This window comes from Delphinus delphis, chromosome 16 (genome assembly GCF_949987515.2).
Source record: "Delphinus delphis chromosome 16, mDelDel1.2, whole genome shotgun sequence".
NCBI classification, from domain to species: Eukaryota; Metazoa; Chordata; class Mammalia; order Artiodactyla; family Delphinidae; genus Delphinus; species Delphinus delphis.
Window position 1 is genome coordinate 74,007,486 of NC_082698.1, and position 70,528 is coordinate 74,078,013.

The 70,528-nt window shown below is 54.0% G+C and overlaps 1 protein-coding gene across 2 annotated transcripts; it reads right to left on the bottom strand.

Annotated features, from left to right (window-relative positions):
- Positions 1-7,117: 7,117 nt before the first annotated feature.
- On the bottom strand, positions 7,118-34,130 carry RET (ret proto-oncogene). Of its 2 annotated transcripts, XM_069541488.1 has the most exons (17): positions 34,011-34,130; positions 32,488-32,683; positions 30,912-31,111; positions 28,586-28,844; positions 27,732-27,857; positions 25,969-26,079; positions 25,270-25,392; positions 23,373-23,629; positions 20,581-20,728; positions 19,016-19,123; positions 17,720-17,934; positions 17,514-17,636; positions 15,215-15,285; positions 13,547-13,684; positions 12,390-12,489; positions 10,533-10,680; positions 7,118-9,206 (listed from the first exon to the last, which is right to left on the bottom strand). In XM_069541488.1, the coding sequence occupies exons 1-17, from the start codon at positions 34,113-34,115 to the stop codon at positions 9,049-9,051; spliced, it is 2,586 nt and encodes an 861-aa protein (XP_069397589.1). In that variant the 5' UTR covers positions 34,116-34,130; the 3' UTR covers positions 7,118-9,048. The 2 variants fall into 2 exon arrangements, with proteins under 2 accessions (XP_069397589.1, XP_069397590.1); XM_069541489.1 differs by lacking the exon at positions 7,118-9,206 and having other exon boundaries at positions 9,864-10,680; positions 23,373-23,494.
- Positions 34,131-70,528: the final 36,398 nt, after the last annotated feature.

Consider the following 70,528-nt stretch of genomic DNA (forward strand, 5'->3'; position numbering starts at 1 on the left):
CAAACAGAAAAGATGAATCTACAGGAGACCTTCGGGATAGGCTAGAAAATACATTGTAGCAACATTTGGGAGTTTAAAAAGTTGCCCTTTCATCATTCATTCTGTTAACGTAGTTAAACCTGAAATTGGAGACCCAGTTCAAAAACAGAAATTAAAATGGGAAATAGCCTCTTGACCTGAACAACAATACCCAGCAAATATTTCAAAAGGACTTTAGAACAAAAACAAGACAGGACCCCAGATAAACTTGTGGCCCTGCAGATCAGTCAGGTAGCTTACTCCTCAACCAACCACCTATTGACAAGGACTCTTGCAGATATCATAAACAGAAAAGACACTGGGAAGAAGATTGTCTCATCTTATGAGAGAAACACCAAGACCAAGAAAAATCCCTCAATTCAGGTTAACAACCGTGCTCCAAGGAAGGAAAAGCACACAATACCTGCCGTACCCTTAAACACTCAGGTGAATTAACTATAAATATAGAAAGTGTGTTGGCTTCCCAGGGCTGTTGTAACAAATTACCACAAACTGGGTGGAATAAAACTACAGAAATGTATTCTCTCACAATTCTGGAAGCTAGAAGTCCAAAATCAAGGTGTCGGCAGGGCCATGCTCCCTCCAGAGTCTCCAGGGGAGGATCCTTCCTTGCCTCTTCTAGCTTCTCGTGGTTGCCAGCAACCCTTGGCTTGTAGCTGCATCACTCCAATATCTGCCTCCATCTTCACATGGTATTCTCCCCGTGTCTTCTCTGTGTCCCGATTATCCTCCAATCATTGAATTAGGGCCCACTCTAATCCAGTATGCCCGCATCTCAATTTGCATCTACAAAGGCCCTATTTTCAAATAAGGTCAAATTTACAGTTTCTGGAGGTGAGGACATATCTTGTGGGGAGCACAGTGCCACTATAGATGGTAACCTCATCAGTTTCAGGTAGCTACTGGTGCTAATATTTCTACATTAAACCTTGCCACCTTTGCTCAAACTTTGCCTGGCAGTAAACAAACATACGTCATAGGTGGTAAGCGTTTCAGATAATCCACAGCTGTTCTCTATCTCCCGGCCCTTAACTGTAAGCCTTGGGCCCTTGATTGCAAACATTCCTTGCTGCTCTGTGGTACCACCTCTGCAAATTTAACAGGGAGAGACTTACTTTGCAATATTAAATATACACCAGAGTATCTGGGACTATTTGTGAGATTCCAGAGGACCCCTCTACTCATAAGCAAGTTGATTCTGTTCTGGACATACCTTTGCCTTCTCTCTTATATTTAATGCATACCCCAGACAAGTATTGAAACCGAACCTGACACTCTATGGGCTCAAATTTCCACTGATACGGAAAAATAATTGGAGCAGGACCTACTAAAGTTCATATAGATCTTACCAAACCATTACTTAAGCTTCCCCAATATCCCTTGAAGCCATAAGCATAGTAAGGGATCAAACAGATAGTTGAAAGCCTTAGCTCCAAAGGTCTTCTCAAACCCCACCCTTTTAATATGCCCATCCTGGCAGTAAAGAAACCCGTGGTCAGGTTTAAGACCGCAGGGCCGTCAACGAAATTGTTATTCCTCATTTCCTAATTCAAATACCATCCTGCAGGCCACTTGCTGTAGTGAATCTTAGCTCAGCTTTTTCAGTGTGCTTCTAGAACAAGACAATCAATAGTTTTCTTTGTGTGTGTATAGTAAAATACACATAAGATTTACAATTTTATCCATTTTTAAGTATACAGTTCAGTGGCATTAAGTACATTCCCATCGTTATGCAACCATCACCACTATCTCTAGAACTTTCTCATCACCCCAAACTGAAACTCTGTACCAATTAAACATTAAATTCCCACTTTCCCTTCCCCCAGCGCCTGGCAACGACCATTTGACTTTCTGTCTCTATGAATTTGACTTTTCTAAGTACTTCATATAAGTGGAATAATCTAGGGCTTGTCTCTTTGTGTCTGTCTTATTTCACTTATCATGATGTTTTCAAGCTTCATCCATGTCGTAGCACATGTCAGAATTTCATTCCTTTTTAAGGCTGAATAATGACAGTCAATACCCTTTTGCCTTCACCTGGGGAGGGAATATGTTACAGCAGTGAAACTTTAGGGCGTCAATCGTTGGGTTCACCTTTCACAACTAGGAAGCAATCTGGAATTCCACACAATTGGAGGGCTATTCCCATAGGGGACCTCAAACTGAGGATTCTGAGACCCTCTAAAAGCAGCTGATCTTCAGAAGCAGACAGCTGACTCAAGACCTTTAGAACAACAGATGATCGAGGACAGTGGACAACTTCTGCCCAAGATGTTGGATCAAGACCCTAATTCTTGTTTTGTTTTTTTTATTTGCTTGCTTATTCTTCTTGTCATTTTCTATAGATCCCTGGTTGTCATTCATCAATAATGGACCTTTTCCTCTCTTGTTTTTTCTCTTTATTACAATGGTTAGGTCAGAGCATACTAATTCTAAATGCCATTGTTAGATTATCCCAAGCAGTAGCCAGTGCCCTAGATCTTAAACTGACTGCTGAATCTACTCTCCATCCCCAGAACCCCATGATGAAAACCACAAGGAAGTTATCATCTCATCAAGGGAGGCAATAAGGAATTACAGCTGTTGGCAGCTCCATTTGCAGCAACATGGAAAACAACCTTAAACAAGTTAACCTGTGAATTTTCTGCTTTCCCAGAAAAAGAACCAATTATTACAATCTATTGACCAGACCTTAGGTAATTCTAAATTCGGATTCAATAACTTCCATAGGGTGATGAGTCAAATGTTTGCCACCTGTAAGAGACCAACAGAGATCTAAACATGTAACACAACTCATGTAAGACCTGGTTCCAGCCTTCTGTCACGAACAACTTCTTTCCTAGATCTCCACGTATCCCTACCAGATATTACATCTTTTGTGGTCAGGATGCCTGGTCCTGTTTGCTTCAGACTAACATCTTATGCACGTTAGGAATAATATTCCAAGACTTGTCTGTACAAGTCTTGTCTGTATAAGTCTGTAAATTACCAAGGCTGAAAAATCCGAGCTCCAAAACAGTCACCTTGATTATTTAGCACTCTACCTGGGGGAATTACTTACTATTTATGTGAACAATTAGAGCAGTGTTCCCATTCCCTACATGCATATAGGATTGTAAGAAACTTATCACTAACTCTGGCAGAAGTCATTAGCAGTACCACCTCTTCCGTAGATGGAACACAGATCAGTCCCATCTTGTTGGCACAAGTAGGGATGGACAGGTGCGTTGCTCTAGATTTCTTGTTCGTTAGTCATGATCTGTACCATTCCTAATACCACACTTGGATCAATGAAACAGGGAAGCTGGGACAGACCATCCAATGCCTTAAGGCAAAGCTACTGGGCTCTCTAAATTTGATCCTCATGGTCTATATGGGATTTATTCTTGGCTTGGACTGGGGTTCTTGGTTCAAAGCATCTTACAGGGGTTATTAACTGTTCTTGTTTTTGTCCTAGTGGTCATGATGCTGATCCACTGCATTCTATCCAGGTCTCAAATGCTTCTGCACAGCCACTTTCTTGTCAGATGATCACCATGATGATACAACAACAGAAAGGTCAAGAATACCTCACAGTACAGTTAACCACGGAGATGACTGAACAATCAGTTTCTAAGTGGTGAAGATCTGGACTTCTAAACTTACCTGAATTCATCAACCTACAAGCAAGAAAATCACCGAAAGGGGGGAACTGAGAGACTGAACATGCGAACAGACAGTGGCCAGACCACATATAACCGAAGATCTCTGACCCACGAACTCTGACCCACACCCTCTGCAGTAACTAGCCCAGAACGGTCAGAGTTTAGTCAATGACTGCCAGAGTCCCCATTTTTTTGGCCCCAATTTCCAACTTGAAACCAACGAGAGAAAACCAAATATATTCTCCAAGTGATCACAAGACGCTCTGTTCCTAGTTCGCTGCCTCCAGTCTCCCCATGTAAACAGCCTGCAATCACAGTACACCGGAAGCCTCCCCACTATTTTTTTTTCCTGTAAAGCTTTCCCACTCCTCTGCCTGCCTTTGAGTCTCTGCCAAAAGCAAGTGATGGTGGCTTCTCCCCTTGCTGTAGTTAAGTTCAAAATAAATAGCTCCTGCTCCTTCTCCTTCAGGTGGTCTTACTTATTTCTGCAAAGCTAAAGATTATTAGGTAATTTACCTCTCTTAAAAAATACAACTTTTGGGGACTTCCCCGGCAGTCCAGTGTTTACGACTCCGAGCTTCCACTGCAGGGGGCACGGGTTCGATCCCTGGTTGGTTCAGCTGCGGCGGTGCAGCCAAACAGAAGAATTTTCTGCCGCAACACTTCTTTTAACTTCTTTCAGTGACTATCCCGTGAGGCACCGGAATCCTTCCCGCGTCTGTGTCCTTCTGGTCCTTAAAAATTGTTTCCTATTATCTTACCTTTCTTTCTGTATATTCATGAAGTCCCTCAACCCCTTTACCCTGGAGTTTTGAGCAATCCAAGAGCTATGGCCTCTCAAGCCCTGTGGCCACAAAGCCTCAAGGAAGATTTTCAAGCTCTTTAAAACTCCCAGAAAAAAGGTAGAAAATATGGAGCAAGGCACATGCTCTGGTTGAGAGGAAACTCCGAGGACAGAGGCTGTGACACAGGCATGCGTGGGCTACCTGCAGTCCTCCAAACAAAGTCCCATGCCTCAGGTAGCAAAAGGCAGCCTTAAGGTTCCTCCTTCTTCCCAACCCACAGCAATGACTTTCCTCTGTGGGGAAATTACAAGTGCAGAAAAGGACTGGACTACAGGTGAGAAACAAGTGCAGCCAAAGAGTACCGTTGACAAAACTGACATCAATAAATAGGGACACGAAAAATGAACTTTGAACTTTTATTCAAGAAACGGACAGTCTGCGTGGTAAATACAGTCTGTGTATGAAATATCAAAATGGTTTCTTTCTCGAAAAATGATTTTTTTCCCCTTAGTTTTAGAATGTACTTTCCTTACCTTGCCTGCCCACGCCAATTTTGAACTTGGATTGCTCAGTGTCGTCTGAGAGGATGCAGGATTATGGTCTCTCCTGATGTGGAACCCAAGTCCTGAAGTCACAGTGATTGGCATGGTCTCTGGTCACGGCTCCCTCCACACTGCCTAGCCCAGTTCCCCGTGACACTGATGTCCCTGAAGCTGCCACAGCAAGACGGCCTCCCTGTCACAGCTCCCCTGAGAGATCTCCGTTGGCCAGGCCCTGTGGTTTAGCACATACCAGAAACATCTGCAAAAATATCTTGCCATTTGACACAGCAATAAAAGCCTGAGTTGCACAGATTAACCGGGATTTCTTTCAAGTGTTCACACACGTGCCTCTTTAACTCTGGGTGTGAAGCTTATTCTCCCAGCTGTCACCCAGTCACCCATCCAGCCTCAGCTGCAGGGACAGCAATGCGCCCCACATTGAAAAACTCTCTACATACAGGTTCTGGTTTCTCATGATCTCAGCCAAGAATCATTCACGTGAATCTCAGTTCCCTAAAGAGGTGGGAGACTCTACAAAGTTCTTTTTTCTTTTTTTGGCCGCATGGCATGGCGTGTTGGATCTTAATTCCCCAACCAGGGATCAAATCCGCGCTCCTTGCAGTGGAAGCTCAACGTTCTAACCACTGGACAGCCAGGGAAGTCCCTACAATGTTCGGAATGAGGCTACCAAGGTTGCTGCCGTGGAGAAGGGGCGGGGCGGGGCAGGCAGCGTCAGTGGAGGGTGTTTTCTGGATGTACAGGCCCACCCAGAGGGTAAGCACCACGTGCAAGTTCACGCTAAAGGGAAGGTGTGCCCTAACCGCTGCATGTGCCCTTGGGGCCCACTCTTACTACATCTTTTCCAGGGCCACGGAGATAAGGATTTCTTAGGCACTTTCTAGAACCACCCTAAATACCACCATCCAAATATCCTACATGTTAACATTTTCGAAGGAGGAGAGGAAACCATTTGCTCCTCTGCCTGGGAAAATGCTCTATTTATAGTGGGGGAAAGTATGCTTTCCCTTTGAATTTTCTCTTATGCGTTAAGTATTTGTCCAAGACCTGTTCTCAGACATTATATTCAAACTACATTTCCACCCAAATAAGCTGGCCTCATGCCATCCTTTGTGGAGGTTGGTGGAGAACATGCTTTTTCAGAAAAATAAACCACACACACACACACACACACACACACACACACACACTCCCCTAATGGAAGTTCTCTGCTCTTGAAAAAGGGGTTTTTAGTTATATTAGTATAAGCTTTTTTCAACATGGTTTCTAAACATTCAGAAGCAAAGGCTGTAGCAAATAACTGACCCTAGAAATTACGTTTATTTCCTGTCCCTGTGGTCCAGGTTGAAGGAGGAAACTGAGAACAGATGCAGGTGCTGAGGGCAGGAGCTGTGGCACCGCGGGCCTGGGGCAGCCCCTGGGTGATGTGGGCACGTGACTGTGTGTGCACATGTGCACCCAGGACGGGACACAGGCCCTCAGCACCCAATGCACAAGGCAACCACAAATCAGATTTATGCTGGTAACGACTCACGTTTCCCTATTGACCCACCTGCTCCTTGCCAGGTTTTTGAGGAGGAGCTCATACCATTCCTACACAGCCCGACAGGAAGACATAAACAGAAGCATTTAGTATTTTAAGTTTCACAGTGGTTCGGGTCAAAATTTTTCCTCTCATGGACCTTCGGTCACGTCTATGCATTTTACATTCTCTCCCACAACTGTCCAACTCCAGCTTCAAGAAATAAGCAGTCAGCAAACTGCTAGAGAATACCTGAACTCGACACTGGCTGCTGCTCTATTTTAGGAAGGAAACCTAAAGGAAGGAATTCCTTGAATAGCAGGATGAGCTGAGTTTTAACAATGACTATAAATGTGGCTGTTCGTGTACATATTATGCAAGACAAGTCAACAGTATCACCAAGAACCTCCTAGTCCTTCAATCAGTATCACTTCCCCGGTGGTCACCACAACAGATTCCCTTGTGACGCCTTACTCCTTACACTGAAACTTCAAAATCAGAAACCTGATGTTTCCAACCAGGAAGTTAAAAAGAGAAAAGAAGTTTACACATTTTAAGATACACGATTTTATTTACATAACTGAGATTATTTTCTTAGTCACCTTGATTACAAAAGCAAATTAACATGGTATGGTTTAATAACCTTTCATAAATAGATTTAACAAATTTTAATAATGGACAGATTGCTACTTAATACTCAGTAATGCTTAATAGTTAGTCATCTCTGTGTATATGCATATGAAAACTCTGTCTGATAGGGCTAATGAGTACTATAACTTAGGAATAGACAATTAGATTATGAGTCAAGGGTTAATTCCCCATCACTGGGTCAGCCAGTTAGACCTGGAGTTCTCACCCTGCCGAGGACAACCTGCTGCACCCACTCACACTGAGTAGGCATTCTTAATAACTTGAGAAAGTTTATCCCCACTTCTGCATTTAACAAGATTATCATTAAGCACAGCTGAAACCCCAAAGTTTACCACAACTAGATATTTGTAAAAGAACGTATCACACAGCGTGTCTGAACAACGGCCCAAACTAAAGCCGCAATGCATCTGCCGTAAGTGTTTCTCCAGCGCTCTTCCTGGGTGTGTGCACACACACGGGCATGCGCGCGCGCGCGCACACACACACACACACACACACACACGGCTCCTCCACATACTCATCCAAGCCTTCCTGGCCACAAAAATGCCATAATTTTACTGCTTTCGTGAAATGGTTATAAAATCCAGTATTTTAATGAGACGACATTAAGTCCTTTCACAGTGGTTTAAGTATGAAGCCCAGGCAGTGTTTTGGTAACTGACCCTCTCCTGCAAAGTGACAGCACTGGGACAGAAAGAAGAGCTGCCGGGACTTCCTGAAAGCCACCCGGCAGGATGGGAGGAGTGCTGAGTGTCTGTGACCACAAACAGGCAGTGAAGAATGACAAGAAGCTTACGAGTCACGGTCAGAACCTAAAAAACAAAAATGTCTTCCCATAGCAGCATTATGTTACAAACACAGGAAGAGTGGACACATGTACCTTTTCACACAAGCTCTATAAGAGCCAAAACACTGTCTTTTCCATCAGAATCGTAATCAGAGGTGTCACTGTCGATGCTACTTCTAACCTAACTAGCTGAACTGTCCCTTTGAAACTGGGCACAAGTTCCACCCCACTAATGTGTGAGATGAGCCTCCGCCACTTTTCAGCGCTGGACGGGGGGACGCTGAAGGCTGTGGGGTGCAGGGATTCACCGCAAGTCTCTGCGGTCAGCAGTCCTTGGACATGAGGCCACTCCACTCAACGGCCCCACTCCTCCACACACTTCTCGTCAGGGGGTTAGTGATTACTCAGCGATGGGAACAACTGTGTCCTGGGAGCCCTCTCCCCTCACACCACCTACCTACACAGCAAATGCGGCATCATGTCTCTCCACTGTGCTAAATCTAAGAATCATTTTAATCATGATAAAAATCAAACGTCTCCCTAAGAAAAGGTTCCATGATTTAAAAAAAAAAACATTCTCAGGATCTCGAAGGCTGAGCCGAGGCCTGTCCCGAGGTCCCCTCTCCCGCTCCAGCCCTGGCTGGGCTTTGACAACCCTACGAGGCCTGGCCGGGCTCTCATCCTGAACAAGGACAGGTCGTCTGGGCCAGTTTTTTTTTCCTGCTGCCTTTTTGGTGTGTGTGCTTCATGTTTAAATCGTGTGGCCTCGTTTGGCGGCAACCGGAAAAATCAAACAGTTCGGAGAGTGCGTGAGGGACCCACATGTGTGAGCACGGAGTATGCGGCGCTCACTGCTGAACCCAGACCAGCGCTGGGTGCTGCCGTGGACTGAAGAGGAAGGGACACCTACATGCTGGACTCAGAACACTGGTCCAGAGCGCTACGTCTGCTGGGAGGGAAAATCACCAGCCAGTGTGAAATGTGCAAGGAGGGGCCAGCAGACTTTCTGTTCTCGGTATGTTTCTTCCCCTGTGAGTCCATTACCTTTCACAAAGAACTGTTAACTATCAAACGTGTCCATTAATTGTGCCGCGGAGGGTGAAACCATCCAGTTAGCATATACACTATCATTTGCATATCTTGGACACCCAGTGTTGGTGCCATCGGCTCTCGTGAGTGGTACAGGACTCTCTTCAGGCCAGTTCGGGTCTGACATGCCTAAAAATGAAAACAGATCATTTGTTCTGCACTGAAGAACCCAAACTCCACGTGCAGACAGTAAGGCCTTGGCAAAACTCCCTTTGAGGTTCAAACCAAACTTCTGGTTTCTGGGCCAACTGCCTGCAGAGTTTCGTGCTCCAGGTTTCCAAAACATGGGTAACATCTGGGCGGAAACATCACGTGCTCTCTGGTAACTGCAGCTTACCAGAAACTACCAATTTGGACTTTTATAAGCTTCAGACTCTCAAATCTGATAAATACTTGTTGACCTGTTTAACTCTTTTTCTAAGGCAGCATAAGGCATCAGCACCTTGCTGTACTACATGGCTTACTGCAGCAGGAAACTTTCTATAAAAAGTTTTCTAACGTAAAGGAGCCTATTTGTCTTCCATCCCAGCCTACCACGGAGGAGAATCTTCCAAACCAAGGGTGCACGCAGGCGAGCCCCACAGCGTCGACAGGACAAATGGCAAGTAGCACTAGCCAGTAAGGAATCAGTGACCCAGGAGGCATGCAAAAGGAACAATCTCGGCAGAAAAATGCCTGAAACTCCCAAGATTTCAAAACAATCCATGATGAAGTTAGGAAACAGGAAAAAATTTCAAGTACTGAATCGAAGACAAAAGAAGGAGTTTTGGCAAGAACCATATTTACTGTCCATTGCAAGACCACAGCACCACAGACTACGTTCTTTCAAAAAGCATTTTGCTCCAGCTTTTTGCACTGACTTCATAAGTGACAACTGTCATGACAGTTTGTAACGCAAAGGATGTGAAAACAGCAGTCTGCGTGTGTCCTCCCATTCCCCTCCCCCCGCCATTGTGGTCTCCAGCACCAGGTGGCCTCCAAGAGCTGCCTTCCACCCAGGCAGGGTCTGGGGGAGCGGCCACTGGCTGTGCTCTTAGTGCAGGCAGAGTGGTGCTGGCTCCTCCTTTCTAATTAAATGCCTCCCCGGATCAGGTAAATTTATCCCAGTAGTTAAATTAGAAGTACTATGACTTGATACCCACCCAGGAAATGACTTAGTCATCATTTTCTCAATATCCCCTGAGAGTTCTGCCCTGCTCTCTTTCTTCTCTATCGTCCTAAGTTGCTGGGCAGTGTGGTAATTACACATATTTTCACATCCTTTTAAAAAAACATAATAGTAAAAATGCCTGAATGTAAACGGATGCAAAGTCAGACATTTACAAACAAAAAGGTTCAGAGCAGACTTTGGCTTCATTCAGACCAGAAACACTCTTAAAAAGCATTACAGAGAGTAAGGACAGTGCAGAGAGGAACAACGTGGCTAGAATCTAGTAAATGCATGTGAAATTCTACCATAGAGTTTGTTTTCAATCCACGTGGAGGGGAGGGTTCGAGGGAGGGGAGCGTTATTACAGTCCACCAGGGGCATCTCCTCCTCCGACAGGCCGTCGTCGTACAGCAGGGAATCAGATGGGGTGGACGCAGCCAGGTCCAAGTAGTCCTGGAAGGGAGAGAGGGCTGGTCACCCCGGCGCAGGCCACTACTGGACACGCCCGCCACTCCCTGCCCAAGAGCAGAAGCCCCGGCAGAGTCCCACCCCATGCCTACTGGCCTCTTGTGAGACCGGAGCCCCTCGCCAGGGTGCCAGCACTGAGCTCCTCCAGCCCCTGCCTCGCCTGGCCCTGCTCCATGGTCCTCATCGCTCCCCCTTCGAAAATCACCTCCTTGGGGGCCCAAATGTGCTCCCTCACTGTCCTCGTTCTCTCTCTGCAGCACTGGGGCACCAGGCCCAGCACTGGAGAATCAGCCTGTTTACAAAACCCAAGGCTCTGAGAGAGCTCGCTGCAGTCCCATGACTCATTGCAGGAATGCCAAGGAGCACTCTCTAGCTTCCCTCCAAGCATCTCGAACATCATGTCAGGACTCAGAAATCTGAGGCACTGATGTGGGTTTTGCAGAGGACACTGCTATAGATAGGCTTCAGCTCCCAAGCATGACGATTCTTGAATACCTGCTATTTCCACTTCCCTGGTTAAACGTGTGAAGAATGGTTCCAGCGTTTTGCTGGCTGGTTCTCGGCACTGTTCTAGGAAGGCCATCTCTTGGCATCAGCTATCGCCTTTGTTTGGGACAACCCTGCACTCACAGGGTTCACCCAAACAGTACACTGATGCTCTGATGCTGAGTTTTATTACAAGTGGCCGAGTCCATGCATCTTGCTCTGAAGAACTAACTTTTAGTAAATGTGTCAATGGAAGGACAAAACCACGATGGCAAGGTCTGTGCCTGTTTTGTTTACTTGCGTGCCCAGCATCTAACACAGAACATGGGAGTCAGCGATTGCTTAATCAATGTTAGTGGAAACTTTGTTGACTTCCTCAGTCACCTGGAGTTGTAAATTTGGAGGCACACGGATATGACTGTTTGGCCCACACAGAGGTTTTGGAAATGTAAATGAGTTCCTATTAAAAACTGGGAAACAGGGCTTTCCTGGTGGCGCAGTGGTTGAGAGTCCGCCTGCCGATGCAGGGGACATGGGTTCGTGCCCCGGTCTGGGAAGATCCCACATGCCGCAGAGCGGCTGAGCCCGTGAGCCACGGCCACTGAGCCTGCGCGTCCGGAGCCTGTGCTCCTCAACGGGAGAGGCCACAACAGTGAGAGGCCCGCATACCGCAAACAAACAAAAAAACAAAAAAACTGGGAAACAAAATAAATATCCCTTAAAATTCAGAAGACCCGGCATGCCGGCACTCATGTTCATACAGGTTACAAGTGTCCACAGTGAGGGGCCTCTCAGGGGCAGCTGGTGGGCTCCTGTCTGTCACAGTCTCTGCTGGTCTCTAGTCACTTCCCACCCCCAGCCGGGCCCCTGACAGCATATGAATTTAGGACACAGTCATTTCAACTCTACTTTCTCATGTTCTGTTATTGAAAACGATTCTGTTTGGCTTTGGAATATTTTCCTCCCACCCCTATCTGTGGAGGGCTCTTCCTAAGGGTCAAGGTAAAAATCTTGGTTTCTTCCTGATTTAAAAGAAGCCCAAAAGGCCTGGATTAAGGACAAGGGTTCAGTCGCTGGCTCCCCCTGGGGGCAGCACGACCAACTCCCTCCAGGCAGCCTCACTCTGCGTTCTGCGCTGGGAACTCCACTGACCGGAGGGCGGGAGGCCCGCGGGAAGCTGGCACCAGGAATCGTCTCGGGGTACTTACTCTGCTCTTAACCATCATCTTATCCAGGTCTTTGCTGATGTCAGCGAACACTGGCCTCTTGTCTGGCTCCTCCTTCCAGCACTGCAGCATCAGACTGTACCTGATGGGACACACAGGTGGGCGGTGACGATCCAGCAAGGACTGCCCGGTCATAGCCACCAAACTCAGTACAGTGCCCTGGGCCCCGCGGGCTCTGTTCCTGAACCTCAAAGCTGTTTTTGTGTCACTGACATCCTTCTCTGAGGTGGGTCAGAGTTTGAAGGGTCAGCAGGGGCTCACAGCGTCTGGTGCTATGATGGCTAAGGCAGAAATGCTGGTCGTTAAAACTCTTATGAAGGACGAACCGGGTATGAACACAAACACCTGCCAATCACACTCTGACTTGTACCTTCCTCCCTCCCCTGGGGCCCTGGCCTCGTTGCAGGGCTTCCAGAGCTACTGTGTGGGTGTGCGCTGGGCCCCTGCCTGCCAGCCCAGGCCGTCCAGGGAGGTGGCACCTACTCACCCTTGCGCTCCCCCATCTAGCCTCGAGCCAAGCACGTGGCAGGCACATGACAGACTTTATAGAATGAATGGACCAGTGTCTCTCTGACTGATGACCCCTTCTCATGTGTTCTCAACCTGTCCTCTGAGAATCGTCTGATGGAACCACCATCAGATGAGAAGATTCCGGTGCCCTAGGGCTAGAGTCCAGGCTCCCCCTGCCCACTCCTTGCCTCCCTTTGTGCCGCCACTTGTGTGCTCCCCTATATGTGCCCTTGGGGCCATTCTGAATTACCCACCCCTCTCCAAGCATCCTGGGACAGGTCTCTGGCTTCTGGCTCAAGCTGCTCCCTCGGTCTGAAGCACCCTCTCATCCTTCCACCACCTTTCCTCAGGTCCTGCTCCCCCCCCCCCACCCCTGTAAGTCCCTCCAGGAGGCCGACCCAGCCCCCAGTGGAGTCAAGGGTCCCCAGCATCTGCCGTCACACCCAAGGGTGGTTCTCTGACTTCTGCCCCGTCATGCCCCGCCTGTCACTACCCGCCACTGAGCTCGCCCTGGGCTGGCACCCAGGGCTGCCCAGGAGCGGGAAGGAATGAGTGCATGTGTCTCATCCCCAGCAAAGTCCAGTGTGTCTGTGTCTGAGGAAGGCTGGGCCGGAGCAAAGCCTGCTCACATCTCCTCGCTGCAGTTGTCTGGCCTCTCCATCCGGTAGCCTGTCTTCAGAAGGTTGAAGAGCCGCTCTGGAGGAATCCCAGGGTAGGGGTTGCCCCCCAGGGTCACAATCTCCCACAGCAGGACACCGAAGGACCACCTGCAGGGAACAAGAGGACCAGTGAGTGGTTGCACTGGGTCTGCAGTGCCCTCTGCGCACCAGACACTCATCCTCCCCAGCAGCGTCTGACCCCGAGTCCTCAGTACAGAGAGCGGCCCAAGTGCTCACAGCTTCAGCCTGTGCTGACCTAACAGATGGGGTGGGGAATAGAGGTGGGGATGAGCCATCTGCCTGTCCTGCCCCCACCCCTGCCAAGCCGCTGCCCAAGCTCAGCCCCCTCACCCAAAAGGGCACACGGCTGGCCCCTGAGGTGATGCTCTGAAGCATCAGAGATGGCACAGGGCAGCCAAGCAAGCACATCAAAACGTAGGCGGGACCTAGGCCACAGGGCAGAGGGCTCCCTGCACAGTTCCTTCACCTTTTCTTGTGCTTGCAAATTTTAGTAAGATCTTAGAAGAAAAAAAAGCACTGCTATAGAAAACATACTTAACTGTGAGAGAAAATTTACTGTGAAGTGGGGACAAAATCATATCACAAAACAGTATTATCACACAAGCCCACTTACAGTAACAAAAAGCATATACCTGCACGCCACAGAAAACTCTAGGCCATGCCTGCGAGGGCCAGCAGTAGTTACTTAGAGGTGGTGGGATCCTAGTGGCTTTTAGTCTCTTCATTTTGCTTTCCCATGCATTTCTAATTTTCTTACGGTCAACTTTGTAATCAGAACACAGTTGTTAAAACTGTCTAAGAACTGCCTTTTCACAGCCCACATTATTCAAAATATGCAAGCCTGTTCAGAGCGGAACACTTGGAAACAAGTCTGTTGTATTTTTGAAAACTATCAAAAATGTAATTGGGGGCTTTCCTGGTGGTGCAGTGGTTGAGAGTCCACCTGCCGCTGCAGGGGACACGGGTTCGTGCCCCAGTCCGGGAAGATCCCACATGCCGCGGAGCGGCTGGGCCCGTGAGCCATGGCCGCTGAGCCTGCGTGTCCGGAGCCTGTGCTCCGCAACAGGAGAGGCCACGACAGTGAGAGGCCCGCGTACAGCAAAAAAAAAAAAAAAAAAAAAAAAAAAGTAATTGGACCTGGAAGACTGAGTTTTGGTCCCCAACTTGGAGTAGTTTGGGGCACCTGCCTAGAAACTCACTCAAGACCACCCCTGTCTATGGGTGGGGACCAGTCCCCAGGGACCTGCTTGAGCCCAGCCTGTGCTCAGGCCCACAGGAGGGGAACTGTTTGGCTAAGCCTGTGTGTCAGAGACACCCGGAGAGGGGAGGGGAGGGGAGAGGGAGGGAGGCGAGGGGGTCTGCAGCTACGGCTCACACCCTTACACTCCACCCTTACACTCTGAAAGAAGCAGCTTTCAGAATTACTGCCTGGGCCCTCACCAATTGCTGAGGGAATACACAAAGCCCCGGCAGCTTGGAGGGTTTACTCTGGATGGTTGGCATGAGCTGACAGACGCTCAGGGCCAGCACTGTTCCCCAGTGGAGGTGCTGAGACAGGCAGCATGGCCCTATACACATGTAACCTCCCCCGCTCCCGGGACGGCAACACCCACTCACACGTCACTCTGGGTGGTGTAGATGTGATCGAAGAGGGACTCAATGGCCATCCACTTGACTGGGATCCGACCCTAAAGAGGATGTGAAAGCGAGGCATTAACGTAGCTCTGACATCCTGGGAACTGGCGGCGGGTGGGGGGAAGGGGGGCCACGTCCCAGGCTCTTCCAGCTCTGAGGGGATGCTGAGTAATGACACCAGAGTGTTCCTGGGTACAGTATTGGCGCCTCGCAGGGGCCGGAGCCCCAGCCTGGCCCTCCCAGGCTTGGCCGAGACATCAGAGGGAGTCAGCTGGCCTGCCCACATCTACGCAACGTGTGCCTGTCATGCACCACAGCCCTGTTGAGAAGAAACCCAAGAAGTTGATATTGAGCACAAGCCAGGTCCCCCTATGGCCGCTTCCCTGGCTGCTGCTGCCCAGTGGGTGGGCCAGGAATACCATGCAGCGACGTCTCCCTTGATTTCTGAGGGTGAACGAGTTTGGGAAACTGACATCCAGCATTTTCCATCTTGGGGACTTCAGATGCAAACAAACACACTAAAGGCTCTTCTGAGAAGCTCTGAGGGAAGAAATCAGTGTGTGTGCCTTCGGGCTGGTTTTTACCTCTTATTTTATCCCAGGGCCCTTTCAGCATCCTCTGAAAGAGTGCCCCCTACCACAGAGGTGCTGGGGTCAGACCTAACAAATCCTTTCTAATGCAACTCGAGAAATAGCTTTTCAGTACAAATAGGTCAGCCTTAAGGCAGAAATCAATTTTTTTTTAAAAGGCATGCATTAGACTTCAATGCAACGTTTACTATAATTCTTTTTTAAAAAAGTATTCTTGGGCTTTCCTGGTGGTGCAGTGGTTAGGAATCCGCCTCCCAATGCAGGGGACATTGAGCCTGGTCCGGGAAGATCCCACATGCCGCAGTGCAATGAAGCCTGTGCGCCACAACTACTGAGCCTGCACTCTAGAGCCCGCGAGCCACAGCTACTGAGCCCACGCACCTAGAGCCCATGCTCCGCAAAAAGAGAAGCCACTGCAATGAGAAGCCCACGGGCTGCGATGAAGAGTAGTCCCCACTCGCCGCAAATAGAGAAAGCCCGCACACAGCAACGAAAACCCAGCACAGCCAAAAATAAAAATTAAATAAATTAAAAAAAATTTTCTTTAGGATTTATATCCTTAATGAAGTGTGACTGTTTCGGGGGGGGGGGTGTGTTCCTAACAACGCTGCCTACAGCCTGTGCTCTTGGGGGATGTGCTTGGCCACATTGTGCTTCTTGCTTCATGACACGGGGCCTTCCTGAGGACCTATGTGTCAACAGGAAAGCTCTGTCCACCGCCCTCCACAGGGCAGGGAGCAGCCCCTCTCCACTTCCCCTTCAGCACTTCTGAGATGTGCTGTCACAACAGACACCCCAGAAGAAATTAAACATCACCCTCACAGCCCCTGGCAACACCAGGTCTTCTCCTGACCCTCAGAGCAAAGCTGAGGTGTATGCCGTCACTTTTTGTGTTTTTCTTTTTGAGCAGCATATGTTCTGAATGCCAGGCTAGCTGTGTGTCTTGAAGGTACCCGTGAGCTGGCCCTGTCCAGTCTTTGTCACAGGGAGGCTGCAAGAGAGGGGCTGAGAAGGCAACAGAACTAGAGGGTCAAGACCAATGCCACAGAAAACTGGACCGCGCCAGGGAACCAGATTTCCCGAGAAGGGGCCCTGACCACCTGTTTCAGTGACTCGGAAAAAGCTTCTGAAATCCCTACATTGCGACTCCAGACCCTGTCTCCAGGGCCTCCTGGCGCATCTTCCAAACTCTCTTAGGCCCTCGTCCCAGGAGAGGCCTAAGGAGAATCCCCACCTGTAAAGCGATTCATTCCCTTCTGCAAGGAATGAATAGCAAGCTTGGGTTTATTTCATTTCTCTCCTCTAAGCAAAGGACTAAAGGAAACAGTGACCTTCGCCCTGTAGGATCAAGAGGAACAACTGCAGAGAAGAAGGTTGTTATTTCTGCAGTGTTAGGCGACCTTCAAAAAGGACAGTGATCAAAAGCGAGAGAAGCTGCAGGGTCCCCACTACCCAGTGGGCAGCTCTGCAAGACCACGGGTGGCCCTGAGGAAGAGAAGAAACAGACTTGGGGCTGAGTCCTGAGCTGGGTCTCTGGGGACCCAGGACTGGGGAAGGGTTTAGGGATGAGGGCTGGAAATTTATACTCTAAAAACCTGCTTTATCTTCTCCAGATAAAAATCTTGCCCCTGCCCTGTGGGTACCCTGACGGTCGCCCACACACCCAGCCCGGGAGCCCCAGGACCCGGTACCTTGCTCCTCTTCACGTAGGAATCCTCTTCATAAACATCTCGGGACAGACCAAAATCCGAGATCTTCATCCTGCGCCCCTCGGCTACTAGGACGTTTCTGGCTGCCAAGTCCCGATGGACGAGCTGCAAGGGAGACAACGGCAGGGACCCCTGACACCCGGGCCCATGGCAGGCGGAGGGGAGGGCAGGGCTGGGACGGCACACACCTTCATCTCGGCCAGGTACTGCATCCCCCGCGAGATCTGCCAGGCGAAGGAGATGAGGTCGCCCATGGTCAGGGCCCGCTCCTCCGGGTTGTCCAGGTAGCTGGAGTTGCGGCTGTCTCTGCTGCCCACGTAGCCGGGCCCCGCCTTGCGGCTCTCTCGGAGGAAGCCCCGCAGGGAGCCGTACTTGGCATACTCCACAATGAGGAGCAGCGGCCCTGGGGGCAGAGGGGGCTGTGGGCTGGCTGCCTGCAGTGCCCCGGGCAGGCGAAGTCAGGCCAGCTCTGGGCAACTGCTTCCCAGAGCACAGGTCAGGCCGCAGGGCCCCTGGGAAGGCTCTGCACCCGGGTAGACAGACCCAGCCCTGCTCTGGGGGGCAAGTGCCTGCGTTCTGGCAGCCTGAGGACTTAAGCCCCAGCTCACTCTCACATCACTGGCTCTCCGCCTTGCGGGGGCCATGCCAAAGCCAGCTGCCTGGGTGGTCGAGCGTGACCTCTTCCCTGGGTGCCCCAGGCAGCCGGTCACTACATTCAGGACTGTCCTGGGAGGCACCCCCTGCTGCTAGGATGTCAGGTCTTTCTGTATCCTCGGTCCTGCCACAACATGGCCTGGGGACGGCTGGCAGAGGCAGGGTCTGAATCTGCCCGTGGCCACCTGCTCCCTGCTCCTGTCTGCTCTCAGCAGTTCTGGGCTGCAGTCCTGCCCGAGGCCCAGCCCTGAGTTCTGCTGGCTCTGACCAGTGTCCCTGCTGCCCTCTCCCTGTCAGCCCCATCTCCCTCACACCCCAAACACACACACACACACACACACACACACACACACACACACGCACACACGCACACACGCACACAGTGGGAGGTCCCTTGGGTGGTACAGCAGGTTTGGAAAACCAGCAGAGCAGGATGCTTTTGGAGGGCTGGGGTTGGGGTCACCCGGAGCTTATGGCATGTCTGGTTCCCCGTGCCCAGGAGGCAGTGCTCATTTCTGGAGCTCCCTGCCTTGGGGGCTCTGCCTGGAGCAGGGTGCTGACAACCAGGATGTCCCCAGAGACCTCATGGCAGCCCTGCAGGCCGAGGGAACACACTGCGGGGAAGGCCTCACACAAGCACTCCTGCTGTACCCCTTCCGGCCCTCTCACTGACACGCACGTTCCAGGCAGGAGCCAGAGCCCCTGCTTCCGGGAGAAGAGAGAACAGGCGCCCAAGGAGGAAAGGATGGGGAAGGGGAAGGAGGCAGAATGGAGCGGCCCAGAGCCCCCTGGCCTGCGCCTGGTGGCTGCTCGTCCCTGGCTGGCCTTACCGTCCTGGCTGCAGGCCCCGTATAGCTTGATGACTTGCGGGTGGCTGACCTGCGTCAGGAGGTTGAACTCTGACAGCAGGTCCCGCAGCTCGCTCGCCGAGGCGTTCTCTGAAATGCACATAAACACAGCAGGTTGCAAAGCAGTCCCTTCTGTTAGCCCCTTCTGCAGCCCTGCTGGGTCACGGCACCCACAGCGCGGGGGTGGGGGGCGGTCTGCACAGACCCATTATCCCCTTCAGAGACATCCTACCCAGGTTCAGACGAGGCCTGCAAGGGTCCCACTGCTTGGAGCTACTCTCAGCCCGTGGGAGGGTCAACAGCAGCCTCGTGTGCCTCCGGGGAGTAAGAACCCGAGAAGCACACTTCCACACGAGCAGATCTTTCCATGGAAAGCCTCCCAGGGCTGGGCTGTATGCACAAATGGCATTATTTCCCTGCAATCACCATCTTTCGAAGACAGTGGTGCACAGAGACCCCCTCGTTAACCCTTCTGGGAAAGTAAAGGGACTCCCTGTTGTCCCCAAACACCTGCTGACCAAGCGCTCAACAGTGGCGGGTGAGGCCCTGCAGAAAGGTGAAGACCGCCAGACATCACAGAAGCCCTCCAGCCACGCTGAGCACGCGTGTCCCAAGGGTGGACAGAGCATGCTCGGGCTCCCACCAGAAGCTTGGGTGTGGAGGTATTCTGAGACAAAAGCTGTGGCTACCCAGTTCTCCTGGGTCGGTGGCCCCACAGCCCAGTGCCCAGCTGTGTCACCTCCTCTGGGTGCAGACTTGTCTGGAGATGAGAAGACAGCTGGGAGATGGGGCACTGGGACTCTCTGGACCACATGTAGGTGACCCAGGGCCAGTCTCACTGTGCCCCTTAGGGCCTGGGATCTCATGGGCAAGGGGCGACCCCAGTCTGAGGGCCTGGGCAAGTATCCAGAAGCATTCTGCACTGCACGGCCCCCCGACTGCTGAACCCACGTGTGCAGCAGTCGACTGTGTCCACTGCACGGCCGCTGGGCCCTCAGTCGGTCCACTTGGGCCAGAGCCTGGCTGTGCCCAGTCTCTGCTGAGAAACTCCAGTGAGGATGCCTAGCTTGCGGCAAGCCTGGGGCGGGGCAGACCCGCTGAGGACCAGTGGGGATTGGGCAAGGCAGGGCCCTAGGGGGCAGGGACTGGTCCTTACAGGTGGTCTCTTCACCAGGACTCTGGTGGATGCTTGGCTGAGAGAAATGAATGCAGCAGACTGGGTTGGGGAGAGCTGTCAGTCCAAAACCCAAAGGGCTTTTAATTTAAACTCGGATCTTTACCCAACACTGGTACAGAAGTAGCACCACTCCAGAACCTTCCAAGGGAGGAACATCCTCACCCTGCTTCTCCAGGGACCACGCCAGCCCACATCATCCATGGTGGGGATCCCCAGACTGCAGCCACTCAGGAAGAGCAACGGGGGGGCCTCTTCAGGAGGCAGCAGGCCAGCTGCCAGAACCCTGGCTGTCGCATGGCTTCACCCATCCCTTGGGGCGCCCGCAGGTGTGCGTGGCAGAACCATCATTGTGTACTGCCTGGACAGATACCTTTCAGCATCTTTACAGCCACAGTCGTGTACCCTGCTTTGCCTTTCAGCCGGAAGGCCGTTGCCTTGACCACTTTTCCAAATTCTCCTTCTCCCAGAGTTTTTCCAAGAACCAAGTTCTTCCGAGGGAATTCCCACTTTGGATCCTCCTAGGTTGGGTGTGAAGGAAGGGAGACAAGAAGAGAGGGAAGAAAGATGGTGAGAAAAGAAAGAAGGCAAGACCTGGTGGACAGCTCCAGTGTGCAGACAACTGACCGTCACCTGAACCAGCCCGTGACAGTCACCATGTACAAGGGCAGGACCCCACAGTCAGGCCCTGAGGTGCCGTGACATGATGTGTCTCCCGCACGGGAAGGCAGGTGTTGCCACAAACCAGCCTGGACTCCGTCATGTCCGTACCCTTGCTGGCCCCTGTCTACTGAAGATGCCCTGTGCCACCCAGGCCCATGTCCTTGTCTGTCCAATGAGGGATTCGGGGCTTACTCAGCACCCACAGGTGCTCACAGGGGAGCATGGCCTCTGCCCTGGGAGTCAGGCCCAAGCTGCTCAGCACCGTCTCTGCTTTGGACACCAGGCCACAAGGCACTGACTGGCCAGCAGCCCAGATCTTCAGGTGCCCTTTCCAGAGACCCCCCACCCCCCCGCAGGACTCCCAAGAGAACCGAACTGGCAACAGTGGCCCAAGTTGCCTACCAGCCAGCCCAGGACCCCTGGCTACTGGTGGGAGTGTCAAGGACACCTTCCCTGTGTGGCAGCCCCTGGAAAGGTGCCACTATGTTCCTCGGGAACCTCCACCCCAATGCGTGGAAGAGCCTGCTCCTCCCATAGGCCCAGTCATTACCCTGAACCTGCACCCCCCCGCCTTCCCACCGAAGTCCCATCCACATGCCATGCCCACTCAAGACCGCACCAGGGCAGCTTCCCAGACCCCCAGCCTGGCTCATGTACTTGAATTCTGGGGATGCTGAATCCAGTCTGGAACCTGCCCTCCCGTGCCAGCACTGGGCATCCTTTACCCCCAAGCCTTGCTGCAATTGGGTGGTGAGTGGGTGTGGCTTCAGGTGCTGTTTACACCGTGCCCTGCCAGGCTCGCCTAACACACGGAGATGACACCACTGGGGATGCAATGCCCCCCAGTGAACAGAGCCTTGTGTTCTGACATCTGGGAGCAAGGCAGTCTCCTCTCAGCACCATGGCCAGGGGCGCCTTCCAGCCAGTTCCCGGGCGTCCTGGTATCTCGGGTTCCCCAAGAACCCATAGTCAGGGTCAGTGCTGACAACACGGTCAGTGTTGTCCACACTGCACTGGATAACAGTTTACTGCTCACAGAGACTGCGCTAAGGTGGATATCACTGATTTGATCCTCTTAAAAACGTCAAAAACCATTCCCCACTTTACATGAGACAAAACAAAGGCCAAAAGATTGCGTAGCACATCGAAGACCTCGGAGCTGGTCAGCGGGGCCCCCGGACCTTGGGCCCGGCTCTGAGTTGCTCTGGGCTCTGGGCTGGAGGCAACACGGACCGAGGGTGGTTTTTGCGGAAGAGTTCCCCCTGCGCATGCACCTACCAGCACCACTCTCACCGTGCGTCTCAGCCCCAAACTGCCAGGGCATTTAAAGGAATCAAATGGCTCGTCCCACATGCCTGCTGTGGAGGCTGAGATGCCGCTGGGGCCGGAGAACCCCACCTGCGGAGCGATGGGAACTAGGGAAGTCAGGAGGGAGGCCTCTGTGGCCACCACGTCGGGGAATAGCCCTCACGGCCCAGACCCTCACCGAGGGGCCAGCACCCCTTGGGTGGCACCTCCTATGAATCCTGGCTACCTCCTACCCTGGGCTGCGGACGGTGGCCCCCAGGTGCCGAGCTTCCTGCACACGGCGCAACGCTCCCTACCCAGCCTCGTGGGGGGAACTTCTGTTCCCACGCACCCTCGGCTCTGGCCACCTCCCTCAGCCCCTCCCAGCACCCGGCTGCCAGCAACTTGGGCGCTCCCAGCAAGCACGCTGAAGGGCATGGCAGGCAGAGGAGTGGCCTGGCCAGGTCGGGGTGGTGTCTGATGCGCACACGCTGACCGCAGGCCCAGGCCCTGCCATGCAGGAGGGGCTCGGGAAGCCTGCTGGCTCTGGGTGGCACTCTTCATCGACCGGCCAGCCACAGGCCCTGGCCAGGCTCCCCCGCAGGTGCCCTAGAGGCCCCTCAGTGCCCCCTCCCTCGGGGCTAGAGACAGACTCCCCTCTCTGCTGCTGCCACCCTGACCAAGCCCCCGCCTGCCAGCCTCTCTTGCCTGGATGGAGACAGTGCCTCATCACGGGGCTCCCACCCCACAGACTCCCAACAGAGCGGCCTGCGGAAATGAAGGCAGAGCATGGGCCCCACCCCCAGGGGTCCCACCCTCTGAGAATAAAATCCACGGTCCTCCTCAGCGCCTCCCCCAAGCCTTCCTCCTCCCAGCGCTTGGGGCATCTGCAGGATAGCTCCCGGTCAGGTTCAGCACGGCCCACCCTCCCCGTATCCTAACGGCCCAGATCTCAGTCCATATAAATCAGCACCCATCATTCTCCACCCTGCTCCACGCTCTCCGCCGCTCCCTGGAAGGCCGCTCAGCGAAGACAGGGGGCTGTTGGAATGCTCAGGGTGTCCTCCCGGTGGGTGAGAACGCATTAGCCCCAGGTGACCCGTCCCCTCCTCCCCTCCCAGCTGCCCGAGACCAGAGGCCCGGCGCCACCTGCAGGCCCCCTCCCCCCCGGGGGCGGCTGCCTCCCCAGCCCCGAGGCCACACGGGGAACCTCACCGGGATCTTGAAGGTGTCCACAGAGACCTGGTTCTCCACGGAGTCCAGCGAGGGCCGGCGGGCACTGGATGAGGAGTAGCTGACCGGAAAGGCCTGGGCAGGCCGGCGGAAGGTCATCTCAGCTGAGGCGATGGGCGGCTTGTGGGCGTTCTTGTGGTAGCGGTGGATGCAGAAGGTGGACAGCAGCACGGACACGATGAAGGAGAAGAGCACGGCTGCCGCGATCACTGTGCGGCAAAGCTCGTCACACAGAGGGTCTGCGGGCAGCGGGGGTGGGCCGTGAGAGATGACACCCCGGGAGGGGGACCCCGAATACCCTCAGGAGCTGTTACAGAGCAGCTCTCCAGCCCGCCACGCCCAGGATAGCCGGGAAGTGTCTGCTGTGACCAGCTTTGAGCATCCTGGAGAGCCCTGCTGGTGTGAAGGTCTGAGAGTAATTGCCAGCCCTCCAACACAAGCGGCCCACAGGAGGAACTGGTCTGTACGTTTTTGCTGTTGGAGACTGTTACCACCCTTTTCCAGAAGGAATGAGAGTTTATAAACAGCCTGCCTAAGGTCACACAACGGACGTCATGCACACCTGCACCCACCCACCCTAGAATGCTGCACTGAAGCCAGAGGCCCAGGGGCGCTGGTGGGGAGGTGCAGCTCTTCCCCTGTGTTCCTGATGTCTTTTGTATTTTCTTTATAGTCAGTATAAAGGAAGGAGGAAAGAAAACTGGCCCAGGACCTAAGGCTGTGCAATAACAACCCAAATACCAGAAAAGCATCCCTGGGCTCAGCACATCCGCATGTGCTCAGTGGGGCACCTGCTGTCCCAGAAGCAGCACCTAGAGGCTCTGGCTAGGAGGATGGGGACCCATTTGGCCAATGCCATGGGCCCAGCAAAGGCCCTGCACAGGGACAGTCCGAGCAGACACTGAGTTATCTGGTGAAAGAAATAATTTTCCAGTCCAACCCTTACCACAGACCTTTGGGCCAGGGAGTTCCCTGGTGATTCAGTGGTTAGGGATCTGTGCTTTCACTGCCAAGGGCACGGGTTCTATAATCCCTGGCTGGAAATGGAAGCAACCTAAGTGTCCATTGACAGATGAATGGATAAAGAAGATGTGGCACATATATACCATGGAATATTACTCAGCCATAAAAAGAAACGATATTGAGTTATTTGTAGTGAGGTGGACGGACCTACAGTCTGTCATACAGAGTGAAGTAAGTCAGAAAGAGAAAAACAAATACCGCATGCTAACACATATATATGGAATCTAAAAAAACAAACAAAAAAAGGTTCTGAAGAACGTAGGGGCAGGAGAGGAATAAAGACACAGACGTAGAGAATGGACTTGAGGACATGGGGAGGGGGAAGGGTAAGCTGGGAAGAAGGGAGAGAGTGGCATGGACATATATACACTACCAAATGTAACACAGATAGCTAGTGGGAAGCAGCCGCATAGCACAGGGAGATCAGCTCGGTGCTTTGTGACCACCTAGAGGGGTGGGATAGGGAGGGTGGGAGGGAGACGCAAGAGGGAGGGGATATGGGGATACATGTATAGCTGATTCACCTTGTCATAAAGCAGAAATTAACACACCATTGTAAAGCAATTGTACTCCAATAAAGATGTTAAAAAAAAAAAAATTCCCTGGCTGGGGAACTAAGATCCTGCAAGCTGCATGGCACGCCAAAAAAACCCCCAAAACCCCACCAAACTTCAGGCCAGAAGGCAGTCTTAGAGGCCCAGACCCAGCTACCAGTCTGCACTGATGGGGGAACCACGACCCTGAGGGAAGGAAAAAGGTCTCCTGGGTTTCTGCGCCTTCCTGCAATTTCCTCCCTCGCTCCTCGGGGCTCAGGGAGGCGTGGGGATCCCTGCCCGCGTGGCCCCAGCCAGCTCACCTTGGCTGTCTTCTGGCTCGCAGAAACACTTCTTCTCCTCCGGGAAGCAGTTGCAGATACCGAAGCCGGCTTTAATCCCCCGGCGCTCCCCAGGCTCGTGCCCACCAATGATGCTGCCGCCCCCTGATGATGGACACAACTCACTCAGCAGCCCACTCAGCCTCGGGGGGACCTGACCAGCCAGACCACCCAGACAGGAGCGTGAGAGGCCCCTCCCCACCTGAGGTCAGCACTCTCAGGCCCAGGGAGCGCGGTGAGCTCAGAAGTCTGTGTCACCCAGGCAGGAGTCTCAGCACGACAGGCCCCCAAACCAGTCCCCTGGCCACAGCAGGCGCGAGGAGGAACCCACAGGCTGCCCAGGGCCCTTGCTGAGGTCCACACATGGTTACTTTTCAGAAGCAGAGCACGGGCAGCAGGGGCAGCCTGGAGCCAGTGGAATGGGGGACAGGGCGCTGCACTCCCATGAGTTGGCCAGGACAACACTGGAGAGGGTGGGTCAGGCCAGCAGGTGCTAGTCTTTGGGGGAGGAGAGCCCTTTGTTCAAATGAAATGTTAGAAAAAGGCTCAGCACATGCAACCCAGGAAGTCGGCTGGCCTGGCTGAAGTGCAGGTGGGAGTCCGAGCCCCTTCAGCTTGCTACCTACACCCCCTTCCCAGGCCCTGCCCTTGCTCAGGTACACGCGCAGGCTCGGTGCTTACGGAGGCAGTCCTGGGGGCAGATGTTGGCGTCTCTGCTTTCCACAGCGTCACAGTGGCCGTCGGGGCAGGTCTTGATGCTGGGGGAGCAGGTGGAGAAGTTCCTGGTGATCCCTATGGCACACAGCAGGCAGTTACTACCACGAGGGAGCACCCATCCTGGTCAGACTGCCAGAGCCGGGAGGGCCGCACCCCAGGGCCTCCCAGGCCAAGCCTGCACCGCCCCCCGCAAGGAGAAGCAAACCGAGGCCTGAGCCGAGAAAAAACACACGTGGAGCCCATCCCTGGGGAGAGCTTGGGGGTCCGGGGTGTACAGGGAAGCCCAGGCAGTGAGGGCTGGGCAGTCCCAGGGCTGTGCCCGGGCTCACATCAAGGAGGCCAGAAGAGACCAGACAAGGCTGGGACCCTCTCAAGGTGGTACCATGAGCGGGACCCTCACACCGGTGGGCGAGGCTTGGAGCCAGCAGTGGGCTAAGCCCAAGGATGTGCAGGCCCCTCCTGCTTGAGGCCACGCTCCCTGGGCTGGGATCTCCCAGGTAGAGCTTCTCTGAAGATTGTTTTGGATATTTTGAATTTTTTTTAAAGTTTGTGTTTTTATGAATTAAAGCCAACTATGAATGATGTGCACAGTGTAACCTACCTTATACTCATCCACCTTTTGGATCTTTGAAAAGGGTCTGTGAACTATGTGTCTAAAAGCAGTGGGTGAGGGCTTCCCTGGTGGCGCAGTGGTTAAGAATCCGCCTGCCAGTGCAGGGGACACGGGTTCGAGCCCTGGTCCGGGAAGATCCCACATGCCGCAGAACTAAGCCTGTGCGCCGTAACTACTGAGCCTGCACTCTAGAGCCCACGAGCCACAACTACTGATTCTTGTGCGCCTAGAGCCCGTGCTCTGCAACAAAAGAAGCCACCGCAGTGAGAAGCCCGCGCACCACAACGAAGAGTAGCCCCTGCTCGCCACAACTAGAGAAAAGCCCGTGTACAGCAACGAAGACCCAATGCAGCCAAAAATAAATAAATAAAATAAAATAAATTTATAAGAAATAAAAAAAAAAATAAAAGCAGAGGGGGAATGGGGGAAGGTTGGGGGAGGGATAGTTAGGGAGTTTGGGATTGACATGTACACTCTGCTATATTTTAAATGGATAACCAACAAGGACCTACTGTAGAGCACACGGAACTCTGCTCAATATTACATACAACCTAATCGGGAAAAGAATTTGGAAAAGAATAGATACGTGTATGTGTATAACTGACTCACTATGCTGTGCACCTGAAACTAACACAACGTTGTTAATCAACTACGCTCCAATATAAGATAAAAAGTTTAAAAAAAATAAAAGCATTGGGTGAATATGTTCACAACTGCACATGTAATTTATGTGTATATGGGTGGAGAAATGGAGACACAGATGCCAATTCACATCTAGTTTAGGGACAAATACATGTACAGAAATTTAGAATAAAATAAAAAGAAAACACGCACATCCCAACTTTGGCCCAGACCCTCCCAAGCCCAGAGCGAGTCCAGCCTCAGGCACCTGTGATCCCACGGTGATAAACAGCCCCAATGTCCTCATGCCACCCTGCACTAATGTCCACCCTCTCCTGGCATCAGGAGTCCCAGCAGGGGACAAGGCGCTGGGGAAGAGACTCGGTGTGGACGGGGGTGGGGGGCATCGCAGAGGCTGGCAGGGCCCACACAGACGCCCTCTCCACTCAGCCGTCATCACCCTCCCGAACACCCGGCTCTGCACGGGGCCTACCTTTGCCGTCTCCCTGTCTCCACTCGCACCTGCCCGTCAGAGAGCCCAGGCCGCCGCATTCCTCACACTCGGGCCGCCTCTTGCTGACCGCGCAGGACAGGGGGCAGCCTGGCTCCTCTGCCACATCTGGGGGTGGCAGAAAGCAAATCACAGGGGGCCAGCCTGGGCCCTGTGTCCAGCCGCCAGCACCCACGGGCGAGGGCAGCAGTGGCTTAGCTGTCCCCACGGGTTGAGCCCAGAGGGGAGGTAGTAACTAAGCACCGGGGCACAGGGCAGTGAGGGGGCTGCTGAGGAAGGGGTGGTACCACAGTCACAAAGCGGGGACAGCTACTGGGCTGAGATAAGTATGGAGGGAGGGTGTGAGGTGGCCAGACTCGGCCAGTGACACACAGGACACCCAGTTAAACCTGACCTTCAGGTAACGGTGAACACCTGCTTTGTGTAAATACGTCCCTAATATCACGGTGACACGCTTGGAAGTTTGTCTTCTAAGAGACACTGCAAAAGTTGCACGAGACGTACTTACACCAGAAAAATTGCTTGTTGTTTACCTGAAATTCACGTTTAACCAGGGTCCTCTATTGTATCTGGCAGCCCTAAAGCAAGTGCATAGGTAGGACGCATCGACAGAGGTGGTGGGCAGCAGTGACCGTCCACAATGCTGTCACTCTGGGCTAAACCGTTTCACACTTTCCCCCTGTCATCCTTCCAGCTTGGCTGTGCAGCGTGCACCGTGTTCTCATCTTACAGGGAAGAAGGCTCAGGCTCAGGGAAGCCACCAGTTAGTGAGGGGGAGTGGGACCGGGGCCCTTCTGTGGGAGAAGCCCGACCCTCCCCGCAGCCCTGGCACTCACATGTCCCCTCCAGTGTGACGAGCAGTGGGGCCTGGGCTTGCCGGCGGGTTGGCCGTTCGACGGCCACTACCGTGTACTGGAGTTGGGCACACTCGGGCCGCTGCAGGGCCTCCGTGTCGTTCACGAACAGGGTCCCCGTGGTGTCCTCGGCCGAGGTGACCACCCCCAGGGCGCTGCAGTTGGCGCTGGAGAGCTGCAGCTTGTACTGCACGTGGATGCCACTGAACTCCTGGCAGTTTTCCACACAGACTTTCCCAATCTAGGCATGGGACACAGGGAATCCTTAGCTGGGTGGCTGGACCACCTGTGAGGGTGGCTGGAGGGGCTCCCTGGCAGCCTGAGTCCCAGGACAGTTTCCTACTCAGCCCAGGACGGTAGCTCCCCATCCCCCCATCTCGCACGCCCCCGGAACCTGCAGACCATCCGCCTGCCTGGTCCTGCCCTGCCCAGACCATGGGACCGCCACCCATACCTGCCCCTCAGAGCCAGAGGTGAAGGAACACGGGGCACTGGGGTTGGTTTTGGGGGCTGGCCCTCCAGGGAGGTGCTGCTGGCCTGCCCAGCTCATCCCTCACTTGCTCACTCATTCAGGCCCAAAGGCAGCCTGTATGCCTCCTACACACCTCCCTCTCTTCTGGCCAGGCCAATTTTGCTCTGGGAGCAAAGCAAAGTTCCCACCTGGGGTGGTCCACGCGCGAGCCAGGTCACTCGCCTGGTTAGTCAGAACACGGCACCCGGGCCACGATTCATGCAGCATGGTTGTCTGTCCCACATGGGACCCAGGGGGCCTTCCTGGGACTTGGAGAGAAGGGATGCTTCTCCCAGGGATGCTATGCTGGCAGCTGTGGCCTGGGGCCTGGAGCTGGTCAGTTGAACTCTCCTATTTACCCCCTCAGCCACTTGAGTTACCGTAAGGGTTGCGGGTGGCTTGAGATCAGAAACTCTGACTAGTCAAGGCTGAGGGCTGGGGGCCTGGTGGGGGGAGCGGGGATAGGGCCCTGCCTGCAGCCACACACCATGCCCTTGCTCAGCCCGACTCAGGCCCAGGGCAGAGCCAGGCTCCTCCAAGCCCACGCTCGACGTCACAGTAAAACCACCTGCTGGACTCCAAGCACTTCCCTGTACAAACGGGGCTCACTTCCACTCTCTCCAGTGACCCTCAAAATTGCCCAAGGTCATCATCCTCAATTTACAATCATAAAAACTGGGGAGCCGGTGAGAGACCACAGTGCGTCTGAGGCTGCACTGGGACTCGGGTCCCTGTGCCCTCCTGAGTCTGCTGGAGCACAGGTGACCCACCTCCAGCAATGCCTGCTCCAGCTCAGACCCCCAGACACCCCTCAGGCCCCTCTGCTTTGTCACCTCCCACCACCCTTGACCCCTGCCTCCAGGAAAGGCCCGAGGTTGGGTGGCAGGTTGGGGAGCCTGGATGTGTCCAAGGGTGGGGTTCTTCGTTTGCTGGCCCTGGGTGGCTGCCAGGAGGTAAGCGAACCAAACACAGAAACTGCCAAAACCACTGGAAAATAGGAGGTGGCCCTAAACGGGATGTTCTAAAGAGGATGTGGCCACAGCTGCCCCACTAGGAGAATGCAGTACGTTAAGTCATATGCTTGCTGTAACCACAAGTGAACTTTAAAAAGCGCTTAAGAGACACATTCTCGGAAGAACTGCACCAAAATGTTACACACTGGCTAATATGAGAAAAAGAGATCACCCCTGTCTATCCCTTATCTCCTTTGACGAATACTTATTACTTTTATTTTTTCCATTTCTAATCATTATTTTCCAACGACAAATGCAAAATAAGCTCTAGTAAACAGACTTGCAGAAAAGTGGAAAGTAGAAGCGCTCCCTATCTCTCCCTGCAGAGGGCGCCACCGTTCATTGCTGCCTGCATTTGCACTCTTGCAAACTTCCAGCAATGAGGACTTCGTTTTGAACCTAGGGAACCACCTGAGACCAGCACTTACGCAAACCACTTTTTCACTTAATTCACCAGGAACGTCTTTCCAAGTCTGCATGCATAGATTTACCTGGCGCTGCTCTTTCATGAGTACAAAATGTTTTAAAGATGCCAAGAAAGGAGAGAGCAAAGAAGAGGGGCCCACAAAACCTACGAGCCCTGCTCATGACTCTTCCATGGCCCCAGCCCTCCTGGCCCCGTGCCTGCAGCTCCCTGGGGCCACTCCGTGCACTACTTAGCTCAGGGAGGGGGTGTCACCCACCCCCCAGCCCTGCTTGAAATCTGCTCGACGGAGCACGCCACCCTGGGGGTCTCCTGCCCCTCCACACCCCTCCCCAGGCAGGCAGCAGGCTGGGGTCTCACCTGGGCGAAGCGGCGGGCCCGCCTGCTCGCGGCAAAGGAGTAGGTGCTGGGCAGGCGCAGGCTGACGGGCAGCACAGACACGTTGAAGTGGAGGAGGATGACGCCCTCCCCCGGGCCCTGGAAGTCCGAGTCGTTGACCAGCACTGCCAGCTGCACGGCCCGGCTCTCCGAGATGGGGAGGCTCCGGTTGAGAACCAGCCCTGAGGAGGGTGGGGGAGGGGGTGTGTCTGTGTGGACGGCACACGGTGATGATGGGCGGGGGCCCTGCGGGTTGGGACCACTGTCCCACGCCGCTGCATGCCTCCTCCCCAACGCACTCCCCCCACACACGTGGAAACGGACACCCTCCACCCACACGGACACAGATAGCAGACCTGGCGGGAGGCATTAAGGTAGCACCACTATTTAAAAGTAGTGAGTCGCTGTGCTGAGCTGGGAGCCCAGAAGACCCTTCTCAGCTGGGAGGTAACCTTGGGGGTGTGTGTGTGTGTGTGTGTGTGTGTGTGTGTGTGTGTGTGTGTGTGTGATGTGAGTGTGGGGTAGGCCACACAAGGTAAAGAACCGCCACCACCCAGGCCCTGGGAAGACTGTGCTAGCCCCTGGGAACCCTGGGAACTCTCAACAGCAGCAGCCCCGTGGACCCTTGGATTCCACAGGCCTCCAGCACCCAGGAGCTTCCACGCTTCTGAGCACCTGCCGTGTGCCAAGGCTAAGGTTTTAGTTTAGTGGAGACAGAAAGGGGGAGGGGAGGCTCTGGTGCACAGGGCACCAGAGTGAGTATACAGGGGCAAGGATGACGTTTTCCCTCACACAGGACAGACGGCTTCAGAGGCCTGGTGGGGGAGGGGAGGATGAGAAACAAATAGGATCAGGCCAGCCAGAAAGGGGTAAAGGCACCAGTGATCCTGGGTTCCCCAGAAGCAGACCCCCAAACAAGGACCCAAGGGCAAGTGCGGTATTTGAAAGGTGATGCTAGAAAACACGGGCAGGAGGGCAGGGGAGGGAGGCAGGGAAGCTTGAGGATGAGTATGCCCCGTCTGGCAGGTGAGCAATGCGGGCACCTGGAGCTCAGCCCTGAGGGTGGGCGCGTTCCAGGAGCCAGACAGGACAATCATCGGGGAACCCTCCGACTCTAGGACACTGAGCTGCTATTGTATGGATACATCAACCCCTTGTGAGTAGAGAGTTGCTGGTGGGGGGAGGGGGCAATAATAACCCCTGGGCACTCGGGCACCTGGGAGGTGGCAAAGCAGGTGCCAGGGGCCAGAGGGAGGTCTCGGTGACGACATACGTGTTGCAGTGAGTCCTGGCGTGGCCAGCACGGGGAGGTGTTGTGGTGTCCTGCCAGGGTCGGCCTCAGGACAGTTCGTGGAGAGGACAGCCTGCGAACACCCACCAAGGTGGCCCAGGCAAGCCCAGCAGAGACAAAGGCTGGGAGGAGGAGTGAAAGGGGCGGCTGCCTGGTGCTCAGAGGGCCAGGACAGGCGTCTGTGTGTGCAGGGTGCTGCCCCGTCCAAGGAGAGTGGGCCGCCGGTTCCCCAAGGGGCCCAGCCAGGCCGCATCTGGCCTCTCTTACTGTAGTCATGCACGGTTGCCCGCACAAAGCTGCCGTTGGCCTGGGCCAAGGTCTCGTTGGGCGAGTGCTCTACGCGGAAGGTCTGGAGGGCCCAGGCGTCCCCGGAGAGCAGCGTGCTTGTGTACCGTCTCAGGAGCTCCCCGGATGCTGGTACCACATCTGCATCGAAGACGCGTAGTGTGGCCACAACAGTGCCCTGCAGAGAACAGGGGGTGCCAGTTAGGGCCCTTAAAGCCAGAGACCGTGGGAAGGCACATGCCCCACGAGTGGACCAGGTGTGTGCAGTCAGAGCTGGCTCTAGGGACAGACTGACCTGGGTTCAAGTTCCCTGGGGCCCCTAGTCAGCCTGCCCTGGTCACCCTTCCTGGGCCACTGCAGCTCACCTGCGCAGCAGGTGTGACAGGCATCTACAGATGCCCCATAAGGATGGATGAGAGCACATGCCCTGGTGCTCTGCTGAAGACCTCATCTAGGTCCCCATAGAGCAGAGCAAGCACTCATACTCTTCCCTGAGGAAACCAGGCCCCACAAGGCTGAGGAGTTAGCTCAGTGCCATAGAGTGACAGACGGCAGACCTGGGATCCAAGCCCAGGTATCCACAAGAATGCTCTCCTCCAAGCATTTTTTTTTTTTTTTTTTTTGCGGTACGCGGGCCTCTCACTGTTGTGGCCTCTCCCATTGCGGAGCACAGGCTCTGGACGCGCAGGCTCAGCGGCCATGGCTCACGGGCCCAGCCACCCCGCGGCATGTGGGATCTTCCCGGAGCGGGGCACGAACCCATGTCCCCTGCATCGGCAGGCGGACTCTCAACCACTGCGCCACCAGGGAAGCCCTCCTCCAAGCATCTTAATGCTCTGTACACCAGGATGGAAAGGGTCACGAGGAAGGTTCTGAGCAAAGTCACAGGGCATCTCTGCTCTCACTGCTAACCAAGCTTCCCAATGTCACCACCAGGGGGTCCTGCCAGGCTCGTGAGACATTCCCCGTGTCATGTGCTTTCCTCTCCCCGGCTTATCCGCCAAACCTGTTCTTGGGGTGCCCAGAGAAGCAGGCAGTGACAACATTCTACGCCCCCACCCTTCCATTGCTCCTGCTGGCCTGCCAGCTGCAGGACAGCCCGAGGCCCAGCAGGTGGCAGTCACGCTCCACCTGCGTGGACCAGAAAAGGGTGGGGCCTGGATGGGGCGCAGGGAGATCCCTGCCGATGTGAGCCCTGGGGCCCCCAGCCCAGGGCGTCAGACACGGACTGGGCACTCAGGGCCCCCGGCCTCCCAAGGCAGTGGTCAGCTGGGTGCCGGTGGGGCTGGCCTCCTCCCTCCTCCTCAGCTGTCCTGGACACCGACAGAAAACCCCGACACACAGACTGATGGACAAATGAAAGACGAATAGCTAGATGGACGGTCAGCCACATGTCTGGATGGCTAGACGAACCGCTGAACAGACCGAGGAATAAATGGCGGATTGAGGAATCCAGACACGGAACAGAGAGACACCAAACAAGCACCAGACAAATGGACAGGTACCTCCTTCCGCTTGAACTCCACCACGGCACTGGCGGTGTCGACGCCCCCGAGGAAGCTGGGCGCAGAGTCGTCTTCGTCGTACACAGTCACGGGGAAGGGCACCATCACCTCCTCCTCACGCGTGCCGACACGCACCGTGCACGCAGCCACCAGCTCATACTTCTCCCGCTTCTCGCGGTCCAGGGCCCAGCGTGTGCTCACCTCCAGGCTGTCCACAGTGCAGCGGAAGGGCAGACTCTCACCTGCGCACCAAGCAGACCAGGAACCCCGGGCTGACCCCCGGGCTGGGGAAAGGGTGAGCTGCCTTCTTCAAGGGCCCACCGGGAGTGGCGGCACGGGAGGGGGCCCTGTGGATGGAGCTGGGGTGCATGCTGGCCCCGGGCCCTGGCTCCTCCTCGGCTCCACAGTGGGGCACGGCGCTCCAAGCACAGTTTGCAGTGAAGACTGTGCTCTGAGTTTCACTGTGGCTGCAGCCTGCACTGGTGCTAATGGGAAACAGAGGGACCGGGACCAGGATGCCTGCATCAGGACCTCAGCCTGATCACCTAGGAGGGCTGGGCACACCCCTTCACACACCTTGCCTCTGCTGTGGGGAGGGCTGGCACCAGCTCAGCCCAGAGATTCAGCTCCCAGCATTTGCTGGTTTCTGAAAAAAAAAGATTTAGGAATTTTTTTTTTTTTTTTTAAATTATGGAAGTGGTATGTGCCTGTTTTAGAGAATGTGAGAAATAAAGCTATTCCACCACTTGGAAACAAACATGGTGGACATCTGGTGTGATTTTATATTAACACACAAGTATTTCTGACTGCCTGGTTTGAATCCCTGTCCTATACACCTTCTGGCTGTGTGGCCCAAGGCTGGTGGTTCTGTCTCTCTGTGCCTCAGTTTCCTCACCAGAAGAGGAGATGAAGACAAAAGTGTCTGTTCCCTGCCAGACACTGCTGTACGTTCAGTGACTCACGTGTCTTCCCACAACCCGGTGAGGGAGGACCGGTAACAACAATACACTCTTCAAGCCAAGCCTGTCCTGGAATTCATCCTCCAGAAATGACCCAGAAAAGGGGAAAGGCTGAAGGCTTGAAGGGCAACACTGACCACCCCACAGCCAAGCACGGGAGGGCTGTCAACTCCACTCAGTGGGAAATCACATCAGAGCCACACATTACATGTGAATTACACATGTGGGAAATGCTTATCATGCAAACATGTCCCTCTATTGTTCACGGTTACAAAAAACCCTTTTTTTTAGCGAAAAAGGCAGCTCGCTAAATCATACACTTGGCCGGCAATTCTGCACAAAGACATCTATCCCTGCTGCAGGATAAATGAAAAGATGCTGGGACAATGTGAGTGACTACTTTCCTTACGCTACTGAGATTTTCTTCAACATTATTACCGTGTGTATGCCATCAACCTGGTGTGAATCCAGGTTCTACTTACTAGTAAGTCCAGCTTGTAAGTGTCCCCTTTGAGTCCCAGTTCCTCGCCTTTAAATGGTTTAATGGCACCTCAGCTGCCTTCTCTCATCTCCACTGGGATCCAGTTCCCTTCCCCTCCCCACATCCGTGCTCTTGGCCTCCCCAGGGCCATCTTGTGGCAGGACCATCTTGTGTCAAGGTCCACTGCCCTTGCGGCTGCTCAGGCGGAATCCTGGAACCATGCTTGGTCCCTTCTTTCTTTCGACACCCCACGTCCAACTCACCAGGATATCCTGCAGGATCCTTCTTCCAAACAAGCCCACAACGCGCCTGCTTCTTGTTGCCCAAAGGTTTCCACCCTCACCCCAGACCTCATCCTCTCACTCAAGGATTTCTCCTGCCTCCTAATTTGTTTCTCTGCTTGCCCCTAAACCACCCACCCCCAATCATTTCTAGCACAGCAGCTAGACTAAGCTCTTAACGGTAAGGTATGTCCTGTCAATGACGCCCCCTCCCAAACACCTTCCATGGCTCCCCAGTCCCTCGGCAGGAAGCCCTGCCCCCCACTTGGAACTGCTCTGCCCTCAGCAGCCTCCGCCCTGCCCTGCGGTTCCCTGCACTCCAGCTACATGGGGCTCCCACCTTGGTGCTCTTGAAGGGGCTCGCCCCGCTTGCCTCGCACCCCTCCCCTTTGCTCCAGGGTCCCCTTTTCCCAGCCATCTGATTTGAGACAGTGGTCTTCACCACCCCACACCCTCTCAGCTTTACGTCCCACCTAGTCCCTTCAGAGGCCACCCGATTTCCTTAGCACGTGTGTGTGGTCTCCATCTTCCACGGGATGGAAGCTCCAGGCAGGTGGGATATTGGCCTGATGCGTTCGCTCTCTCATCCTTGGTCCCCAGAACAGTGCCTGGCCCATGGCAGGCTTACATGAGATACTCGTGGACTTCTGAATGAACGGATGATGGGGTGGTGCAGAGCAAACTCGACGGCTTGTGCAGAGGGACCGCAGCGCCGTGCCTAGCGCTCAGCAGGCACCGAGGAAGGCTCCACGTGGCGGGCACTCACCTCCCAGAAGCCTGTAGGCCGCGCTGACGTTGGGGCAGAGGAACTGCACAGGCAGCAGGCGGAATTGGTGGAAGGTGCCGGGAGGCCTGTTCTCCCGAATGCGGAAGGACAGGCCCATCTCGGGAAAGCAGAGGTCCCGGGGTTTGAGGGCACCGCAAGCCGGGAAGGAGGCGTTGATGATGGAGAAGTACACTCGGGCACAGCCCGGCCACTGGCACTCGCCCTCACGAAGGGACGCGGGCGATAGGAAGACCTGGAGGTAGACGGTGAGCAGCGGGAAGCCACCGTCTGCAGAGAGAGAAGTCGTCAGGCCCGCCGGGGTGTCAGCCACACCTGCCCAGCGGTGGGGAACGGAACAGGGAGGGGAGGGGGCAGGAGCTCGGGGGGCAAAGCCCAGTCCTCACCGGGGTCCACAGGGCTCCTCTGGGCTCTCTGGCCCGGCCGCCACCTCCTCAGGGTGCCTCACCGGCCCACCTCCCTTGTTTTTTAGGTCTCAGCTCAAATACCCTTCCTCAGGGAGGTGCCCTGAGCCCCGGGTCTAACACCAAGTGGAGAGCTTCCCCAGGGAGCGCTCTTGCCCCGCCCCTTTCCCCAAGGCAGTTCTTTTTTTTTTTTTAGAAACACTTTCATTTATTCTATTCTATTTTCCTATCTTTGGCTACGCCGCTTGTGGGATCTTAAGTTCCCCGACCAGGGATTGGACCCGGGCCCTCGGGAGTGAAAGCACAGAGAGCCCTAAGCACTGGACTGCCAGGGAATCCACGTCCCCACTCCCGCCCCCAGGCAGTTTCACTGTCTTCGGAGACACAGACTTCCCCAGCACCGGGGAGGGGATTGCTGGCAAGTTCCAGCATGGAGGCACCACAGCAGCTCCCCCTCCAACTGGTCTGGATCTCAGCTTGGGTCGGGGGCTCTTCCAGGGCCCTCTATCTCAGCCCTGAGGAAGCGGCTGCCCCTCACATCTGCTCCTTCCGGATTCATTCGTTCTCTGTGCTTCTTACTAGCCTGTCCTCCATTGCTCCAATCTCCTGCTGTGGTTAATAATTCTCTATACAAACTTTCCCTGTTCAAATTACTGATTTCTCCCCTGACTGGACCCGACAGGTACCCGAGGTCACTCTCCAGTCACGAACAGAACAGGCCTCCTACGAAACTCAGACCCTCAGCAGATTCCACTCTGGCCTCCACCCCAGTGGCCCTGGTTCTTCAAGTTCCCCACTGGGGGCTCGAGATGCAGACGGCGGCAACTAAGTGTGTGCGGAACCAAGACCTACGTCAGGTGCTACCTCCGCCAGGAGCCGCCTGGGGTGCCCTGACGGGGGGCATCTTTACTTGCGGACCCTGGCTTCACTTGGCAGATGGGTGCGGTCATTCTGCCCCTGCCGGGCGGTGCCGCCCACTCCGTGTTCCCAGGCATGCCGGCTGTCTCAGCACACACGGGGGCTCAGGGCTGGCGTGAGGGTCCAGGGAGGCCATGTCTATGGTGGAGGGGCTCAGAGGGGGGCACTACTGGGTGTGTGATCACCATTTAGTGCCACGAGGCACAACTCTGCTCCACGACCCCTGCTCCCCGCAAGTCCCAGGGTCCCACGTGGCCTACGCTCCAGCTGGGACCTCTGCTCTGAGGAGTTGGCCAGGCCTTCCTCCCTGCTCCACTTCCATCTCTGGCTCCAGGCCCAAGTCCCTGGCAAGTGGCGCAGTGGTTAAGACTCTGTGCTCCCAAAGCAGGGGGCCCGGGTTCGCTCCCCGGTCAGGGAACTAGATCCCACATGCATGCTGCAACTACGAGCTCGCATCCCACAACTAAGGAGCCCACCTGCTACAACTAAAGAGCCGGTAAGCCGCAACTAAGGAGAACTGCGAGCCACACTTTCCATGGGAACTGCTGCTTCTCCAGCAAGTTGCAGACCACTTGCTAAAGCAAGATCTTGGGATTTTTCTCCTCTTAGCTCCTCTCTCACAACTCCAAATCCTTGTTAACCCAACTGGAAAAGGCATCTGGATCCTGCATGGACAGAGCACCCAAATCCTTCACATGGGTTCTCCAAAATCCAAACAGCCTCAGAAAGCCTAAGGGTCATCAGTGGTCCCCAAGCTCACCCTGGCTCTCTCACTGTCTGCGCACAGAGGCAGGCCAGCCTCATCTCACTCTCTCCGCTCTCACACAGCAGGAGCCATAGGGGAAGCCACCCTCGGTGTGCTGTGTGCTGTGTGAGGCTAAGGCGAGGGCGGGGGTGGGGGCGGTGAGGTGCGTAGGGGTCAGGGCTGCTCCCTTACTGCGGATGCTGAGCTTCTCCCAGGAGCTGTGGTCCAGGCTCCGGTTAAGGTAGAGAAGCCCCGTGTCCTCCTGGATACGGACCCAGTCGTTCTCGTGCAGCCGTGTGCGGTAGGCGCCGTAGAGGTGCTGGCCCAGGCGGAAGCTGGGCACCTCCTCGGGGACGTCCTGCAGGGCGTGGACGTAGAGCAGGGGCATGCCGGCCGGCTGGTCCACGTACAGCCTCTCCCAGTAAGCATCCCTTGAGAAGTAGAGTCCCAGTGGGGCTGCAGGAAGCAGGGAAGCACATGAGGGAGGGAGGTAGGGAGGGAGGGGTGATGACAGTGATGACAGAGCCCAGAGCAGGCCTCCTAGGCAGACCAGTATTCCCCAGCGGCTTTATTTCACAGTATTTTAAATTGGAATATAGTTGCTTTACAATGTTGCATTAGTTGCTGCTGTACAGCAAAGTGAATCAGCTATATGTATACATATATCCCCTCCTGTTCGAATTTCCTTCCCATTTAGGTCACCACAGAGCACTGAGTAGAGTTCCCTGAGCTATAGAATAGGTTCTCATTAGTTACCTATTTTATACATAGTATGCAAAGTGTATATATGTCAATCCCAATCTCCCAATTCATCCCATCATCCCCCATTTTACATTTTAATAATAGATTCTTTGTGGACCAGAAAAGAAAACTTCACTAATTTAAAATTCTGATCTTAGTAGGTCTTTCTCATCTGCAGTCCTAAGTACATCAACACACAATTATCTATATAGCTAAACACTAGCTGAGGGACCTCCCTGGTGGTGCAGTGGTTAAGACTCTGTGCTCCCAAAGCAGGGGGCCCGTGTTTGCTCCCTGGTCAGGGAACTAGATTCCACATGCATGCTGCAACTAAGAGTTCGCATCCCACAACTAAGGAGCCCGCCTGCTGCAACTAAGAAGCTGGTGAGCCGCAACTAAGGAGAACTGCGAGCCACAAATAAGGAGCCCGGAAGCTGCAACTAAGACCCAGCGCAACTAAATAACTAACGAACTAACTAACTAAATAAATGTTAAATAAAAAACACTAGCTGAAAGGACACCGCTTTAAAACAGAAAAAGGAGGAAGTGAGGCAGCTTAAAACCGTTGCAAAATCGCTCTCAATTACCCAAGTTTGATAAGCAGGTGAACCACTCAGCGGGGAGTTCACCCAGGCTTCTGAACAAATCACCTGGAGCCAGAGTTTTCAAGGGTACAAGATGCTGCCAGACAAGCAGGGCAGGCAGGAGTCACCAAAGACGAACAGAGCACTAATAAATCTTTAGCTAAAGTCAATCACACTCCTACCATATGACCCAGAAATTCCACTCCATTTATCCAAGAGAAATGAAAACATATGTCCATCAAATGACTTATTCACAAATGCTGGGGTTATTCACAGAGCCAAGAACTGGAAAGAGTCCAGATGTGCTCCAGCGGGTGAAGAGATAAGCAAACGGTGGTCCATCAGGGCCACTGACACACATGACAGCCTGGACGGATCTCACAGACATCCTGCCAAGTAGAAGGAGCAGCATGAAAGAATCACACGTCATGGCTCCAGACTGATTTTAAGCGACAGAAATCAGACTGGCTACCTGCTGGTGGCGGGGGACGCAACAGACCAGGAAGGGCAGGAGGCATGTTCTGGGGAACATAAAGGCTTTGTATCCCGATATGAGCGTGGCTCACACAGGCACATCCACTGGTTAACAGTGTACAGCCAAGATTTATGCACTTCAACCTATGTAGATTCTGCCGAAACTGATCGCCAAGGGACTGGGGGTTGAGCTGTGAATGCCACGAGGAAGGCGGATGCTGACCGTGGCTGCGCTGGGTGAGCCCACGGGAGCCCTCATCCTACTAACTCTGTTGACTTTGTGTATGTTCAGCATTTTTCATCACAAGAAGTTTTATAAAATAGTAAGCATTTTTTAAAAGGTGGATAAATGGGCAAGCAATGGTTAAAAAACCTGCAAGTGCTTAAAAACCTACTCTACGAAGCACAAAAAAGTACCAACGCACAAAGCAAACATGAGAAACACTGTACTTTTGTGTAACCGGTTTCTCCTTTCCATCGGTTTGTTTCCACCTACAGCCCGCTTCCCTTGCAGCCATGGGGGTGAGTGGCCGGTCCACTCCGCACGAGCAGAGGAACCCTGGGTCTCCCTGGGCCCTTGAGGACTCCCTTGGGTGTGGGAAACAACCAAGTGCCAGGTGAAGTCGGGTGAAGAGAACAGGCGAGACCTTTTGGATCCCAAAGTGGTACAACAGTAAGAAAACTAGAAGGCTGCTTGCACTGAGGGAGGTTTCCCAAGGATGACCTCGAAGGCAGCCAGGCTGGGAATGCCAACTTGGAGGGAAGTGTGCATTCAGTCCTGCCAGCCCAGTGCCCATTGTGGGTGCTGCCCTGCCAGACAGGCCTGGACCACAGAGCAAGGGTGAGAGGGAGAGAGCAGGAGAGAAACAGAGGGAGAGAGAGGGAAGGAGTGGAAAGAGAAAGGGGATCAGGTGAAAGGGGGAGAGGAAGGGGGGGAAAGAGCGATGCTCTGGCTAGAGCCAAAGGCCTGGCCCTGCACACCCCACACTAAAGACAGAGGTGGAGGGAAGGGGGCTGCCCGCCTGGTGCTGACCTACTAGACCTTCAGAAATCTGCTCCCTAGGAGTGCTGTCCCTGGAGTGGGACCCAGAGTTCCTGGGCCTCTGCAGGTGCGGTACAGGGAAGGGCAGGCTAGGACCTCCAGGAGCCAGCCCCGTGCCCTGAGAGAGGCTCTGTGCTGTGGCCTTCCTGCCCTGCAGCCTCTTGGGGGAGGATCCACCCCAGAGCATCACACTGCCTGCCATCCAAGGCGGAGGCCGCTCGAGGAGCCGCAGAAAGAAGTCATGCTGGGGACTCTGGGGAGGGAGAGCTGAGACACTGCTTCCCCCACCCTGGGGTCTCGTGGGCAGAGACCACCGGCAGGAGCTGCCCACACGTGGCTGAATGCCACCCTCCTGTCCCCACACCTTCCCTACTGGCCCAAGAAGACACAGGCTGCCCCGCAGATGCACTCAGGGCTGACTTCTTTGGGATTTAGTAGCTGATGCCCACAGACAGGCAGGCAGCTCAGAGGGCTGTGTCAGCCCCAAACGGCCACAGGACTGGACTCTTCCCTGCTCCTGTTAAAGGGAAGCCAGTGGCACCGGCTCGGAGCAGACCTTTTGCAAGCTGGGCCGAGTGATGGGCCACGGCTGACAGGTCCTCCCACACAGCTAGGATTCACTCCACAGGCTCGAGCTTCCCAGGAGAAGCTCACAGTTTGGGGTTCCAAAGAGGATCCTACAACACTGCTCATCGCTGCTTTTTTTTTCTTTTTTCTTCATTTGAAAATATCTTCTTCCAATTTATGACATATATTGATTTTTTTTTTTTAACATCTTCATCACTGCTCTTGAGACAAAGGCAGGAGTACTTCCTGTGGTGTCTCCTCACCCAACAGGAGAGGAGAGTCACCCAATGGGAGGGGAGGGACAGCTGCAGAGGGGTCCCTGATGGGGCTCGTCCCCCACTAGGAGCGTGCCGGAGCCCCACCGCGCCGCCTGGCAGGGTAACCCCCGGTCTGTGCTCCTCACAGAAATCAGATGGGCTCCCAGCCTACGGCAGCACCCTGCCCGGAGCGGCCTGGCCGAGTCTGGGAAGGCAGGCTCAGAAGGGGGATGAGAACCAGTCACAGCTCTGCTGCCACAAGACAAGGGCCCGAATCACGAGCAGCAGCCAGGCTTCCTTTCCCTCCAACCAACGGTCCACGAAGGCTGCGAGTCAGAGGCTCTAAGCGGGAGCTCTGGGGTGGGGGGTGGCCAGGCGGGGGGAAGGACGCTGCTGCTCACTGCCCCGCGGACAGGAGAAGGGTGGGTCTCCCTTCCCTCTACCGCTGCCTTCTCCAGAGGACCTGGCCCGCCGCCTCACAGCGGTGTGGTGTGCAGTGAGCGCAGCCGGCTGGACCGACAGAGTGCAAGGCCAAGCCCCCCCGGCCCTCACACACACACACCGACCCTCCATTTTCTTCGCAATCCCAGATGGGGGTGCCAACGGGACCACTGCTTTGCAAACAGACACTGAGGCGGGAACAAAAGAAAGCTGTCTGCACACTCAAGGGCACACACACAGCCAGCCAGAGAACTGGGATTCGGACGGCAGTCCCTCCAGCAGCACACCCCTCTCCGGCCTGCTCAACCCCACTTCACAGCGGGCCAGGCCCTGCCGCCACCGTGCCCGCTGCCCCGCTGAGCCCTGCGTGGTGAGTGCAAGTCAGCAACACCAGCCTGCAAAGAAGGTGGTCCCCGAGGGCTCACCTTCTCTTGGGAAGCTTGCATTCCCGGCAACAAAGAGGATGAGAGACTGTAATTCCCAGTGGTTGACAGGGTGGTGGTGGCCTGGTGGCAGCCCAGTCTCGTGATACCACGCTGGGTGGGAAGGGGCTCAGCCAGGGCCAGGGCCGCCGGCGTCCTCCTCACCCTGGCAGACAGGCGCGCACCGACCGCTAGTGATCTGGGATGCTGCCAGCGGGTCCCGTCTCACAGAGCTGCAGGCAACTCTGCCGGTGGGGAGCCCAGGGTGGATGTTGGTCCACAAGACAGCACACCGCCAAGGGCAGCCTGTGTCTGCCAGCCCGCTAGGCCACCAGCTCTCTGTGGTCTGCCAGACCCCTCCGTGGAGAGGTGAGGTCTGCGTTCCTGGCCCCTGGAGTACCAGCGAGAGTATGCTGTGTGACGACTGAGCCTGTGTCAGGAGAGGAACACAGCTTCTGCCGGCTCATCCTCTGGGGACACACACACGCACACACCCCGTCCCCGGCCCCGGTCAGCTGTGCAAGAACCAGCTGCCCTTGGAGCCACCAGTGGGGGGACCTTACAGATGGGTCTTCTGTGGCGGGGGGGAGAGGCCTGCCCCGCCTGCCAGGTAGGGAGGAACAGATCCAGAACGGGCTCCTCCTCCGGGGCCCCCTGGGGTGCATGCACTTTCAATGGTCCGGGGTCTGGGAGGTAGGAGGGGCCCGAGCTCCCGGGAGCCCCTACCTCCAAGCTGGTCCAGTCTCCACCATACAGACCACATGTGCAGGAGAGAATGGGCCTTGCCCTCTCTCATCTCACAGAGCCAAGCCCTACGGGATCCGTGTGGGGCTCAGTCTGTTGCTGCCTAAAGGGATTTGTGGGCTGGGCAATGCTTGTGAGCAGAAACAGACTTAAATGCATTTAAAATGCCTCCCAGGTGGTCCCTGCTCAGGGCACGGCTGCCTTAATCTCCTCCTTGTCACAAACACTTTCAGATGGAAAAACACATGGTCCGAGGTGGGGAATGAGGACGTGGGTGCAGGGCTGGCCTCAAGGGGGTACAGCCTGGGGAGACCACAGGGCCCCGTGCTTGGTTTAATGCCCTGCTGTCACTGTCCTGAAACCCTTCAAAATTCTAGAACAAGGGTCCCACATCTTCATTCCACGCTGGGCCCCATAAATGATGTGGCCAATCCCGGTGGGTGAATGAGGAGAGCCTGGGATGGGCCGTTGCAGGTGTCCAGTTTCGTGGGGCTGTGCAGCCTCTGCAGAGTGGTGGCCTCCTCTGGACCTCGCTTTCTTTAACTGTGAACAAGAGAAGGGCAGGCTGGGGAGAGGAGGAGCAGCCTTTGCACAGGTTCATATTGTACAAAGCTCTCACTTCAGATTCACAATCACCGTGCGCAAATCCCTTCACTGCCCCATTTCACAGGTAAGAACACTGAGGCTGGGAGGTGAGAAGCTTTCCCAAGGTCAAACAGCTGGAGATTCTGCATCTCGGGGTTTGGTACAATGGCTAACAAAGTGGTGGTGGAAGTCAGGATCAGGGCAGACACTGGTCCCGCTGAGAAGCCCAGGGCCCTGCCGGTTGACCGCCCCTCCCTGCCGGCATCGTTTTGCCAGGAAGAGCTTCCCGGCCTGTAAGCTCAGACCTGCCTCTGGTGAGAGTCTCCCCTGGAACTTCGGGCAGGTCAACACAGCAGGACTTGCAAAGCCTGTCCCATCCATGCCTTCCATCCCTGAATGTCACCGGGTGACAGAATTCTCCCCCCACACAGTTTCATGTTTCTGCCTGGACAGAACATGAAATCACCTCGAGGTTCTGGTTCCTTAGGCTGCCCCGGCACCACAGCAAGGGGTAAGGAGCTGGTTTTTGCTCACACAGGAGGGGCGGGTCCCGCACTGCTCAGGACACAACTGCCAAAGGCCCAAGTCGCTGCTCACGTTTGGAGAGACCCCAAGAAACTTCACGGCGTGTGTGTGTGTGTGTGTGTGTGTGTGTGTGCGCGCCCGGGCATGCAGGAGGTGGCAGAGGTGCATCAGTCCAAGACCCCATCTGCTCCCACCCTGCCCCACCCCTGCAGGGAGAAGATGTGGAACTAAGGTTCAGTGGGGGTGAGGTGCCGCTCTGCTCCGAGCAGGGCCTCCTTCAACATCTTTACAAGTAGAGCGACCCGGGCGCTGACGGTCTCATGCGGCGCATGCAGTCACCAGCCTTCTTCTACCCCGGAAGGGCAGCTTTCAATGTTCCATACCTGGCTGGGATGTGTCATTTACTTGTATTTGGATGCAGACAGAACCAGGCCCAAATCCCCACCTCACTCTCGCTCATTTAACTCTCCACAAGCTCAGACGTGCGTGCACACTCACACAGGCACTCTTACCCACACTGGTCACAGGGGCATACGTTCTCAGACATGCATGGGATGCTCTGAGCACCCTTCTTTGCAGTGGAGGACACCGCAGGTGGACAAGAGTTTCTGGTTGTCACCCCTTGCTTCTGCAGCACAGGGTGTGGGGACATCCCCTGGGCTCCACCTCAGTCACATGCCAGGCGCACACCGTCCCTCGGTGCCAGCACAGCCCACGCCCTTACCCCGCGATCACCTTCCCACAGCTTCCCAGACCAGACGCCTCTGTACGCCCGCTGACAGCCTCAATTCCCCTGTGCCTGGACGGTGGCCTCCTGCTAGCCTGCACAACCTAGCCAACTTCTCCACGTGCAGTGGGCTGTGACCCCAGCCTGGGGAGGGGGCCCCTTCCCTGGGTGTCCGCCCTTAGCCTGAGGGTGGCCCACAGAGCTCTCCTACACTCACCACTGCTGACCAACTCTTACGTTAACCTCTCCTGGTTCCTTTGCTGTGTGGGTACTGTCTCTTGACTGGACGCAGACTGATACACACACAGCTCCCTCTTACATATACACTTCTTATCTCACACGCACGTGGTTCCACACTCTCACATTGTTGCACACTCACCCCCCCCTTCCCCATTCTCTCGTTCATTTAGTGAGACACACTGAGCCTGCCCAGCCCTGACCGCAGGCTCACCTCACCAGCTCTCCTGATCAGCCCTGGCCATCAGGGGCCACACACAGCTCCCCTGAGGTTCCCTCGACCTCCTCGCCACCCTCAGTGGAGGATGTGCTGCCATCTGACGGTGCCAGGCCAGATCTAGGCAGTTACTTCCTAACCGGGTGCCCTTGGCTAAGCAGGTGAGTCACACTCACTGTGGTCATGGACACACCCAGGGCCCCAGACAACTCGAAATGTCCTAGGACTATACCTTGAAAGCCAGAATTTGGGGCTCTCAAGAAAGAAAAAACATTGTGAGACGGTATGATCTGAGAACCGTGTGGGGTTACAGCAGCGCCTGAATCTGTGTGCAAGGCAGGCCCTTCCTGCAGAATCCACTCACCGGGCAGCCCCGCTCCTGCCCTTGATGAGCACCAGATCATGCAGATGACAGTCTTATTATGGTCCAGCAGAACCTCCTTAACAGACGGTTTCCTAATGCCATCATCTTCACTGGGAATGGGAACCAGATCTCGTGGACTCCTCCCCGGAGGCGGCCCCTCCCCCTGCGGGCCAGCTGTCCCCGTGGGGGGTCCCTCCAGCCCCAAGGCCCAGACAAGGGTGCTTGGCACCATCACCCTTTCCTCATCCACCTCACGCCCCTCCTCCCATATCCCGTTCATGTTTTCTCTTTATTCCAGTTCAATATTTGATATGTACAGAATATATTTTGCAAAACATTTATGCCAAAAGTATATTCTGTGACAAACATCCATGAACCCATGGCTGACGTAACTGGACACTTGGCAACACTGCTGCCCCTCCCACGCCCTCACCTTCCACCTCATCCATTCACAGCAAACGTGAATCTGTGTCTGTGTTTTTCTTATCCCCCTCCATTTTAAAACTTTTACCTCATTCTTTTTGTTTTTTGAATTTTATTTTATTTATTTTTTTATATAGCAGGTTCTTATTAGTTATCCATTTTATACATATTAGCCTATATATGTCAATCCCAATCTCCCAATTCATCACACCCCAGCCCCGCCGCTTTCCCCCCTTGGTGTCCACGTGTTTGTTCTCTAATCTGTGTCTCTATTTCTGCCCTGCAAACTGGTTCATCTGTACCATTTTTCTAGGTTCCACATATATGCGTTAATATACAATTTTTGTTTTTCTCTTTCTGACTTACTTCACTCTGTATGCCAGTCTCTAGATCCATCCACATCTCTACAAAAGATCCAATATTCCATTGCACATATGTGCCACATTTTCTTTATGCATTCATCTGTTGATGGGCATTTAGGTTGCTTCCATAACCTGGCTATTATAAATAGTGCTGCAATGAACACTGGGGTACATGTGTCTTTTTGAATTATGGTTTTCTCTGGGTATATGCCCAGTAGTGAGATTGCTGGGTTGTATGGTAATTCTATTTTTAGTTTTTTAAGGAACCTCCATACTGTTCTCCATAGTGGCTGTATCAATTACATTCCCACCAACAGTGCAAGAGGGTTCACTTTTCTTCACACCTTCTCCAGCATTTGTGGTTTGCAGATTTTCTGATGATGCCCATTCTAACTGGTGTGAGGTGACATCTCCTTGTAATTTTGATTTGCATTTCTCTAATAATTAGTGATGTTGTGCTTCTTGGCCATCTGTATATCTTCTTTGGAGAAATGTCTATTTAGGTCTTCTGCCCACTTTTGGATTTGGATTGTTGTTATGATTTTTTTTTTTTGTGGTAGGTGGGCCTCTCACTGTTGTGGCCTCTCCCGTCACGAAGCACAGGCTCCGGACGCGCAGGCTCAGCAGCCATGGCTCACGGGCCCAGCCGCTCCATGGCATGTGGGATCTTCCCGGACCGGGGCACAAACCCGTGTCCCCTGCATCCACAGGCGGACCCTCAACCACTGCGCCACCAGGGAAGCCCTGTGTTTTTAATATTGAGCTGCACAAGCTGTTTATATATTTTGGAGATTAATCCTTTGTCTGTTGATTCATTTGCAAATATTTTCTCCCATTCTGAAGGCTGTCTTTTCATCTTGTTTGTAGTTTCCTTTGCTTTACAAAAGCTTTTAAGTTTCATTAGGTCCCATTTGTTTATTTTTGTTTTTATTTCCATTACTCTAGGAGGTGGATCAAAAAGATCTTGCTGTGATTTATGTCAAAGAGTGTTCTTCCTATGTTTTCCTCTAAGAGCATTATAATGTCCGGTCTTACATATAGGTCTCTAATCCATTTTGAGATTATTTTTGTGTATGGTGTTAGGAAGTATCCTAATTTCATTGTTTTCCATGTAGCTGTCCAGTTTTCCCAGCACCACTTATTGAATATACTGTCTTTTCTCCATTGTATATCCTTGCCTCCTTTGTCATAGATTAGTTGACCATAGGTGTGTGGGTTTATCTCTGGGCTTTCTATCCTGTTCCGTTGATCTATATTTCTGTTTTTCTGCCAGTTCCATATTGTCTTGATTAGCATTGTAGTATAGTCTGAAGTCAGGGAGTCTGATTCCTCCAGCTCTGTTTTTTTCCCTCAAGACTAATTTGGCTATTCAGGGTCTTTTGTGTTTCCATAAAAATTTTAAGATTTTTTTGTTCTAGTTCTGCAAAAAAATGCCATTCGTAATTTGATAGGGATTGCATCGAATCTGTAGATTGCTTTGGGTAGTAGAGTCATTTTCACAATATTGATTCTTCCAATCCAAGAACATTGTATATATCTCTCCATCTGTTTGTATTATCTTTAATTTCTCTCATCAGTGTCTTATACTTTTCTGAATACAGGTCTTTTGTCTCCCTAGGTAGGTTTATTCCTAGGTATTTTATTCTTTTTGTTGCAATGGTAAATGGGAGTGTTTCCTTAATTTCTCTTTCAGATTTTTCATCATTAGTGTACAGGAATGCAAGAGCTTTCTATGCGTTAATTTTGTATCCTGCAACTTTACCAAATTCATTGATCAGCTCTAGTAGTTTTCTGGTGGCATCTTTAGGATTCCCTACGTGTAGTATCACGTCATCTGCAAGCAGTGACAGTTTTACTTCTTCTTTTCCAATTTGGATTCCGTTTATTTCTTTTTCTTCTCTGATTGCCATGGCTAGGACTTCCAAAACTTTGTTGAATAACAGTGGCAAGAGTGGACATCCTTGTCTTGTTCCTGATCTTAGAGGAAATGGTTTCAGTTTTTCACCATTGAGAATGGTGTTTGCTGTGGGTCTGTTATATATGGCCTTTATTATGTTGAGGTAGGTTTCCTCTATGCCCACTTTCTGGAGAGTTTTTGTCATACATGGATGTATGACAAAAGCTTTCTCAAAAGCTTTTTCTGCATCTGTTGAGATGATCAGATGGTTTTTATTCTTCAATTTGTTAATATGGTGTATCACATTGATTGATTTGAAGAATGCTTGCATCCCTGGGATAAATCCCACTTGATCATGGTGTATGATCCTTCTAATGTGTTGTTGGATTCTGTTTGCTAGTATTTTGTTGAGGATTTTTGCATCTGTATTCATCACTGATATTGGTCCGTAATTTTTTTTTTTTTTTGTAGTATCTTTGTCTGGTTTTGGTATCAGGGTGATGGTGGCCCTCACAGAATGAGTTTGGGAGTGTTCCTTCCTCTGCAATTTTTTGGAAGAGTTTGAGAAGGATGAGTGTTAGCTCTTCTCTAAAAGTTTGATAGAATTCACATGTGAAGCCATCTGGTCCTGGACTTTTGTTTGTTGGAAGATTTTTAATCACAGTTTCAATTTCATTGCTTTTGATTGGTCTGTTCATATTTTCTATTTCTTCCTGGTTCAGCCTTGGAAGGTTATACCTTTCTAAGAATTTGTCCATTTCTTCCAGATTGTCCATTTTACTGGCATAGAGTTGCTTGCAGTAGTCTCTTAGGATGCTTTGTATTTCTGTGGTGTTTGTTGTAACTTATCCTTTTTCATTTCTAATTTTATTGATTTGAGTCCTCTCCCTCTTTTTCTTGATGAGTCTGGCTAATGGTTTATCAATTTTATTTATCTTCTCAAAGAACCAGCTTTTAGTTTTATTGATCTTTGCTATCGTTTTCTTTGTTTCTGTTTCATTTATTTCTGCTCTGATCTTTATGATTTCTTTCCTTCTGCTAACTTTGGGTTTTGTTTGTTCTTCTTTCTCTACTTCCTTTAGGTGTAAGGTTAGACTGAGATTTTTCTTGTTTCTTGAGGTAGGCTTGTATAGCTATAAACTTCCCTCCTAAAACTGCTTTTGCTGCATCCCATAGGCTTTGGAACGTCGTGTTTTCATTGTCTCTAGGTATTTTTTGATTTCCTCTTTGATTTCTTCAGTGATCTCTTGGTTATTTAGTAACGTATTGTTTAGCCTCCATGTGTTTGTGTTTTTTACGTTTTATTCCCTGTAACTGATTTCCAATCTCATAGTGTTGTGGTCAGAAAAGATGCTTGATATGATTTCAATTTTCTTAAATTTACTGAGGCTTGATTTGTGACCCAAGATGTGATCTATCCTGGAGACTGTTCTGTGTGCACTTGAGAAGAAAGTGTAATCTGCTGTTTTTGGATGGAATGTCCTATAAATATCAATTAAATCTATCTGGTCTATTGTGTCATTTAAAACTTGTGTTTCCCTATTAATTTTCTGTTTGGATGATCTGTCCATTGGTTAAGTGAGGTGCTAAAGTCCCCCACTATTATTGTGTTACTGTTGATTTCCTCTTTTAGAGCTGTGAGCAGTTGCCTTATGTACTGAGGTGCTCCTATGTTGGGTGCATATATATTTATAATTGTTATATCTTCTTCTTGGATTGATCCCTTGATCATTATGTAGTGTCCTTCCTTGTCTCTCGTAACAGTCTTTATTTTAAAGTCTATTTTATCTGATATGAGTATTGCTACTCCAGCTTTCTTTTGATTTCCATTTGCATGGAATATCTTTTTCCATCCCCTCACTTTCAGTCTGTATGTGTCCCTAGGTGGGTCTCTTGTGGACAGCATATATATGGGTCTTGTTTTTGTATTCATTCAGCGAGCCTGTGTCTTTTGGTTGGAGCATTTAATCCATTCATGTTTAAGGTAATTTTCGATATGTATGTTACTACTCCATTTTCTTAATGGTTATGGGTTTGTTTATGTAGGTCCTTTTCTTCTCTTGTGTTTCCCACTTAGAGAAGTTCCTTTAGCATTTGTTGTAGAGCTGGTTTGGTGGTGTTGAATTCTCTTAGCTTTTGATCGTCTGTAAAGCTTTTGATTTCTCCATTGAATCTGAATGAGATCCTTGCCGGTTAGAGTCATCTTGGTTGTAGGTTCTTCCCTTTCATCACTTTAAATATATCTTGCCACTCCCTTCTGGCTTGTAGAGTTTCTGCTGAGAAAGCAGCTGTTAACCTTATGTGAGTTCCCTTGTATGTTATTTGTCATTTTTCCCTTGTTGATTTCAATAATTCTTCTTAGTCTTTAATTTTTGTCAATTTGATTACTGTGTGTCTCAGCATGTTTCTTCTTGGGTTTATCCTGCCTGGGACTCTCTGTGCTTCCTCAACTTGGGTGGCTTTCCTCTCCCATGTTAGGGAAGTTTTTGACTATAATCTCTTCAAATATTTTCTCTGGTCCTTTCTCTCTCTCTTCTCCTTCTTGGACCCCTATAATGCGAATGTTGTTGCATTTAATGTTGTCCCAGAGGTCTCTTAAGCTGTCTTCATTTCTTTTCATTCTTTTTTCTTTATTCTGTTCCGTGGTAGTGAATTCCACCATTCTGTCTTCCAGGTCACTTATCCGTTCTTCTGTCTCAGTTATTCTGCTATTGATTCCTTCTAGTGTATTTTTCATTTCAGTTATTGTGTTGTTCATCTCTGTTTGTTTGTTCTTTAATTCTTGTAGGTGTTTGTTAAACATTTCTTGCATCTTCTTGATCTTTGCCTCCATTCTTTTTCCGCGGTCCTGAATCATCTTCACTATCATTATTCTGAATTTTTTTCTGGAATGTTGCCTATCTCCTTTTACCTCATTCTTGGAAGGCACTTTTGCTGGGTAGAGAATTCTGCAGGACTGTTATTCTGTCCTTCAAAGGCATGTTTCTGCTGCCCTGCTTCTGAAAGCTCTGTGCTTATTCTAATTGTCCCTCCTTGGTGTTCTCTCTTCTCTCTGGTTGCTTCTAGGACCTCCTGTGTTTGGTGCTCTCCAGTTTCACTCCTATTAGCCAGCCTGCTCACCCCCATGTGCCTTTCCTCCTTCTCAGCTTATCCTCCGGGTGCTCTCTCTCCAGATTCTCCTCTAGCAAACGGCAGCCAGTCCCATGGCTCAAATGACTGCCTCTGGGCTGAGGACTGCCACGTTCACCAGCCCTGACCTCCTCCTGAGTGCTAGATGCACCCCTACCAACTTGCTCCATCCTCTCCCTTGTCTCAGTCCAGCTTAGAGAACCACACAGCCTCCCCACCCCAGTCTAGGCGCCATGCACCTCAGACTCGCTCTGAGCCCTTCCCTCTTCCATCCCTTACACCAGCCCACAGACTGCCCTCTGCCACCCCCCGCCCAAGCTGCTGTGCACCCTCACCTCGCTCACCTGGACAACACCATGATGCCAACCAGTCTCCCTGAGCCCACTCTTGACCCCACAGCCCACTTGCCCCAGAGCAGCCAGGGTTAGTCAAATCATGTCACCCTCTGCCTGAAAGAACTGTCTGACAGAACAAACTAATAAGTGAACCAATGAATGAATCAAGGAAGCAACAAACTGATACATAAATGGTTTCATGAACACATGTGGGTAACGGCTGGGCACATTTGGGAAATGGTCAGAATTGGGGATAGGAGAGGGGGTGGGGCCAGGGAGGTGGTTCAGATCAGATCAGACTTGGCTATGACACTCTGGCTTGGTCTGGGAGCCATAGGTGGATGGTCAGCAGCAGGATGAGCTGGATGGAGCCTCGTGGATGCCCCTCCTGTGCTCACAAGGCTCTCGTGGAGCACGCAGGCGCCCTTTAGCGCACTAGCCGCCTTAGTGAGGCCAGCAGTTGGTGTTGAGCAAATAGCCATGAGAACAGCTGAGAACAAAATCACTGACCCTGGCTCAGGAAATGACATACTGGTAACTGAGGAACACTGTCACTTGGAGACGTTAGGCAGAACATGTGTGCTCATTCACACATGTGCACGTGCACACGCACACACACACACACATGTGTGCACTCTCAGGCAGGGTCACCCTGCACTATGTTCACACACCGTCATCTCGATGCTTTGTCCCAGCTGGAGGCTGGCTTTGCAAGGGATTGTAATGTAATTTTGCTCTTAGGAAAAAAGCACAGATGAGGGAAGGCTCTATTGAGCATAATGAATTTGGGGGTAAAGAGGATCCTAGTTTTTAAAATTAATTGTGGTAAAATACACATAACATAACGTACCATCTTAACCATTAAGTGTACATTTCAGCGTCATTAAAATAAATTCACATTGTTTTTCAACCATCACCACCATCCATCATCTCCAGAACTCTTTCATCTTGCAAAACTGAAACTCTACACCTATTAAACACTAACTCCCATTCCCCACCTCCTCCAGCCCCCGGCAACCACCATGTGACATTTTGCCTCTGAATCTGACTACTCCAGGTACCTCATATGAGTGGAATCATACAGCATTTGGCTTTCTGTCACTGGCTTAATTTCATTTACCATAATGTCCTCAAGGTTTATCTATGTTGTAGCATGTATCAGAATTTCCTTCCTTTCTGAAGGTTGAATAGTATTCTGTTGTATGGATATACCACATTTGGTTTATCCATTCATCCACTGATAGACAGTTGGGTTGCTTCCACCTTTTAGCTATTGCGAATAATTCTGCTATGTACATGGGCATACAAATACCACTTTGAGACCTTGATTTTCAGTGTATACTCAGAAGTGGAATTGCTGGATCATATGGTAATCTTATTTTTGAGTTTTTGAAGAACTTTCACACTGTTTTTCAAAGTGGCTGCACCATTATACATTCCCACCAACAGTGAATAAAGGGTTCTAATTTCTCCACATCCTTGCCAACACTTGTGATTTGCCATTTTTTAAAACATCTTTTTTAGAGTATAACTGCTTTACAGTGGTGTGTTAGTTTCTGCTTTATAACAAAGTGAATTAGCTATACCTATACATATATCCCCATATCTCTTCCCTCTTGTGTCTCCCTCCCACCCTCCCTATCCCACCCCTCTATGTAGTCACAAAGCACCAAGCTGATCTCCCTGTGCTATGTGGCTGTTTCCCACTAGCTACCTATTTTACTTCTGGTAGTATATATAAGTCCATGTCACTCTCTCACTTCGTCCCAGCTTATCCTTCCCCCTCCCCATGTCCTCAAGTCCATTCTCTACGTCTGTGTCTTTATTCCTGTCCTGCCCCTAGGTTCTTCAAAACCTTTTTTTTTTCTTTAGATTCCATATGTATGTGTTAGCATGCGGTATTTGTTTTTCTCTTTCTGACTTACTTCACTCTGTATGACAGACTCTAGGTCCATCCACCTCATTACAAATAACTCAATTTCATTGCCATTTTTTTTGACAGTAGCCAACCTAATGGGTGTGTGGTTATATCACACTGTGGTTTTGATTTGCATTTCCCTAATGATCAGTAATGTTGAGCATCTTTTCATGTGCTTACTGGCTACTTCTTCTCAGGAGGAATGTCTGTTCAAGTGCTTTGCCCATTTTTTTTTAAAGTCTTTATTGAATTTGTTACAATAATGCTTCTGTTTTGTGTTTTGGTTTTGCGGCAGCAAGGCACGTGGGATCTTAGCTCCCCAACCAGGGATGGAACCTGCGCCCCCTGCATTGGAAGGTGAAGTCTTAACCAGTGGACTGCCAGGGAAGTCCCGTTTTGCCCATTTTTGAATTGGGTTTTGTTGTTGTTGTTGAGTTGTAGTTCTTTATATGTTCTGAATAGTAACCTTTTATCAGACAGCTGATTTGCAAATATTTTCTCCCATTTCACAGGCTGCCTTTTCACTTTGTTGACTGTGTCCTTTGATGTTTTAAATTTTGACGCAATACAATTTATCTATTTTTTCTTTTGCTGCCTGTGCTTTGGTGTCACGTATGTTTTAAAGATGTGCCCACAACTCTTCCTTTAGAACCGAGTAAGAACAGAACCAGTAAATTCCTGGCTCCATCTGGCATCCCACCCACGCTGCCCTGGCTGCCTGCCACCAGCCAGGTAAATGCCTGTGCACTGCAGGTTTCTGCTGTGGTTCCTGCCTTGGCTCACAGCACCACAGTACCCAGGTACAGGAGAGACCTGAATGGCTGAGGGGCTCACCATCCACTGGGAGAGGGCACACACAAGCCTGGCCATGTGGGCCCACCCTCAGTGCCAGAGTCCCAGGGGTCCTCCATTTCCAATAGGCACCGACACTGCAGATGCTGGGGCATGCGCTTCCCACTCTAACTGCCTCAGCGCACACAGTGGGCACAGTGCCCAGGGGCCCACACAAATGTTTTAGTTGATGTTAAAGTCAGAAGGAAGAAAAAAATGTAATAATAAGGACTGTGTAACAATAAAGCAGCCTGGATTATATTTGTCTTTACATTAATAGTCATGAAATATAATCCTACTTTTTCATGGGGAAAGGGGCCCACAAAGGTCACAGGGCCTGAACCCACAGTCAGTAGTCATGACGTGGCCTTGGCCCTGGCTCTCCCCACAGAGAAGGCGGAGCCCAGTCCCAGGCCAGCTGAGTTTGGCTCAGAGCCCTTCCCTCTGCCTGTGTGGCCACACCTCCTCCCCACACGTGCCAAGGTGCCAACCCCAGAAGTCCTGTGTGACCACTCAGTGCACCCTGCCCAACAACTCAGTTTCCTCCTGCCTTCCCTGCACCCAGGGTTCAGAGGGCTCCTGGCCTCCTGCCTGCCCCGGGCAGCCACCACACACGCCTGCTCCCAGGTGTCTTTCTGAGCCCTTCGCTGGGCTTCCTGTGCCCGATGCCTGCAGGTCCCACTGTGGTACCCTGGCTCCAGACCTCGTGCTCACTCTTCCCAGCCTTGCCCACGACCCCCGGGTACGTGGTCCCCCACCCCGTCTTCTCTCCTGGGCAAGCCCCTGCCCAGCTCAGCCCTCTCCCCGCGTTCCCCCAGCCACGCTGGCCTTTCCCCCCTTCACTCCCAGAGCACCGACCTGATGCTAAAAGAAGCAGAGACTGTAAAGCCCCACAGGGCCAGCACTGGGCCTGTCTTGCTCACCACTGCATCCCCACAACCTTGCCTGATGCCTGGCACAGAGGAGGTGTGAAGGGAAGGCCTGGGTGGGCTCTAGTAATTTGACATCCACAGGAAGCTCACCTTTTTTTTAAAAAATTAATTAATTTTTGGCTGCACTGGGCCTTTGTTGTTGCTCACGGGCTTTCTCTAGTTGCGGCGAGCAGGGGCTACTCTTTGTTGTGGTGCGCGGTCTTCTCATTGCGGTGGCCTCTCTTGTTGCGGAGCATGGGCTCCAGGTGTGTGGGCTTCAGTAGTTGTGGCTCGCGGACTCTAGAGCACAGGCTCAGTAGCTGTGGCCTACGGGCTTAGTTGCTCTGCGGCATGTGGGATCTTCCCGGACCAGGGCTTGAACCCGTGTCCCCTGCATTGGCAGGCGGATGCTCAACCACTGCACCACCAGGGAAGCCCAGACAGCTCACTTTGAGAGCCAGCTGCCTCTGTCCATGGGTCCCTGGCTCAGCTCAGCTGTACTCAGTCACAAGCCAATGTCTCCCTGAGGGGGGAATCTGACAGCTTGTCCCAGTCCTGATGCTGCGAATTGAAGCCTTTGTCTACAAAATCATGGAGAAAACTCTGGCCTCTGCAGGCGTGCCCAACAGATGGCCAGCTTAGCGCATACACTGGGCGCTCAGTAAATGCCAGGGCTATCTTCTGCCCTGACGCCCAATGACGACAGCAGTCACCACTAGTGCAGCCTTGATTCCAGTCGTAAATTTCTTCTCCCCCAAATGCTGCCAGCAGCCCTCAGTGGGCAGCACGTGCCAGGGTGGCCACAAGTCTGAGTGGCCTTCCTGGTCTGGCCTGGGCACCCAGCGAGGGCCAGCTGCTTGGGCCCACACACAAGGAGGAGCAAGCAGCCATCCTGGCACACACTGGGTGCCCAGGGCTCTCCACGCTCCTGAGAGTTCTGCCTGGTACAGAGCCCACGCTCCTGCCTGCCTGTCTGGTTTGCGGCTTCGCACACAGCACAGCTCTCCGGGCCCTTCCCACCATCATCCCTCCAGCCTGAGCCCTCTCTGTGTGGTCCGTGGTGGGGAGGGCAGGGGACCCCATGTGGGGGTGCAGTGTCTCCCCGGACGCCTGTCTTCCTGGGCCCTGGCTGGACAGGGCGGCCGGCGGCCTGTAAGAGCAGCTGGACGGAGGAGGAGAGACCTGAGGGCCAGCCCGTGCCTCAGAGGCCCCACCGGCCCTGCACGGACAGGCACCCTCCTCCACACGTGCGAAAAGCTCTGCCATGCACACCTTGCCTGAGCTCTCGCTGTAGACCTCACTCTCCCCATCCAACACTGGGAAACACAATTCACCTCTTGCCCTCAGAGCGGAACCGCAACCAGGCCCGGGTCCCCTGACACCCCACCACGCCATGCACGCAGCCCTCTGCTGAGAGTGGGGAAGGCGTCAGGGCGAGGCTGGAGTTTGGGGGAGTGAGGCGTGCAGCCGAGGTCTGCAGCCCGGCAGCCCGGGTGCCAGCAGCCCAGACTCGTCCCCGGCACACAAGCCCCAGCCTTCTGCTCCCAGAGGCCTGGGGCCCAGGCTGCACCCAGCACGCACCCGGGGCCACCACCCACGCTTCCCCACCCGCCCAGGCCAGATGCAGAGGCCTCGCTCAGATGATGGACGCTCCTGCCCAAATGTGATTTCCCAGCTGATGCCGAGTTAATCACCAGCCTCACTGGCAGTTCTTTCCGGCTTCTGTGCAAAGGAAACTGCCAATTAGGTTACAATTAATTTCTTACCCAGGGCAAGGCCTGGCTGGAAAAAGACTGGCCACCCAAGTGGCCTGCTGATGACTGTGCGGGTCACCAGGCTCGCTCGGCTCCAGGGCTCTTGTGCCCTGAAGTGCCAGCCCCGGCTTGGGGGTGATGGGTCAGGACATCCCCGGCCTGGACCCTGGTGCCACTGCTTGGGCAACCGTCCCCTCTCCCACCCAGCAGGGCACTGCGATTCAGACTTAAATCTGTCACCCCACCTATCCAGAGCTCCTCAGACAGAGGTGGTCCTGCCCATCTCTGCCCCTCCCCCAGCACCCCTCTCGCCCTGATTCAACATTAACCGGCGAGACTTCTACATTCTTCCCGAGAGGCCCTGTTCTAAGCGCTTCACGCACGTTGTCCCACTTAATCAACGCGACATCTGCCAGAGGTAACGACGACAGCCAGAGGTAACAAAGACAACTTTGTTCCCTGTCTTACAGAAGGGGAAACCAAGGCAGAGAAAGGCTACCTTGCCCAAGGCCACACAGAGAGTGAGCCAGGACTTAAGCCAAGGGTCCCACCCAGCCCAGTGTACGCGGCCACCAGGCTCCTCTGCTCAGTGACGGTCGTGCACACGTGTGCGGAAGAGCCAGGGCACCGTGACCTGGGACTCCGGGCCACCCACCCACCTGCTTGCTAACCAGGCGGAAAATGCAACCATAAATAACCATCCACAGCCTCCTTCAGCCTCCTCGAAAAGGCAGGAGTCCCTATAAGCCCCTCATGTAAATTTGCTCTTTCACGTCTCAGTGAAAGAGGGCGAAGGCCCAGGAAGGCATGACCAGGTGGCGCTCAGCCAGCGCCCGCCTGACAGGTACAGACACAGACATGGCTGCTGTGTGCGCGGACACCCATGGATGCTGGGGGCCTGACGTGCCCTTGCCCGCTGGACACAGAAGAGAGCCTTGAGGGTCCTTCACTCTGCCCCTGTCAGGTCCTAGTACCACCTTGAGAAGTGGGTAGTGGGTCTAGATACAAAGGAGAGATTTCAGTATGACTTGCGGAAGCAGAGAGACAAGGGCAGAGGCAGGCCAGAGCCGTGCTCCTTCACCGCCCTGCTGTATGGCCAGCTCGGCATTCAGCCTCTCTGGGTCTGTTCCCAGCTGTGAACTGGGATAGGAACCCCTCCCTAGAAGCACTGCTGGGACAGAGCACCTGCTGGTAGAAGCCAGAGCCAGTTCTCCTTTCTCCCTCCCTGACTCTTGAATCAGACCTGCCTGGGCCCACAGAGGCTTCCTGCTAACCCCAGCCCTCATGCAGCTTCTGAGTGCAAGCTTCTCGGTGGCGGGTGGACTGCACTGCCTTGGTACGTTCTGCTGTCCCGGGAAAACGGCCTCAAGGGACTGGCAGCATGACATCACACAGCTGCAATTACGGTAATCAACTTATACCAGATCCGCCTGGTTATTTTTAGAGTCTGGACTGAGAGTTTAGCAAGACAGGGCAGCCCTGGGTTCCCCTGCTGCTGAGTCCCACCTTGTCAGGTGGGCAGGATGGGTCACTGGTTCCCAGAACCCCTCCCTTCCTCCCACCCCCTGGGTCCTTCACAGGATGGTCTTTGGGCACTGGCACCTCACATACAAGATGTGACACCAGTGCTTCTGGGACATTGGAGCTCAATGTGGCTTTAGGGTCCGGGTCTTCTGAGAATGTCCTCAGGGTCCCAGTGGGGTCATGGTGACTCAGCCCCCACAGAAGGACACTGGAGGAACCCATGTCCTCTTCAAAAGGGACCTCCTGCTCAGACACTGAAATGTCCCTGGACAAAAACTGATCTGCAACACTTGGTGGAAATTTGATAGAGCAAACTCAACAAGAAACAGACACACCCACCCAATTAAAACATGGGCAAAGGACCTGAATAGACACTTCTCCAAAGAAGATACAAACGGCCAAGAAGCACACAAAAGATGCTCAACATCACCAATAATTAAGGAAATGCAAATCAAACCCACATGAGATACCACTTTGTACCCAGGAGGATGGATACAATTTAAAAATATAAATAGAAAATAACAAGGATTGGTGAGGATGTGGTGAAACTGGAACCCTCACATACTGCTGGTGGGACTGTAAAATGTTTCAGTTGTTGTGGAAAACAGTTTGCCGGTTCCTCAAAAGATGAGACTTGGAATTACCATATGACTCAGCAATTCTACTGCGAAGTATACACCTAAGAGAACTGAAAACAGGGACTCAAACAGATATTTGCACATAAATGCTCACAGCAGCACTATCCACAAGAGCCAAAAGGTGTAAACAACCCAAACGTCCACCAAGAGATGAACGAATAAATAAATGTGATACATGCACGCAATGGGATATCGCTCAGCCTTGAAAGGAACGAAGCACTGATACATACTGCAATGTGGACGCACCTTGAAAACGTCAAACTAAGTAAAAGGAGTCTAACACAAAGGTCAACTTATACTAAATATCCAAGATGGACAAGTCCATAGAGACAGACGCAGAGGGGCAGCTGCCAGGGGCTGGGGTGGGGGGACTAGGCAACACTGCCTAATGGGTATGGGGTTTCCTTTTGGGGGTGATGAAAATGTTCTGGAACCACACAGGGGTGATGCCTATGCAACACTGTGAATGTACTGAATGCCACCGAATTATTCACTTGAGAACAGTTAATTTTATGTTATGTTCTAGGTGCCAGCCTCCCTTGCAGAGAGAAGGACCCTGTGACAGACCAGCCCGTGGACATGGGCAAAGTGCCCCAGGCCCCTCCAGGTCTGGCTCCTCAGGGCTCTGTGCCCCTCCCCGTGCACACGGCCAGGTGTGGAGCGGCTGACAGGGGCAGGGGGGTGGGACACCACGAACAGGAGACAAACGGACTGTGTTGAGACGCTGAGACTGGGGGTTTCTGTCGCCCCCAAGTACACGGTCTCTCCTGCTCACAGATACAGGTGGGTGGGAGGCTGCAGAAGCAAAGATTCGGGAGGGTCCACAGCGGCGACTTTACGAGGCCCTGTGGAGTCACGTGTGTGGTCCTGCTGGATGAGTCTCCTACAGAGACCACCTGCAGGTGCCCGTCTGACAAGGCTCAACCCCTCCCAGTGGCAAAGCCAGTGCTCACAGAGCTAAGTGCGTGTTAACCCTGCTTCCACAGGCGAGGAGGCAGCGGGTGCTGTGCCCACTTCATGGCTAAGTGGCGGCTGGAACAGAGTCCTGCTTCTCAACTCCAGCCTTTCTCCTTCCCAGAAAGAAGAGAACAGACAGCAGTGGACGGCCCACAGGCAATGCTGGAAGGGCAGGATGGGGGAGCAGGCAAGGAGAAAGCCCACCCAAGAGCTGCCCCCAGCTTCTGGGTCTCCCACCACTTCACTTTGTCTGTGTCTTTGGCTGTTTCAGAGGCAGGAAAGTTTGAGTAAGAAACCGAGTAAACTTCCCTCCACTCGGACTCCCACCATCGCTCTGTGTGCCCCCAGGTCATCCCCCATTCACCCCGCTCTCAGGTCCTGGCACACAGAGTGCACATCTTCCCAAGCATTTTCCAGGCTGTTAGTTAAAGTTTAGGAACTTACATTGTTCCCTTTCCCCTTTTTGTTAAGAGTGAGAACCCTCGGAATTTTCTGGCAATCCCATAGCCACATGGGAGGGGGAGACTGCAACCAGTTTTGACATCCACTGTCTTGCCAGGGGCTTTCTGATTGTTTTAGCAGCGGAACCCTTTCTCCAATCAGAGCGCAGGTCAGGGCCAGTGCTCAGGGCAGAGCTCGGAGCTTTGCCTCCCTCTCCCTGCCACCCTGCCCCTCAGGCACTTCTCTGGAGCCCAGGGCCCTGCGGAACCCAGACAGTAGCAGCCCATGTCAGAAGAGCGAAGGCTTAAGACTGTGATAAGGTGCGACCGCCGGTACCCAAATCTGGGAGGGGGGCTGGGGCCCCCACGGGCATCTCCCCTGAGCAGGTCCCAGAACTGGTCCCTGCCTGCCAGAGCCCACCAGGCTTCGCTGATGTCATGGAGAGCCTGCACCAGCTGGACCACCAGGTGGGCACACGCCTGTGCAGGTGCACAGGTGACCTTTCTGCAGAGGTGCCCTGGCTGCTACACTCTGTGGAGCCACTCACAAGGCGAAAGCAAACAGAGGTGTTTGCTCGGGCCCGGCCACCTGCTCTCCTTGAGGGCCCAGGTGGCGCCTGAACTGCCTCCCCCAAGGTCCCACTGGCGTCAATGCGCCCACAACCATGCTTTCTTGGGGGTGTCAGCTCCAGTGGGGGAGGAGCTAAGGGAACAGTGGCACCTCGCTGCTGCTCTCACCGCCCCCCACCTTGCCCAGTGGACAGCTCAGAGGGCCACTGGCTTTACATCCTCCAGCCTCAGCGACAGAAGCGGGTCCCAGGGGCTCCCACAATTACATAGCTGTGAGGCCAGAGCTTGATGAAGCCCAGGTGTCACCTGGCCCCAGAGCTCAGGGAAGGTGGACTGTGGGAGGACCAGACAGGGGGAGGAGGGCAGGACGAGGGTCCCGTCCACAGGGGCTCCCAGGTGTCCTGGAGCTGCAGCCCGAAGAGGGCCCCATCCTCTAAGGTCCTCTGAGGTGCGATGGAGCCCTGTCTCAGGAGTTACAGCCTCCCCTGAACCCCTAAACACGCCGCAACTCTCTGCTGCTCTGAGGCAGGGAGAGGACAGCCGTGTGGGTTCTGGAGGCCTGAGCCTTCCCACCCCTTCAAGCCCCCCAGGAGCGCCCTCCCCAGGCCACCCAGGTCACGGCCCTCAGAGGGACATCCTGGGCCTGGTCTCTCTGAGCCATACCAATGCCCCAGCCTTCCAGGGGTTAAGGACCCCCACCCAGAAAGCATGGAAGATGGGCCCTTGAAAACCCAGGGGAGGCAAATGGGGGGGGGACGGCAAAAGATGACCCCCGCTGCCATCACACCCCTGTGGCCCAGGGCCAGGAGGGCCACTTCCCCGCCTGGCTGCCCACCATCCCCTCCCACCCTACCCCTCAGCCGGCCTCCTGCCGTGTACCTCAGTCTGAAATCACACCCATACATTTGAGATAAGTGGCTACTTAGGGCCTCCTTTACTGCCCATCTCTCCCTACAAGGAGACAGCTCTGAGGTCAAAGGGACCTTCCATTGTCTCCCGGAGTGCATCCCTAGCCCCGGAGAAGCTCCCCAGGCGGCAGGTGGTCCCTCGGGGAGTGTTTGTGGGCCCATCACTATTACTGTTACTGTTGAGTCACTCAGAAAAACAACTGCAGAAATGAGAAGGAAGAAGAAAAAAACGAGGAGAAGGAAGAAAACACGAGGAGGAGAGGACACGGGGGCTTGAGCCTGAACACTGCGCCCACACAAAGAAGCGTGCCCTGTCACGCCCACGGGAAGGGGGAGGGGTTCCATAGCCGAAATGCAGCCGCTCCTATAGGACAGAAGGCATCACTACTGTTTGGGGGGGGCGCTTCTCCAGCTCTGCCTTTTTCCCAGTTGGGCACTTTCTTCTCCCAGTCTGTCCTGGAGCCCCGGGCAGGAGGGCCCTTTCTTGGACAAGGAGACACAGTTGTACCCATGTGCCCTGAAGTCCAGCCCCTCCTCAGCACAGTAGCGTCTGTCGGGTTCTGGGTCCCCAGGCAGAGGGTGGGTGCAGGGGCCACACACCCAGCCTACACCACCAGCACAGAGGCCTCTCTTCCTGCCACACCAGAGGACACACGCCCCTCCCCTGGGGCTGGCTATGACCAGACCCCAGCTGGTGGCAGTTCCCGGACCTGCAGGACTCCCAGACATCAGCTAAAGCAGCGGTCCCACCTGAGCATCAGCCAGACCCCGAGGGGCTCCTGATTCAGGTGCTGAAGCACAGTGGCACACTTCCCTCCCAGACCCGGGCCAGGCTGTCCCCAGGGCCCCTGGAGCCCCGAGCAGGAGGGTCACCAGTGGGTGAGTGGGCTCAGGGCCACCTTCCTCTCCCAGGACCCCTCCTGGTCCCCACCGCCACTGGCCCAGAGAAGGGGCCCAGAGGACCCGAGCGGGGAGACACAAAGTCCTCTCCATGGATTCAAGTTCACAGGCTGTGGGAGCCTCAGTTTCCTTACCTGTGAAATGGGAAAATAAGGCTACATCCTTCAGGGTTTCGGGAGGATACAGTGCGCTAGCAGACAGGCAGTGCTCAGGACGGGACCGGCAGGCCATGAGCCCCCTGGGGGTGGCTACTGCTGGCATCAGCCTTATCCAGTGAAGACCAGGGGATGCAGGAGTCCTCTCTCAAGTCACAGAGGCGGGAAGGCCTCAGAGGAAGCAGCAGCTTCCTGGCCCTCCCTTCCCCTTGGCACCCCATGCTCCAGTTTAAGAGATACCATAATTTTAAATGAGTTTTCTCCTCCCCTGGCTGAAAGGCCATTAGCTCCCCATTAGGTGAATGCGTCCCATTTTCTTCTCACCACCAAGGAAACTGATTTACTTAGCTGTCCCTAAAGCAATTCTGCAGAATAAAGGCAATTTTGCAATGGTCTCAATAAACTTCCCCATTTGCTTTCTGCTCACAGACCCCACCCTGAGGAGCCCACCAGCTGACCCAGCCCCTTGGCCCCTGAGTAGGCTGGACTCTGCTAGGGCCCAGGACAGCCAGTGTGGGCCACAGGCAGCTCCCAGAGGCCAGAGTGGCTTAGTGGGCTGGGGCGGAAGAGAGAGAAGGCTGGGCCCAGGCAAGCCCGGTGGAGCAGGACACCACTCATCTCTGGCCAAAGAGGGAAGGGGCTGAAAGGGAGAGAAAGAAGTGAGCAGGGCAGCCCTCCTGGCTGAGGGGCTGCTCTGGGCACCTGCCGGTCCAGGCAAAAGTGGCAAACCCAGGTCCAACAGCAGAGGGGTGGGCCCCGCAGCCTGGAGAGGGGGCTGCTAAGTCGTGGCCAGCTTTCCTTTCTTCAGTACCTGGGAGTGAGAGGCCCAGAGGGTGTGCACACAGAGAGGGCAGGTCTTTCCTTGTGGCTAGAGGTGCTGAGCAAAAAGGGACCCAAGAAGCCAGGCCAGAAAGATGAGCGATGTGAGGCCTGGTGAGGAGCAGCTGGAGGTCAGGGAGATGGTGATGGGTGACGGGTCAGCCTGAGACATTCAGGGGGATCCCCAGAAGCCGGGGCTCAGTTTCTTCATCCATGCCATGGGGATGCCTGTACCTGCGCTGGAGCAGCAAAAGGCCAGAAACTTCTAAGAACAACTTTTAGATGGAAGTTCTTTAGCTCTGGTTCCAGGATACCCAGGGTTGATGGGCTGTGCTCCTGAGTATGAGCGGGGAGGGGCAGGTGTCCCTGTGGGGGGACACATGTGGGGGTCCCAGTGTGTGTGAGTGGCAGAGAGAGGGGCTGGGTTCCCTGGGGGAGGGTGGAGTGGGAAGGGCCAAGCCACGCTGCGTGAGTGTGTGTGTGTCCACAGGCCTCATGATCACATATCCTTGAGAAAGGGCAGAAGTGTGTCTTAGTGATGACCAAGAGTGAGTGTCAGTGTGTGAGCGTGGATTCAAGTGTGTGTGTGAGGGGGGGCCGTGCGTGCGCTCACACGGATACCAGCATGTGGGTGAGGAGTCCTGCCTTACTCTGGGAGTCTGTGTCTGGGTTGGCACCTTTTTCTGAAGGTGTGTGCATTCACACACAATGAGAGTGTGTACACGAGGAGGGGGGCACACCATGAGGGTCTGTTTATGCCCCAGGACCTTGCTCTGAGCATCCCTAGGCCCTCGAGCCCACCCCTGCCAGCCCCGGGGCAGTGCTTCCCTTCCCTGGCCGCTGCCTCTTCATCTGGTTGCCTCCCTACCCTCCTCTCGTCAGTCCCCCAGCACAGAAGAGAGCTTCGCGTCTCGGGGAGGTGTCTGGGCCAGCAGGGGAAGGCTTTCCTCCTCTGGAGACCCGGCCCATCCCCCAGGCAACAGGCCTGGCCACAGGAGGGCTGCGTCCACAAGAGGGCGCCCCGGGGCCGAGCTGCTCCCAACCTGGTCGAGTCTGGGTGGGAGCAGCGGCCCAGCTCACTGGTGGCGGTCTGCAGCAGCTCACTGAGAGCCAGGCTCAACAGCTCCAGCACTCCTACTCCGGGTAGAGGGTGCCCGGAGGCCTCTCCACGGGCCCGTTGTCTCCTCTTGGGTATCGCGGGGCCACCTCTCAACCCCCAGTGCCACCAATTGTGGTTTCTTGCTCATCCCATGGGAGGGTGGGTGAGGCAGGGGACTTGCTTTCCCTGGATTGGAGAGCCTTTCTCTGATCACCCAACTCCATGCGTCCAGGCTGTGAAGAAGCCACCTGCATTCCCGCCAAGTGTCACAGGCTGCCCTCGCACCCCTACCCCCCAACTCCAGCCCCCCACAGCCCCAGCTGGGACCCCTGGCTAAGCGTGGGACAGGCACAGGAAATCCTCCACAAGCTTCGGAGGCTGCCCAGCACGCCCTGGCTTCCGGCTCACACCTGATCACCCGCCCACAACTATAAAGTTGCAACCCCGAGTTACAAGAGGTCTTCTGAACACCTTGTGTTTACTTCTGCCCTGCCTGCAGCCTCCTCCTGCCTGTTTTCCCCTCACAGCACTGGACCCCCGGACTCCCGATGCTTTCCCCCATTCTTCCCCAGGTCAAAGAAAGGGTTTCTCCCCTGCCTTCCCTATGATGGGCTGGGGGCCCGTTCTAGCTTCAGTATCTGCCTCGTGAGCTCAAGATGCAGTCACACAAATGAAGCCTTGGGCAAGCCTGGGAACCCAGAGTCTGTGCAGGACCCAGGGCCAGACGCAGGGGACCACCACCTCTTCTGTTCCCAAAGGCCACAGGGAGAGAAAGCCCTTTGTAAGCAGAGGGGGAGGGTGGCCGGAACTCCTCTCTCAGAGGGAAACTTGGTGCATACTGAGTACTGAAGAAGAGGAAGTCAAGGACAGTTCGAGAGAAACTAAAATTCGTGGTGTGTGGGCAGGGGGGCGGGCAAAGATTCGACAGCCTTGGGGTTCACTCATCCCGTCAGGGTTTTGGGGGTGGCGGCAGTGACCAGCCTTTGCAAGGCCACATCTAATCCTCCCAGCACCGATGTTGGCGGCACACAGCCCTACTCCACTGCAGGATGGTCAAAAGCACTTGGTACAGGTCGGCCCAGAGCCGTCAAATGGTCCCAAAGGCCGCACCTTCAGGTGTCCCCGCCTGGCATCAGCGCGGGACTCGGAAGCCGCGCGTGGGAGTGGAGCCACGGCGGGCCCTCAGCCGGCTGTGCTGGGCCAGTCCAAGCGGGCCCTCGAGGGCAGCCTCCCTAGAAACCACAGCCTTTTGGGTTTTTTAAGGACTAGAGCGGCAAAAACGCACAAGGGAAAAGCAACCATTCTTCAAAACAGCAGATCCCCTCCGCATCCCGCGGCTAGCCAGGGTATCAGAGCTGGAGGAAGAATGCACCGACGTGTAGAGCGACAAGGAAACGAAGACGGAGCAATCTTTTACAGAAACACAACTCCTCCCCGCCCAAGTCGCAGACTTTCTAGGGCTACCTCACCCGCCCTCCCCCACCTGCACCGAAACGGCTACAAGCTCCGTTCGGTTCGCTCCAAGACGCCGCTGTGGTGCGAGGCGCCACCAGGCTGGGGAGCGCGGCTGCGACAAGGGCCCTGGGCACCGACCCCGGCCACCCGGCCCGCGTGCCGCTCCGACCCGAGTCCGGCTCCAGCCCGAGACCCGCCCAGTGCGCGGGGCCCGAGGCGCCCTGCCCACCACACCACCCCGCTCGCAGCCGAGCCCGGGCGGCCGGCAACTGCGCAGCCCGCTGCCCACCGCAAACAGAAAGGCGTTTCCGAATGCGTCCACTCAGCCGCTCGGCGCGCGGTGCCAACTTCGCCTCGGCCGCTGCGGGCACCAGTCCCCGGCAGGACTCACCTTCGCCGAGCAGCGGCAGCAGCAGCAGCAACCGCAGCCCCACGGTGCCGGCCGTCGCCTTCTCCATCGCCGGTGCACGCTGGGGCCGCGGCGAGAGGGACGGTGGGTCTCGGCGGCGGGGTGCGGCGCTCAGCCGGGCTGCCCCATGCCCGGCCGGGACGCGGTGGACGAGATGAACACTGCGGGCGCAAAGCGTCGGGGCACGGGCTCCACGGTACTCTCCGCAGCTGCGCGCCGGGCTCCGGTCGCGGGGCCTGAGGCGAGGCGGGGCGGGGTGGGGCGGGGCGGTGAGGGGGCGGGGCGGGCGGGGCGGGCGGGGCCCGGGTGCGGGCGGGGTGCGGGAGTAAGGGCGGGGCACTGGGTACCCGCCCAGGCGATGCCTGGTGCGGTTCCCGCGGGGCGCGGTTTAGGAGACCAGTGCCGGACGCGGGGTGCGGGCCGGGCGGGGCGCGAGTAGGGGCGAGGTGCGGGACCCGGGGTACCGGCCCGCCAGCCGCAGCCCCAATCCGCGCACCTCCGCACGCACAGCCACTCTTCCTCACTCTATGCGCCCGCTCTCGGTCTGTGCGCTTCGACCTTCCCCGCCGCCCAGAGAGGGCAGGGAAACCACGGGGATGCGGGGGTGCGCCCGAGTGGACGTGGAGACTAGGCAGGCGCCCCGCCTCCAGGCTCCGGGCGCGGTGCGCATCCTCAGCCATTTCTCGGAGGGGGGAGGCGCGGTGGGAGCGCGGCCTCTCTTGGGGCCGGAGGCGGGAGGAGGGGAAGTGCCCGGGTGGGGGAAGGGGAGCCTGGGCGCTTTCTGCGCACGCCAGGGGTGAGCCTGGCCTGTGGCTTCCAATGTCCGCGGTCGCTCTAGGGGTGTCCTAGGGTTAGTTTGTGAACCTGCCTCTTTAGGACTGGTCCAACCAATGAAACCAGGAAACTGACTCTGGAGCTGGCTTTAATGGGGTGCTTGGAGGGTAGGTACTCCCTCTCCCCAACCAAACAGAAGAATTCTTAGGATGGGGGGCTGACTGGGTAGCAGAGCAAGTAGCGAGGAGGAACTGGAGCCCCAAAGAATTTAATTTTTGCCCCAAGAAATGATGTCCATAAACACATCCAGTACTCAAAAGGGAAGACTCTGGGTCCCCAACATGGGGGGTCCTGGAGGTTGGAGGTGAGCTCTAGGCCTCTGTGGGAAAAGTCCACTGTTCTACTCCCACCTGCTAGCTGCCTTTTGTGGTCTGGCCCTCACCTAGGCACAGAGGAATGCAAGCCTAAGGGGCCTTGGGGTGGGAGGGTCCAGGGTACCTAGGCCTGGGGTGCCCCTATTTCAGTGTCTCTTCTTCCGGCTGTGCACAGAGCCCCGCCCTCTTGCCTGGCTGAGCTCAGGGCTGAATAAGGGCTCTCTGCACATCACTCTGCAGATATGAAGTCAAAGTGAAGTCACCCTCGCAGGCATGAGGAGGAGCTGCCAAGACAGGCTGGCTGGGGGCTCTGCCGGCTGAGATGTCCAAGCCGGCCTGCTGGCTGGAGGCCAGGGCACAGTGCTGCCAGCTCGGGAGAGCCACCCTGCGGCCACCAGACCTTGTGTTGCCTGCCTCACGCTCCCCGAGCCCCAAGCCCTTGGATTTATGGGGCCGGAGTTGGCCGTGGGGGACTCCCCTGGGTGTAGACAGGCCCTACCTCTGGTGCTAGTAACAACAACCAAGGCTGCACATTCAGGCCTGTGCACAGGGAAGGGACCTGAGTGGGAAGGGAGGGCCTGAGGGCAACTTCTTTGTTACCAACAGGCTCCTGTGGCAGAAGAATGCAGAAGGAAGAGGGGTGGCCTGGCCCATTCTTGCAACCAGCCCCACCCCTGTGCCCCCCCAGGGACCACCCTGGCCAAGCCTTGGCTGACACGGGTCAGGCTGGATGTCTGGTCGTGCTCCGTGTGACCACCTCAAGGACCCATTTGAGGCTGTGTCCCTTCTTCAGTCCTCAGGCCCTTCCACTCTCCTCCACCACCCTTGGGGGTCTTGAGAGGACATCTGACACTATGCTGGGGACATTGCCCTCTTCTTAGAAAAAGGTCTGGGGAGCCTCATATGTGTACCCCTGTACCCTCATATGTTGTACCCCTGTACCCACATGTGCATACACCTGTGTTCACGTACAGGGATATGGGTGCATACCCTCACCCGCGTGCATGCCCAGAGATCTGACCAGAGGAGGATCCAGGAAAGCACAGAGGTGAAGTGCTTGGCTTGCTGACCTCGGGTCCTGCATATCCATAAGAGACACCCCTGTGAGACTCAGACAAGGCCTGACCTCAACTCTGCCCTACTCACCCTTCCATGGGTTCTTCAATGGAGTTGTTTTTCTCCTCTCAATTTCCTGCCCCACCTTCCTTTCCTCCCTTCCTTCCTCTGCTCTCCCCTTCTCCTCATTCCCCTCCTTCCCTCCCATTCTCTGCAAGAATCTCTTCTCCATTCCTTTGCCCCAGCACAAGAACCAGGCTAGCTGCCTCACTGGGGCCTCAGCGTCTTCATCTGTAACATGCAAATAACGATACAGTAACTGCCTTGCAGTGTTGTGAGGCTGAACCCAAATGAAGCATTGACAGAATCAGCACAGTTTCT

Excerpts from the sequence above, each read along its gene's own strand:
- RET (XM_069541488.1), bottom strand. The coding sequence starts at position 34,115 with ATGGTGCCCTTCCCCGTGACTGTGTACGACGAAGACGACTCTGCGCCC. Across the intron at positions 20,729-23,372 it reads TGGACACCTTCAAGATCCCG|GAGGATCCAAAGTGGGAATT; the intron begins GTGAGGTTCCCC and ends CACCCAACCTAG. Across the intron at positions 13,685-15,214 it reads TACACCACCCAGAGTGACGT|GTGGTCCTTCGGTGTCCTGC; the intron begins GTGAGTGGGTGT and ends TGTTCCCTGCAG.